General features: G+C 32.2%; 3 protein-coding genes, 1 long non-coding RNA gene and 1 pseudogene across 5 annotated transcripts; 2 read left to right on the top strand and 3 right to left on the bottom strand.

Moving 5' to 3' along the window:
- Nucleotides 1-2235: 2235 nt before the first annotated feature.
- Nucleotides 2236-3574, top strand: LOC144568425 (uncharacterized). The gene is made up of 3 exons (XM_078318782.1): nucleotides 2236-2426; nucleotides 2528-2675; nucleotides 3283-3574. The coding sequence occupies exons 1-3, from the start codon at nucleotides 2350-2352 to the stop codon at nucleotides 3343-3345; spliced, it is 288 nt and encodes a 95-aa protein (XP_078174908.1). The 5' UTR covers nucleotides 2236-2349; the 3' UTR covers nucleotides 3346-3574.
- A 23742-nt stretch (nucleotides 3575-27316) lies between these two features.
- Nucleotides 27317-28295, top strand: LOC144567960 (uncharacterized). The gene is made up of 2 exons (XM_078318160.1): nucleotides 27317-27844; nucleotides 27893-28295. The coding sequence occupies exons 1-2, from the start codon at nucleotides 27423-27425 to the stop codon at nucleotides 28002-28004; spliced, it is 534 nt and encodes a 177-aa protein (XP_078174286.1). The 5' UTR covers nucleotides 27317-27422; the 3' UTR covers nucleotides 28005-28295.
- Nucleotides 28296-28769: 474 nt separating this feature from the next.
- On the bottom strand, nucleotides 28770-35847 carry LOC144567961 (uncharacterized; annotated as a pseudogene). The gene is made up of 5 exons (XR_013515572.1): nucleotides 35198-35847; nucleotides 31134-34962; nucleotides 30484-30528; nucleotides 29821-29983; nucleotides 28770-29475 (listed from the first exon to the last, which is right to left on the bottom strand). The product of XR_013515572.1 is annotated as an uncharacterized LOC144567961 (transcript).
- A 3475-nt stretch (nucleotides 35848-39322) lies between these two features.
- Nucleotides 39323-43302, bottom strand: LOC144567962 (uncharacterized). Its single transcript, XR_013515573.1, has 4 exons — nucleotides 41557-43302; nucleotides 40743-40841; nucleotides 39433-40044; nucleotides 39323-39392 (listed from the first exon to the last, which is right to left on the bottom strand). It is a non-coding gene; the product is annotated as an uncharacterized LOC144567962 (long non-coding RNA).
- Nucleotides 43303-47172: 3870 nt separating this feature from the next.
- LOC144567959 (abscisic acid receptor PYL9-like) lies at nucleotides 47173-49438 on the bottom strand. The gene is made up of 3 exons (XM_078318159.1): nucleotides 49039-49438; nucleotides 48100-48318; nucleotides 47173-47808 (listed from the first exon to the last, which is right to left on the bottom strand). Exons 1-3 carry the CDS (start codon nucleotides 49225-49227, stop codon nucleotides 47599-47601), a joined length of 618 nt encoding a protein of 205 aa, XP_078174285.1. The 5' UTR covers nucleotides 49228-49438; the 3' UTR covers nucleotides 47173-47598.
- Nucleotides 49439-72089: the final 22651 nt, after the last annotated feature.

The following is a 72089-nucleotide window of genomic DNA, read 5'->3' as shown; positions in this document are numbered from 1 at the left end:
ACATGCAAAAGTTTAAAATTTTAAATTAATTTTGTATAGAGTCAAGTGATCAAAAGACATCCAAAAAATAAATGCATTAAAATTAATTTATAAACCTTCTAATTTTAACCAATTTACTTTATATTAAATTAATTCAAAACTTTAAAATTTTCACATGTAGACGCATCACTCATAAGGTAGAAGGATTTAAATAGTTTGAATTCGTTGTTTGAAACAAATTCAATAGATTTTAAATTTTGAGTTCACAAAAAAGCTTGATGAACTTAGGAACACCCTACTTCTACTCTCTCTCTCTCTCTCTATATATATAGAGTAGAACTAGGGTGTTCTTAAGCTCACCAAAGTGTTTGGTGAGCTTAACTCCGAAACCCATCAAATCGGTTTCAAATGACAAATCCGAACCGTTGAAATCTGCCTACCTTACGAGTGATGCGTCTAGATGTGAAAATTTTAAACATTCAAATTAATTTAGTATAAAGTCAATCGGTCAAAATTAGAAGGTTAATAAATTAATTTTAGTGCATTCATTTTTTGAACGTTGTTTGACAGCTTGATTTTATACTAAATTAATTTGAATGTTTAAAATTTTCACATGTAGACGCATTACTCATAAGATAGGCGGGTTTCAAAGGTTCGGATTTGTCATTTGAAACCGATTTGATGGGTGTCGGAGTTAAGCTCACCAAACACTTTGGTGAGCTTAAGAACACCCTAGTTCTATTCATATATATATATATATATATATATATATATATATATATATATAGTACGGCTAACGCGCTTCCTCTAGCATATTAACAATATGCTTCCGGTCTCTAAAATCTATCGAATCAGCTTCAAATGACAAATCTAAACCGTTCAAACTAATGTCCTTAACGAGAGCTTCGTTTCCATATAAAAAAATTTAAGTTTCGAATTTATTTACTATCAAGTCAAGTGGTCAAAAAAATGACCAAAATAGTGCATTAAAATGCGCATAAAATCCTTCATCTTTTGACCGCTTGACTTGATAGTAAATAAATTCGAAACTTAAATTTTTTTTTTATGAAAACGAAGCTCTCGTTAAGGACATTGGTTTGAACGGTTTAAATTTGTCATTTGAAGCCGATTCGATAGATTTTAAAGACCAGAAGCATATTGTTAATATGCTAGAGGAAGCGCGTTAGCCGTACTATATATATATGAGTGTGGCTAATTTGCTACCGGAAGCACTTCGACCGAGGTGCTTCCGGGGCTATATTAGCATATGTGATGTTCAAACAACAAATCCAAACCGTTATATGTTTAATCTATATTAAAATCTACTTGGAGACCAAATTTTATATTTTTTGGAATTTTTTTACTATTTATTAAGATGGTTTGAAAGTCGCTGTTTTTTTATGGTGCAGAATTTTAATAAAAACAGTGATTTTCAAACTATCTTAATAAATAGTAAAAAAATTCCAAAAAATATAAAATTTGGTCTCCAAGTAGATTTTAATATAGATTAAACATCTAATGATTTGGATTTGTTGTTTGAACATTAGATATGCTAATATAGCCCCGGAAGCACCTCGGTCGAAGTGCTTCCGGTAGAAAATTAGCCACACTCTATATATTTATATAATGAATACTAACATATACTATCTCAAATTGTGTGAAACTAATTTCTTTCCACACATATAACTTATTTGTTGATTTATATATTCTAATCAAATTTCACTTGCTATTGTAATTTTAACATGATCCTATCAGATGCTATTGTAATTTTAAATTACCCTATTTTAATGTATAATAATCACTTATTAAAAAAAAAAAAAAGTTCTGACTTGCTTGGCCATCTGATATTTTCATCTCAATTTGTTCCATATCATCGGCTCTTAAAAATGGATGTATAAATTAAAAAGAATGTCACTCTCATCAGTGACGGTTCCATCAGTTTATCTGATATATTCAACACTAAACATATCCGACACTGATTGCATTATGAATCCTCCATTGATATATAGTGTTATCTGTACTAGTGACAAATATAATTTTTGTAATTAATTTTAACAAGAGAATAGCTAACAATTAATATATCATTATTGTCTCATCATCAAGAACAATACTGGTGCAAATGACCGGGGTCACAAACTTGATCAGCACTTCAGTCCAAAAGTGTTGCACATGGCAAAAGTAAAATAACTTTTTTTTTCTTTTCTTTTCTGGTGATGCTTAATTAGATAGGGTTTTGGTAAGAATATTTCGTGAGGCCATTTCTAAGAGCTCACTTCCCCTTCTATATAAATGCCTACAATACATCGCTGAGAAACCCAGCACAGGCTACTTGAAATTAACAAGTAAAACCTACAGCTGGTAGAGGTTGCCATGGCAAACGAATCCAAGGAAGTTTATTTTGTCTTCATGAACTTTGATCCAGAGTACGAACGCCTTCGAGCAGATCGGTTCGTATGCATTTCATTCAATGCTATTTATACTCTTAGTTCCTTTTATCTTTTGTTTTATTTGTCATGTATGATGGAATGAATCAATTATTATTCCATAGGTCTAAGGAAGGAGGCCATGCTCTGAATGCGTACTTGACCAAGAAACATGACATGTTACTTGCAAAACACTTTCGCACTAATACATATATCAAGAGATCTTCCCTGGCCATTGTTGATGGTTTTGCCGTGGAGATGACAGAATACCAGGTATGCATATACTGTTGCAAGATTACCAGGAAATAAACAACACATGCAGACACAAACACATATATACATGCATGCATGATTCTCAGTTACTAGATGCCAATAACAAGTGAGTTGATGAAACTAGAATTTCACTCACATTTCTGTTTGTTTTCAGTGTGTGAGTCCGTGTGCTTATGTGTGTCAGAAAAGCGAGAAAGAGAAAGTTTGGCAAGCTTTTGAGCCTCTAATTTATTTCATTATGAAAAGAATATATTTCATTTAAAGTTCAGAAACTTTACAGCAAATGAGGAGATGAAAAGGACATGACTTGTTTTTAAGACCGAATCTAGGGTGCAGGAGATTCCTGCCCCTAGAGTCACTGCCGGATGGGTCCGAGATGGGCCCGAGATTAAATATTTAAATGTTAAAAGTGATCCCGGCCCCACCCAACAGTGACTCTATGGGTAAAAACTTCCTGCACCCGGGAAAACAGGTGATCCGGTTCCTTGTTTTTTAAACCTTCTCTAGCTGCACTAGAGAGAGGGTACATATTCTTAGTTTGCTTTAATGGAATTTCTTTATTTTATTTCATATCTTGACCTTGTTTTATAAATATATATATATGCAGGCAAATATACTGCAATCAGCAAATGAGGTGAGATTGGTGGAGAAGAACCAAGAGCTCTCTTAACTTCATGACCAGATTGCATATATATAATATTATAGAGAACTTGAATATTGTCTTTGGAGGAAAGAAATAGAGAACTTCTGGATGATTCGGATCACCCTATTCATTTCTTGTCTTATTTCCAAAGCACTAGCTATATATTTTCATCTAAATATAATCTATGAGAACTAAATATGGCTCTTTTTGGAGCTTGTGTGAGAATGAATATATTTTGAAATATGAGCTTGTGTAATGAGTTCTGGCTAGCTAGCAAGTAGTAACTCTTTTATCAACAAATTTCATTGAACTTTCAACAAAACAATGTGCTACACCCAAAAGGCAAAAGTAAACTAGCAATGAACAATTTGGAAATATTTCATCACAAGTTTCTACACCAACACATAAACAAGAATATATTTTTTGAGTAGAACTAGGGTGTTCTTAAGTTCACAAAGCTCCTTGGTGAACTCAAGTCTAAAACTCGTCAAATCGGCTTCAAATGATGAATCCGAACCGTTGAAATCCGCCTACCTTATAAGTGATGCGTTTACATGTAAAAAAATTTAATATTCGAATTAATTTATTATAAAGTCAATCGGTCAAAATTAGAAGGTTAATAAATTAATTTTAATACATTTATTTTTTTAACTTTTTTGACCGCTTGACTTTATACTAAATTAATTTGAATGTTTAAAATTTTCACATGGAGACGCATCACTCGTAAAGTAGGTGGGTTTCAACGGTTTGGATTTGTCATTTGAAGCCGATTTGATGAGTTTTAGACTTGAGTTCACCAAAGAACTTGGTGAACTTAAGAACACCCTAGTTCTCATCATATTTTTTTTTTGTTAAAAATTAACTGATTGTGTTTTATGCGCTATGTTTGAATTATGAGCTGATAAATTGAGTAGAGTCCGGCTAGTATAACATCGGTGTCATATGACACTAACTTCAAAATCAATTGAATAAATTTCAAATGACTAATCCAAACCATTCAAACCGATTTACTTTATGAGTGATGCGTTTACATACAATTTTTTTTATATATTTTTGAGTTATTTTATTATCAAATCAAGCGGAAAAAATGTTGAAAAATGAATGTATTAAAATTAACTTAAAACTCACAAATTTGACTGCTTGACTTGCTACTAAATAAATTCGAAAAATTATAAATTTTGATGTAAATGTACAACTAATGAAGTAGATCGGTTTGAACGGTTTGGATTCACCGTTTGAAATTGATTCGATAGGTTTTGGAGTTTGTATTATATAGACTGAATTATATAGGCTGAAATGACACTGATGTTATACTAGTGTTCTGCAATGCAAGAAAAATAATGGGAGATCTATAACTTCTCTAATAATTACAGAGTAATTAATTTCGCCTTCTACATATTATATATATAGGTTAAAAGGTTGTCGTAGGTAGTTTAATAAATTAAGTACAGTGATTTGTGTGAATGTGTGTTAATTGTCAACACGGCCTTTTGTTGACTTGAAGGGGTCAAGGAGACCATGAATTTATTTCTTGATTAAAGAGGAGATCCGAGTTAGGTACAGAACGGCCATTATAATGATTTCTTAATTAATGACAAATGTTAGGTGACTTTATAGCTTGTACCTTTTGTTCTCATTGCATCTACTTCCAGATAAAATAAGAAGATAAATGTTGGAAAATAACATGCAAAGATAAAAAAATCATTTTAAAAAACAATTAATCATGGTCAAATACCAGTTAGTTTCTGTTTAAGTTGCTCCATTAATTCTTATCACATTTTGCGCATATATCTCTTTAATTAATTTGCTCCATTTCTCTGTTTTGTAAATATGGTGCCTTTTAAGGTCAGTAACTTTTCTGAACCTATTGTAAAATTATAACAAATACTGTGGCAAATATTTTCTGCTTTTTTAGAAGTATTTTAAATTTTCCTATTCGCTCAAGTTAGACTTCTTCCTTGAACTGTAGCAATTAATTGAGAGGCCAGAAGCACCATGATATATATATATATATATTAATCTGCAGTTCACTGCTCTAGGCTCACAGTCATGATACAGAGCACCATTAAAGGTCCCAGGAATTTGAAAAGGCTAGGCCATAGTGCCCTCATATATAGACAGCCATCAAATTTGTAACAAAAATTGCAGTTATCTTTTCTATTTATACTGTATGCATGTCTTCTGGTTTGAGGAAGGTACTCTTACAAAGTTATGAATGTTAATTCTGCATGGTTGTGTACTGTTGCTGATAGTGTTCAGAGACGGAACTAGAAAATTTATAGATTGGAGGCATTGGAACATAAAATGTAAAAATATTTAATGTGTGGAATGTGAAGTTTGAATAATAATTCAATAAAATTTCAATATGAGAACCAACTTTTGGTCTAGTTGTGAAGGTAATGCTCTCTGTGTTCCTTTGTAGATATTTAATAGTTGGATGACTTGACGTCTAACTTTTACTCAAAAAAAATAAAAATAAATTCAATATATACAATAGAAATTTTAAAACCACAGTACATGTTTGGCAACAGGGATTAAGGTTCCTTAGTCTTCTTTAATAGGGATAAGCATCCTTTGGTTTGCATTAAGCTAAGATCCGCCCCAAATACTACAGTTGATATTGTAAAATCATTTTACAAGCTGATTACATCTTTGTCTATGAATTGTGGCTTTCAATACCATATAACCATTAGTATATCTCCATCTATCATTATTTCGTTTGACTGGGGTTAAACAGGTACTGATACTTGGGTTAGCAAATAGCATGCATGTGCCAATATAGTTGAATAATTTTAAATTTAAATATTTCCTGAAGGAGTTCTGTACTTGCTTAATGTGATACCTTCTATTAATTGCCTTTCAATTCTGGGTAGACATATCGACATCACAGGCATTTATATTGACACAACATCTTTACAAAAATTTAGTGTATGGAAAATTTTAACCCTCATTAAATGTCTTCCTAACTACAATATTTTTTCATAATATAATTAATATAGTGATCATTAAATTATTTAGTTTCCATAATTGCTTGATTTTTTTTTCCTTTTTTTTATATCGTGCATTCATGTAAAATTGAAAGCTACGTAATTTTGTTGATCTTTCTTTTTTTCTCATGGAAATATAGCTATATAATTTATACTAGAATATTTAATTCAATTAAGGTTTTAAGCAGTCAAGTCAAAGTATGTATTTAACTCTCTCTCTCTCTCTCTCTCTCTCTCTCTCTCTCTCTTTTGGATATTATGATCAGTGTTATAAATAGCGCGCTATAGCGTTTTTGGACCCTAAACGCTAAGCTATACAATTAAAACACGCTATTTGAGCTACAGACGCTATAGCGGTAATAGCGGTCCGCTATAGCGCATAGCGTGTAGCGCAAATAGCGCCCGCTATGCAACATGCTGTTTTTTTTTTTCTTTTCAATTTATATGGGCTTTAAATAAAGGCTCAGATTGGATTTTAACCGTGATTTTTTTTTATAATTGACGTACTAAGCTTTATATTAAATTATTAATTATTATTTTGATAAAAAAATTATTAATTATTAAATGAGATCAAATAAGGAAGCTACAGCGCGCTATGCAACATGAGCTGTTTTTTTTTCTTTTTTAATTTATATGAGCTTTAAATAAAGGCTCAGATTAAATATATTAAGATATTTCTTGAAGTAATAAAATGATACTTACTATATGGTAGTTTGAATATTTTGAATAGATTAAGATAATTAATTATGCCATGATGTCTAAGTTATTTTGAAATTTAAATAGAAAAAAGATAGATTATGTCATGATGCTGAATATATTTTGAATAGAAAAAGATCGATAGTTTATGATATTAGTAATACTATGGATATTTTGAGTCGCAATTTGGACTTTGTATTGGTTCAATATGAATACTATAATTTTTTAATCAATTTGATGTTATTTATTATTATATGAGACTTAGATAATGTTGATATTTAGTACAAATATATGATATATTTTTTATAAAACTAAAAAAACGCTATGTGGCATAGCTTTCGCTATAGCGACGCTATTCGCTATAGCTTTTTTTTTCGGCTTCCCGCTATGACGCGATAAACGCTATTTAGAACCTTGATTATGATACACTGCTTTAATATGTGATATATTATCAAATATATTTTTTAATTTTTATATTTTTTTCTCTCAATTTTGATACTTATAATCTATATGTTTATTTTAATTAAAAAAATTAGGAATTTTTTTTATTGATGTTTTGTAATTAATTTATATTTATTAATTGAATAGATTGATCAATCCTCTAACTCACTGGAAGAAAACCTTGAAAATCAAGTTTTGAATTATGCAAATGAAAGCAATCAGCTTCTTAATTTAAATTTTGAAAATTGTGATGATTTGCTTCTTGTTGTTCGTGATTTCTATGGTGCTAAAGGGTATGTGTGCTAACAACTCGTGGCTCATGATCAAATAAATTTGTTATTTTGTAGTGTTTTGCTCTACTTTTAATTAATTATGTTAATCATAAGTTGAATGTCAAAATTATTCATGATAATTTTCATTTAATATGTTTTTTTATATAAGTAATCATGTTGTTTTCTTAGTGTTATTGCTTAAAAAAGAAGATAAAATGTTAACAGGCAAAATATTTTTTTATAGTAGATTGTTAAAATAATTTTGTGAAGTTGTATAAAATAAATCGATATATATAATGTTGATAGATTTTAATAATATAAATAAAATCAATTCACTGTTGTAATTCTCTTTAAAAAATATTAAAAATGTGATTAAAATAAATAATGAATACTTATTATACGATAACATAAAGTTTATAAAAAAAATTTATATTAACTTTTAAGGAACAGGTTTTAAAATAATACACGAGAGAAAAAACATATTTTAAATAAACACTACAACAATGTAGATACTTTTTGCGAGAGAAAAAACAAATTTATGACGGTACTCTCTCGCGAAAAGTACCGTCGCAAAAAGAAAAAGCTGAAGAATGAGAGTAGTCCGTCGCAAAAAGTCACTTTTTTATCCTCGCGAAAGGTGTCTCATTCTTGTTGTGAAAATAACATACTTTATAAAACATATCTTATAAAGAAAAAAATATGTGGTAATATATGAGAGAGAAACATATTTTAAAAGAAATATTTAATGAAAGATAAAAATGTCTAAAATATTTTGATGACGTTGTGTTAATAAAAAATTGAGTTGTTTTAATATCATCACCCTTCAATTCTATTTGAGTCTCATATGCCAAATTCCAGGGAATCCGGTACCACAACATTATAACGGTCCATTTTAAGTGGTAATTAAACAGTGGCTGACAGTACTGCACCATGACCTTAATTTATCATCAGTTTGTTCTTACTTTTTGAATTCCTTTTTATATTGCACCATATTATGTATGTTCATTTTATAGCTTTTCTCATACTTTATTAGAAATTCATTCTTTACTTCATGCCCATATAATTTCTGAACTTGAAATCCAACACATATTCATATAACTTACTGGAAATAAATCTTTGTTATAAACAAATCTTTTGTTTTTTTCTTCCCCAAAGTAGAGATTCCATGTAGAGTGGAAAAAACATGTCGTGTTGTGACTAACACACTGTGACTTTGGTCTCGTGCCGTGATCAAGTAAACAGTGACACATGCCGTGCCGTAACTAAAATGTTGAGGGGTGGTCACAGCACGCGAGTCATGCCGTGGCTCGCGTGCCATGACTATTTGTGTGCCATGTTCAAATGTAACTGGTTAATTACGTGAGAACGTTTAACTATTTTTTCATAATTTAAGTTAGTTTATTAAAGATTCACCATTTGATTAAGACCTAACAGTCCTAATTGCACGTGACTTGCGTGATTACGTGACGTGCCGTGTCGTGACCGGATCTTTCGCGTGACGTATCGTGCCATGCCAAATTTTTCAAAAGCTAGTCACGGCACGCGAATGATCACAGCACAGAACACGCGAGTCATAGTACGGAACAGTCACACGTGCTGTTCCGTGACAGAGCCAGCTCCGTCGTGCTATTTAATTTTCCCACTCTAATCCCATGCATGCCCACTATCTCTAGATGGCACCAGACACTACCGCTAACTCCTAATACAAGTCAAAGCACTGACAAACTACTAAACATTTAATAAACAAAAAAAAAGTAGAACTAGGATGTTAATTTTAAACTCAATTCTAAAATTTATCATATTGTCTTCAAACAACATATCAAATCGTTGAAACTAATCTACTTCACGAGTGATGCGTTTACTTGCAAAATATATAAATTTTCAAATTAATTCGTATAAAATCAAATAGAAAAAAATAATGTGAAATGAACGTATTAAATATTACTTATAAACTCTCTTTTTTCCACTTGATTTTATATTAAATTAATTCAAAAGTTTATAAATATGCATGTAAACGCATCACTCATGAAATATATCGATTCTAACAGTTTGAATTCATCGTCCAAAACCAATAAAATACATTTTTATGTTGAGCTCAATAACACCCTAGCTGATTTTGCTCTCTTAATTTTCTTTTTAGAAAAAAAGCACCAGATAACCTGCCGATTTTCGTTTCTTTTCGTAAATCCAAATTAGACATTCATTACTATTAACTAGTATCTTGCCCGTGCATTGCGACGGAAACATATTATAAGATTAAAAAAATATATGAAAAGATTTTTTTTATTGACATTGACACATAATTAGTAACTTATGAATTAAAATATTCTATTATTCAAAATTATTATCCGTGTATATTTGAAATGTTCTAATTTGATTTGGAAAAAAAAATCCTTAAAATTTGGTTATTTGAAAATGACAGACTAAGAATGGAGATTTCATAAATACAAACTGTATTTTTGTTGACCACGTGAGTCAATATTTCTATGCGTAGAAATATTAATGATGCATCGATCAAGTATTTAATTTTTGTGAAAATCATCATTGAGAGGTCCAAAACAAGGCAGACCAGGATTGGTTAGTTTTCATATATGGTAGAAAAATTCTGCCCATCTGTCCACCAGTGGATAGAGGATTTGATTCATTCATTTTTTTTCTCTTCCTCTATAGTTTCGATAATGAAAATAGAAACAATCATACCTTTCTGTGTTTTTGTTTAGGATTATTGTATTTTTGTAAATATATGAATAGCATATCTTGTGCTGACAAAAACAATAAATCTTTCTAATCTGAAGAGAAAATGAAAAATATCTAGAACTTTCGTGTAGAGAAATTTCTATTGTTAAAATAATTTCATCAATAATATATATGTAGAGAAAATCTTTATTTGAATTATTTAATTATATATTTTTCAAATTTGTTTTTTTACATATCATCTCTTCTAAATCGTTTAATGACATGTCTCGCTTGTAGAGAAAATTAGATATTGAATCGCAGTGATATTTCAAAAAAAGAATTCATGTTATATTTGATCCTTTTTTCATTTGTTGTTGTTTCTTTTCTTGTTATTTATTATTTGGATTTCCTTGTTTTCAAATTTTTTTTTTATTTAATTTTTTTTAATTTTGTGTGAATTTCAAATAAAAAAAGTCTCTTCATATTATATTCAATCTTATAATATGTCTCCGTTGCAACGCACGGGTATAATACTAGTAATGATTTAATTATGGTTTTTGTTTGATTCAATTATTGTTTTTTTTTTCTTTCATTTGGTTTGGATATTTTAGAATATCTATATATTTTGTATATAATTAAACAATGTGTGTAATGTTAATTATCTTGATATTTATTTATATAAAATTACAAGTACGTATTGAGTTTTGATATTTTGAAATTTAATCTCTCTCTCTTATTTGGTTTAACCGAACAAACCGAAATTTAAATTTGTTAATTGTTTGGTTGTTATTCGGTTGGCCATATTAATTCGATTGGAATTTTAAAAGTTGGAAAAAAAATTGGTTTGAGTATTTTAATTTGATTTCAATTGAACTGACTGTTTGACCCACCCTAAGAATAAGTACCTTACTCCACACTTAATATGTCAAATGGCGATGTTTGGTTGCGGGGTAAGAGGTGGAGTAAATCTCTAACTCCACACTTAAGCCACCAAACGAGTAAAACAAAAGTGAGTAAAATGGAATAAGATGTGAGTTAATTCAGAGTAACATAAGAGATGAGTTAATTTAGAGTTAGTTACTCTACCTGTAAGGTCCAATTTAATAAGTACAATTTTATTTCTCAATATCTTATTCCTTCAAACATATTAATTTAAGTCATGACTTAAACTACTAAGTGAGGTGTACAATATGAGGAGACAGAGTACGCAATTTAATTATTGTTAACTTTATTTCACAACAAAATAAGATCTAAAAATAGGAGTAAGAAAATATGAGTTAATGTAGAGTTACCCTTAGTCTAGTAAAAAAAAAAGAATTATGGCTTTGAATTGTGAATTGAATTGTTGAAAGCCCCGGGGTAGAAAATTGATGGCTTTCTCAATTTCACCTTTATTTCACAGCTCCTTTGTCTGTGTTACAACTGTCTTTTTTTTAGAGGCATGGTAGAAGCTACCAGCTGTCTGTGTTACAACTGTCGAATGCTTTCTTGATTGATGCTACATAGTTCCTGTTTGTTTTTTCTATTTTTTTGGAAGGAACGTAGGCTAACAACAATTCCAATTTTGGATTCAATTGGGACAAATCGACAAAGTACATATTTAACAACAGTGTGGAACTAAACTAGATAATTAAGATCGTGGGGTTAAAAAAATAAATGTAGATGTCATTTTAGAGATTTAAAAAGTATTAATACATATACAATTTACAAAATTTAATGGACATATTAACAATTTTTAAATTTACAGGGAGACTTAACACATATGTTGCATAGATACGGGTACGGCCGGGTATTGTATCGAATACAATACGGATATGGCGATATGGCAATTTTCAAAAATCATGAATACGATACGCCTATTAAATATATTATTTTAATTATATTATTAATTTAACATTTATATTATATAAATTAAATTTCAAAAATCTGATTGGAGGTGATACAATAACTCCGTTATATATTAAATATCATAGATACACCACTCTAACAAGAAGTTTGATTTGGGAGAATTTCTTTACATAAATCTGTATCTGGGAGTGTCAACAGCTTGTCGGCGACCTTATCAAATTAGTAAGGATATGCCACGTAAGCCGTATCAGTGCCAAAAATTTTATTTATACGATTATTGTATTTTTAATTCAGAGTTAATTACTCTACCTGTAAGGCCCAATTTAATAAGTACAATTTTATTTCTCAATATCTTATTCCTTCAAGCATATTAATTTAAGTCATGACTTAAACTACTAAGTGAGGTGTACAATATGAGGAGACAGAGTAAGCAATTTAATCATTGTTAACTTTATTTCACAACAAAATAAGATCTAAAAATAGGAGTAAGATGAAATAAAATATGAGTTAATGTAGAGTTACCCTTAGTCTAGTAAAAAAAAAATTTATGACTTTGAATTGTGAATTGAATTGTTGAAGGCCCCGGGGTTAGAAAATTCATGGCTTTCTCAATTTCACCTTTATTTCACAGCTCCTTTGTCTGTGTTACAACTGTCTATTTTTTGAGAGGCATGGTAGAAGCTACCAGCTGTCTGTGTTACAACTGTCGAATGCTTTCTTTATTGATGCTACATAGTTCCTGTTTGTTCTTTCTATTTTTTTGGAAGGAACGTAGGCTAACAACACTTCTAATTTTGGATTCAATTGGGACAAATCGACAAAGTACATATTTAACAACAGTGTGGAAATCGTGGGGTTAAAAAAATAAATGTAGATGTCATTTTAGAGATTTAAAAAGTATTAATACATATACAATTTACAAAATTTAATGGACATATTAACAATTTTTAAATTTACAGGGAGACTTAGCACATATGTTGCATAGATACGGGTACGGCCGGGTATTGTACCGAATACAATACGGATATGGTGATATGGCAATTTTCAAAAATTATGGATATGATACGCCTATTAAATATATTATTTTAATTATATTATTAATTTAACATTTATATTATATAAATTAAATTTCAAAAATCTGGTTGGAGATGATACAATAACTCCGTTATATATTAAATATCATAGATACACCACTCTAACAAGAAGTTTGATTTGGGAGAATTTCTTTACATAAATCTGTATCTGAGAGTGTCAACAGCTTGTCGGCGACCTTATCAAATTAGTAAGGATAAGCCACGTAAGCCGTATCAGTGCCAAAAATTGTATTTATACTAGTTCAAAAAAAAAATCAAAACATTTCAAATTATGGGAAATTCTACATCTATCAGGGTCTTCAAACCAATCTGCAGCCTCAGGCTCCTCAAAATCTAAATATATTTAATAAGTGCATTTTTGGATTTTTTTGGCCGCCAAGCCAATCTGCGACCCTCTTAGAATAGGGCTATAGATTGATTTGGATGCCCTTGTAGATGTGAAATTCCTCATAATTTGAGGTGTTTTAGTTTATTTTTTTTATTATGGTATAAATAAAAATTTCGGCTGATCAGGTACTGTATGGACGTATGGATCTGTTTGTTAGATGCTCTATTTATCATAATCACAATAATCCTAATCAAACCTAACCTTCAAAAAAGCCTAATCCAACCTAATTACTTCCACACAAGCATGGTTGATATCTAAATGTTAGAGAAATGGTTGAGCGTGTCATCCAAGCTGTTCCATCCTTGTTCTTGCCTTTCAAGTGCTACGAGTCTATTTACCTTGTTATTTTGGTTTTTGTCATGTTGATGTTGTTATCTAGTATCTGATTAGTTAATGAATTTGAATGCAATTGACTATTTCAATCCGATTAGTACCCTAGAAAATCCTGAATCTGCCCCTATCTATGCTTATATCAGGATATGTACATTTAGAATAGCTCATCCAGTTAAGTAGTTGCTTTTTTTTTTTTTTTTTTTTTATGTACATACAGTTTACCAGTACGTTGCATATAATTGCCCCCATTTATCGCAGTGGAGCAGTAGGCATAGCAAATTAATTTAAATATGAACCAATCAGATACTGGCTTTGTTGAAATGTAAAAATTTAAGCCATGACTTAAGTAACATATGTATACTCTAACCAAACATAAGAAATAATTTTAGTCATGGCTTAAGTAACAAGCTTCAACCAAACAAGAATAAATTAATCCATCTTAACTTAAGAGTAAGCAATTTAACTCTTCTTAACTTTACTCCATAATCATTTATGACCTAAAGAGCAACGTCTTAACACCAAATAAGGCCAGGGAAAAGGGTACAAGAAGCAGGAAAACAAGACCTGAGTCAAATTCTCAATTTCCTAGGGATCTGTATCCTCCCAGGTACCTTACTGAACCTGACTGAAACGGACGGCCCAAGTTTACTCTGAGTCAGTTCGGGATGGTGCAGGGGCAGTATTATTTGTGCTTTGAGATTCGTGCCGATTTAAACATTTGGGCTGAGAGTAAATCTGGGTCGTCCATTATTTTCTTACCCTCGTAACGAAAATTCTGAATCCGCTCCTGAAAAAGGATAAAAGAAGCAAGAAAACAAGACCTAGGTCAAATTCTCAATTTCCTAGATAGTTGAGGTGCTCAACACCTTTCAATATAGTACTGGGTGAACAAATCATTTATTTTCCCCCTTCATTTGATGTCTTCTTCCTTGGCTTCTTGGTGTATAGTCTATTCCAATAATTAATTTTGTAGGAATGTTTGGTAATTACTTGCTAATTAATTAGATAATTACTAATTTTGGTTATAGTGATTAGTTTGGTTTTCTGCAAGCAGTGAAACCTGTATGTATTTTCTCTATGTATTTCTATACATAGGAATGTATAATTAATCATAGTTTAAACTATTAAAAGGGAAAAGACAGGAAGGTATCCAAGCATTGCAATCAGAACAAGTTTGAGATATGTCATTTAGAGCTTCAAATAATATATTTGTAATAAAACAATTTTTCAATGCTCTGCACATAAGCACAGCTGTTGCAGTCTTGTTCATCAGTTTCTGGTGTAAATAAACAGTAGGACAGAACACTGCATTTGTATCATTTGTGAGTTGTAACATATATATGATATATTCTGTGCAAAGTGGTGTAGTGCCCCCCTTTTTGTTCAAAAGTTGAAAGCAACTGACCATTTCAAAAAGCAATGGACCTAACAAAAAGGATGAAAACATTTTTAAGAAGTTATACTGCTACAGGAACCAAAGATAAGAATGTAATTTGAACATCCTAGATCAAAATTTTCAATGCTCAGAGTTCTCTTTTTGCAGCATATATATATGGACTATATATGGTTGTTTTTTATATATCATTAATTATTATAGTATAATATAAAGTAACGCATAAATTTCTGCCTATCTGCACTTTAAAAATAGATTACCCAAGATTACATATAAACGCATGTTTCGGATTGCAGTATAGGCATGTACATGAAAATTTATATTTATCTAATTTAATCATTTATTTCCCGAATTTATTGACTTTCAAGTTTAGTAAAGAAAACCAGTCTACAGCTTACTAATTAGTCCGAGATTTTTAAAAATATCCAAAAAAAAAATTATTTTATTAAAAATAACCAGGTTCCAGTCAGATTTTTAAAAATACCCAGACCGCGGAAAAAATCCGCATCCCGAATTTTTTTTTTTTTTTTGTTAGAGTTTGGAGAAAGAAAATATCCATGGTTTGGTTATTTTGTTTTTATAATATATGTATAAACTCATTTGAATTGAGCAGTCTGCAGACAAAACTGCAAATTTTATATGCATTTGAACAGTCAATTCTTTATCTCCATGGTTTGGTTGTTTTGTTTTTATAAACTCATTTTTTTTATATAATATATGTATAATATATGTATATGTATATCAAATTTGACATTTGTTGGTAAATCAGCAAGTATGGATTGATACAGGGACTAAATTGCAAAAGTTATTGCACCAGCATGTAGAGCATTCAAAAATACACAGAATTGATATAAATTTTAACTTATTTGGATTTTTCTACAGTTAGTTATGAATTTCTAAATTTTAATTTTCGGAAAAACTTTAAACAGCCATAACTTTGGCTAGGAAAGTCGGATTTACGCGTATGAGCACTTTTCGGAAAGAGGAGGACAAGACGGATCCATTTTGCTTCAGTGGTACATCCGGCATCGTCACATCGGAAGCATCAGAATTTCAAAAAAACATCGTTTAGGGCCTCAAAAATACAATTTAAGTTTTCATACGAAGGTAGGCATACAACGATCGGTATTTTGTTTAATATAATTTAGGTTTTTGTAGTGTAATTATTAATTGTGGAATTTTATAGTTTGCATGTAGAGTAATTTAGGTTTTTGTATAATTATATAATTATACAAAAACCTTAATTATATATAATTATATGTAATTATATTATATATAAATATAATATATACATATATTATACATATATTATATTATAGATACATGTACATATATTATACATATATTATATTATATATACATATATATATATATATACACATATACATATACATATACATATATTATAAAAAACGAGTTTATAAAAACAAAACAACCAAACTATGGATATTTTCTTTCTCCAAAGTCTTAAAAAAAAAAAAAAATCCGGGGCGCTGATTTTTTCCGCAGTCCGGGTATTTTTAAAAATCTGGCTGGAACCTGGTTATTTTTAATAAAATAATTTTTTTTTTTGGTATTTTTAAAAATCTCGGAAAGTCCTTATCAAAATATTTCAATCCAGATTAACATATTTTTAGCAAATCAAATAACTATTAATGCTCAATGCAAACTTGAGAAAAATGCAGAGAGAGAGAGAATTGAAAGGTGTTGAGGGTAACAGGGTTTGGTAGAGATCATCAACAGTAACAAAATTTGATATTATTTTTGAGTTTTTGATAAACAAATGATCCCCTTTGTTTATAGGGATGGTGTATTTATCTTCTTTTCGGTGCAAGAGGGCAAATGAAAGTGATAATGTCAACAATCAAAAGAAACAAAGATCTTCTTCAAAAAATCAAAAGAAAAAAATATCTTCTTCTTCAAAAACAAAAAAAAAAAGAAACAAAGATCATTGCCCGCTTCCAATAGAAGTATACTTCAGCTAGGGGTGTCAATGGGTACGGTACGGGTCGGGTGGAGACATTTTCATACCCATACCTATTAAAATTGACCTTACCCATACCCTACCCATACCCATTAAAAATTAATCTTACCCTACCCTACCCTTACCCATTAATATTATCGGGTAACGAAACGGTAGCGGGTGAATAACGGATAATATTAGTATAATAATTAATTTCATTATATTTTACAAATTAAACATCAAAAACTCATTCATTTTAACACATATATAATTGCATTTCTAATAAAAAATAAAATAAATGTGCAATCAATTCCAACTAAATTATTTTTTATAAAGAATAAAAATTCAAAAACACAAATATACATTTAAGTGGGTTAGAAATTGAATTAAATATACATTTAAATGTGTTGGAAATTGAATTGAATATATCTTTGGATTTTATAATTACCCTATAGGGTAACGGGTACGAAATAGTCATTACCCATACCCTTACCCATTTATTTAACGAAAAAAAATTATTACCCATACCCAATAAGCTAACGAAAAAAAAATCTTATCCATACCCGCCTTATCGAATACGATACGGGTCGGGTAAACGGCTAAAAAGGTACCATTGACACCCCTAACTTCAGCCACAACACATTTCCAACACAGCCTTTCAGAAAATTCATTTAAATTTGTTAAATAGTAATGATAGAAACAACAACATATTAGCAAATGTTTTTATTACTTGTTCTGTTCTTTGAATTGTAGGTGTTGAAAGGTGAGACTACACTTGCAGCTGGAATCATTTCCCGCTCTGACCTAAGAAATCTGCCCTCTCATTTGTTGGAAGAGTTTGACAGCAAGAGCTGGTACTACAACCATGACCTAGTCGGTAGTTACAACGAGTACCAGTGCCTGTGTGTGGGGAAAAAAGTATAGATAAGTAAATTTGTGATAATTTCCTTATAAAAAATAGTAAACATGCAATTAATTTTGTATTTTATAGTTGTGTAAAATTTATAGTAAATACCACATGCATGCTTGGGAACTTGAGACAGACGTGACTTGCTACAGGTTCTTCGATCTTCTCAAACAAACCGAGGCAAACATACTAGCCCCTAGCTCTTCTGCGCTGCTTTAAATCAGTTTTTCCCTAAGAAAATAAATATATAGGCCATTTTTGTTTTTGTTTTTTTGGCTGGAAATCCCTCAAAAAGAATTTAAACCATTTTAAAAGTTCTCGTGAAGCTGAAATCATTACTAGCAGACTGTTACCTAAATGTGGCAATCGCTCTTTCAATAATCAATACTCATGCCACATCAATATTAGAATTCGACAAGATTGATCTACTAATATATAGGCCAGCAATAAGGTTCAAACTAAATATATGATATTTTCTTAGATGTCTTAAGGGATCATAGTTTCAAATATCCTAAAATCCTTTTGTAAACTCCTGGAACAAATTAGAAATCGATGGAAGTATAGCTCGGGTGCCATCTGACACAACTGTAACAACAGGAAACACAGCTATAAAGATTCAACGCATTAGGTAATTACTTTCTACTGTTTTACATCAATGATTTGATGATAGGGAGAGCTCATCTTGAGCAATCCGTTTTTTTATTTTTCTGTTATTTATCTTTCAAGATATGATTTGTAACATGACTCATGTAACTCTTCATTCTTTAATCAAATAGAGGCTAGACCTCCATTTTCCTCAAAAAAAAAAAATCCTTTTGTAAATTTGACTGTACCTACTGTTATGCCAGTTTGGTACCATTTGTTTGAGATTTTCTATTGGGGTCATTGTGGATGGAAAAATTAATCAAAGGGGTTTAATAACAAGGAGCAATATGTGATTAAAAAGTAACGTAGGAGTTGGAAATTTAAATAAAGGTTTCCTCGAGGTTGGGTGGTACTTTGATCGTCAATCAGTAAATGATCAATCTTTAGAAGTACAATAGCAAATACTGGAACCCATTTCAATAAATTTAGTTCCCTTTTCTTAGTTACAAGGAAAAAAGCCTAATGAGCCGCATTTTAATGGGCCATGAGCCCATGACATAGTGAATTTGTTCTAATACCAAATTCCACGACCATAAATGCAACTATACCCCAAAACATGCAGTATGATTTTTATGTAATGGAATTAGAGTTGGAAAAAAAAAATGACACCGCAGAGTTGACTCTGTCACAGAACAATACCGTTACAGTACGGCATGTGTGTCAGTTATGTGATGTGATCATTTTTTAAAACTTTGGCACGACACGGTACGTATTACGGCATGGCACGTTGTCACACGAGTCATGTGTAATTATGACCATTAGATATTGATCAAATGATGAATCTTGAATAAACTAACTTTAATTATGATCAAATGGTCAGTCACATTTGGTCACGGTGCGTTTGAGCACAGCGTAACTCACATGACGTAATCATTCGTGTGACATGACCACCCCTTGACATTATAATCACAGCACGACACGTGAAAAATTAACTTGGCCACGGTACGACATGAGATCAAAATCACAGCGTGTTAGCCACAGCATGACACGAAACCAAAACCATGATGTGTTAATTACAGCACGGTACGGCACATTTTTTCCACTCTAAATGGAACTAGATGTTATGGTTTACCAAAGGACCAGATCCCTGGATATTTTCCACTGGCAAACTACATTCACTATCATTGACTTTACAATACTGCCTCCCCCTGGATTAGAGATAGCGACTGTTTGCTTAACATGAAATTAATGCCAATAAATAAACTCTGAAACGCGGTAAAATTGTAATCGGACGCAAACAAACAGAACTATTATTTAATTATATGCTGATTAATTTGCTTAACCAAAGCAATTGTGATGCAATTCCTAATTCCTTAATTATGAAGTTATTCGCCACTGTACAAACCCGAAAAAAATTTTGGTTACCACCCTAATAAATCACAATTAAATGATTATCACTCGGTTAGCCATAATTTTATTTCTACCACCCTCACAGACTGAGTCCGCGCACGGATCTTAATCGGTTCGCAGACCCAATCTGCACACCGAATCCATTCACAGACCCAGTCTACGCACGGATTGTAATTTCTTTTTTTCGTTTTACAATACAGATTACTGAAAAGAAAAAAAATCCGTTCGCAGACTGGATCTGCAAACGGATTGTGATTTTTTTTCCGTTCTACAGTTCGGATTACTGAAAAGAAAAAAAAAATCCGTGCTCAGACTGGGTCAACGTGCGAATTGTAATTTTTTTTTTCTATTTTACAATTCAGATTACTGAAAAGAGATAAAAAAAATCCATGCACAGATTTGATCTGTGAACGGATTTAGTGCGCAAATTGGGTCTACGAACCGATTGAGATCCATGCGCGGACCCAGTCTATGAGGGTGGTAGAAATGAAATTTTGACTAACTGAGTGGTAATCATTTAATTTCGATTTATTAGAGTGGTAACTTAAAAAAAATGGACAAATAACCGAAGGTCAATCCTTAATAAGAGATAAACCCAAACCACCAATTAACCTCAAAATTCATCAAAAACTCAAACCGAACCGTTTGATCCAAACTAATTCGGTTCGATTCAAAACCTATTAAACCGGACCCAATCAACACCCTTAAATGCAACTATACCCCAAAACATGCAGTATGATTTTTATGTAATGGAACTAGATTTCATGGGTTACCAAAGGACTAGATCTCTGGATATTTTATTTTCCTTTCCACTAGCAAACTACATTCACTATCATTGACTATTACAATACTGCCTCCCCCTGGATTAGAGATAGCGAGTGTCTGCTTAGCATGAAATTAAATCCAATAAATAAACTCTGAAACGCTGTTAAATTGTAGCAATTGTGACGCAATTCCCAATTCCTAAATAATAAAATTATTCTCCCCCTGTACAAATAGTCAAATACCCTCCTTTAATCAGGAGATAAACCCAAACCACCAATTAACCTCAAAATTCATCAAAAATGGCTCCAAGCGTGGCGAGATTAGCCATGATTATCTCCGTTTTCTCCTCTCTACTCCTCCTCTCTCTCGCTCGCCGCCCAATCGACCTCGCAACCCAACCCGAAACCCAGATAGAAACTCTCTCACTGAAAGAATCCAACACGACAGTTCTAACACTAGACCCAAATGAAATCACCGATCTCGATATATTAGAATCGATAGAGAAGGTTGAAGAAGAGATAGATACACAACTAAGTGATCTAACCTTACCTGATGAATCTTCTGAGCGTCAAGTGGTGGTTGATACGGATCCGGGTACGAAACCAAGCGAGGTGATCGGGTGGGATCCGAGGAAAGATGAAGAGAAGAAGCGAGAGGAGGTCGTAACGAAGAAGAAGAGTAAGAGGCTGGATGAATCGGATTCGGATTCCGATTCGGATTCGGATTCGGAAGATGAAGAGGAAGAGAGGAAGAAGAGCAAGAAGAAGAAGAAGAAAGGGAAGAAAAGCGGGTTTTGGAGGTTTTTGAAATGGATCAACCCCTTTCATTAAAACCTGACCGTTTGTTCCTTGAGCCTCATACAGTGATTGTTGTGATATACAAGTATGTTTGCTGCAAGCTGGATATTGCAATATTTTATAAAAATAATGCTGTAAATAATGTGTGATTTATATGTTGTTAGAAAAAAAAAATTACTGAGATGTTGTAAAATATCGTGTGCCACCTCAGTAAGCCTGTGAGCTCTATGGTTAACTGGTACCGTGCCGGTTTATTTTCCTGCGACTGTTATAAGATGTTTGTAATGAAGTGTGAAAATATTTATGTACATAATTGTATTTGGTGAAACCTAATGGATTTAATGCAAGATGACAAAGCATGATCACTTAGTTAACCATAGAATGACCTTGGTGAAACCTAGACAAGGTTGAAACCTTGACATATTAGAATCGATAGAGAAGGTTGAAGAAGCGATAGATACACAACTAAGTGACCTTGACATTCTGAAACAAACATGATGCATTAGTTTAACAAAATCTAGATCAAAGAAGAGGGAAAATATAAAACAAAGAAATGTAGCTAAATCCATGGCATCCCTAGTTGCCAGCTATTATTTCCAATGACCCTATCTTTTCTGACAAACAACATACTCCAGAGAGCAAAACAAACCTTTGGCCTCTATTTTCATAAATAACAAAATAAGGCCAAATCATGGTTGAGTTTTACACATTAACCCAATAATTTTGTCTTTAAAACAACAAAGGGAAAAAACCTAACACAAAACAAAGCTATTCTAGTCATCGTAACCTCCATCATTCTCATCCTCAACCTCATAATCATCGACAATGCAACCCCCCTCACCATCATCATCGTTGTTGTCTTGGGTGCCGTGCCTTTTGATGAACAGCTCGAGCTCATCCCGACCCTCGTGGTCACTGATGAAGTCGAGACCACAGACAGTGTCACAGTGCTTTACCACCAGCCAGCACAGCAAACAAATATTCCTTGTTCAGGTAGTGAAGCTCCTGACGATTTTAACAGTAAAAACACTGAGTTTAAATGCTATCAGTACTAATGCAGCAATAAATAGAAGCTAATGAATTACAATGCTGCTTGATGCATATATATCGCAGATGGAAAAAATTGGGTACTGAACTGGACCAGGAATCTGTCAGAGAGCTTCAGTATCAGTTCAATTCCCCTCTAATCATTGTTTTTTTCCCCTTTTGGCAAGCTTAGAGTTTTGGAAGAAGACCTACGAATCCTATATCAATTAATCATTTATTATCCAAAGTTTCTCATGAACTAACAGTTGAACCAGAAACCAAAATTTGACAGCACTATCAAAAGTTCCCACCTATAATTTCTATACGATGTAGTATTGTTCCTGTACCTGAACAGTACAGTATATCCACCGAGAAGAAGCCATCAAAACACAAGTGAAGATCATCTGATCATTACTTTATTAATCCTTGTGGTGAAGGTTATTGAATATTCAAATGGCAAATGTACATTTCGCAATGGTTAGGAGAATTGGCCTTTCAGAGAAATTTGAAGCAATAAGTTACCGCTTTGTAAAATACTCTCTACATTTATTTTGTAACCTGGAGCAAAAGGAAGTTATCACATTGAGTAATTTGTGTTAAAGTTTGCTTAATCTGAGATGAGCTAAATGAGGAAATTCACATTGAGTAATTTGTGTTAAAGTTTGCTTAATCAGATATTATGGTGTGTTTGGATGCAACCCCAGGAATAGCAAGAACAGCGCTAAACCCAGGTTAGCGCTATTCCATCGTTTGTACGGGTTAGCAAGAACAGCACTAATTCTAGGAATAGCTCTATTCTTTAGCGATCCAAACGTAGAATAGAGGAGAAGAATAGTGCACTAACCCAGGAATAGTGCTAACCCCATGCTATTCTTTGGCGATCCAAATACATCTATATGTTTACTAATCTTGCTTGGAATGAGGTAAAAATTATAGCCAAATAACTATGAAACAGCTAAAAAAACCTAACAATTAAGAGAAGCTACTGAATTTCTGAACCATTCCGCAATCAGCTCTCATTGAGCATTTCATCGAACAGATCATTAGCAAAGGCTCCACCAGATGACACAAGACAAAATCAACCAATGGATGAACAAAAATATTTAATTAAAAATACAAAAAAAAAATAACCTGGAAATGCCTCCTGTCCAACTTCTGGATCCCATTTGCAAGAGGAACATTGCTGAAGGATTTGAAATGGGTGGTCATGCCATTCCTTTGGAAAACCCTCCGGCCGACACGTGCCATCAGCTCCATCACCCAAAATGTCCCATCGTAACGTAATCCTCACATAATGCAAAACCAGGAAATTGTTGGTCTCAGCACTCACACACCCACCTCATTGACAGACCGCTTAACTTCTCTCACTACACCAGCACCATAAGGCAGCTAGGAGCAAATTATCAAACAGTCTAATCTCAGCATCTCTTTTGGCATCATTGACCCATTTTCCAAAAAACATTCCCTGTTTCTACATATCAGCCAATCAACTACTTGTTATAGACTATCATCAGTAACTTGCCCATCCTTGTGAGCAAATCCAATATACATCAAGTCAAAATACATTATTGCCTATTTCTATCAATTTAGTCGCAATCTAATTTTGGGGTAGTATTGTAGATGCCACAATTATTTTTAATTTTACCCACAAACAATTCCTTTGCCTTTTAAAGAAATAAATATGTTCTGATTGCAGTATAGGCATGTACATGAAAATTTATATTTATCTAATTTAATCATTTATTTCTCAAATTTATTGACTTTCAAGTTTAGTAAAGAAAACCAGTCTACAGCGTAATCCACTAAATAGCTTCTCAAAGTGGAATTTGAGCGCTATTGATGGATTAAAAAAAAAAAAACTAATTAATCCTTATCAAAATATTTCAATTCAGATTAACATATTTTTAGCAAATCAAATAACTATTAAAGCTCAATGCAAACTTGAGAAAAATGCAGAGAGAGAGAGAATTGAAAGGTGTTGAGGGTAACAGGGTTTGGTAGAGATCATCAACAGTAACAAAATTTTATATTATTTTTGAGTTTTTGATAAACAAATGATCCCCTTTGTTTATAGGGATGGTGGACTTATCTTCTTTTCGGTGCAAGAGGGCAAATGAAAGTGATAGTGTCAACAATCAAAAGAAACAAAGATCTTCTTCAAAAAATCAAAAGAAAAAAAGATCCTAAAAAAAACAAAAGAAACAAAGATCATTGCCCGCTTCCAATGGAAGTATACTTCAGCCACAACACATTTCCAACTCTGAAGAGTTCCATGTCAAGGAAGCCCAGCACTTTCTTGTATGCTCTCCTTTAAAGTGCTTTTAATTTGAATTTCTATTATTTATTTGTCAACTGCTACCTTGGTTAATACATCAGCCTTTCAGAAAATTCATTTAAATTTGTTAAATAGTAATGATAGAAACAACAACATATTAGCAAATGTTTTTATTACTTGTTCTGTTCTTTGAATTGTAGGTGTTGAAAGGTGAGACTACACTTGCAGCTGGAATCATTTCCCGCTCTGACCTAAGAAATCTGCCCTCTCATTTGTTGGAAGAGTTTGACAGCAAGAGCTGGTACTACAACCATGACCTAGTCAGTAGCTACAATGAGTACCAGCGCCTGTGTGTGGGAAAAGTATAGATAAATTTGTGATAATTTCCTCATAAAAAATAGTAAACATGCAATTAATTTTGTTGCATATGTTGTAAGATCATAGTCGTGTAAAACTTATGGTGACTACCACATGCGTGCTTGGGAACTTGAGACAGACGTGACTTGTTACTGGTTCTTCGATCTTCTCAAACATACTAGCCCCTTGCTCCTCTGCTCTGCTTTAGATCAGTTTTTCCCTAAGAAAATAAATATAGAGGCAATTTTTGTTTTTTTTTTGGCTGGAAACTCCCTCAAAAAGATTTCAAACCATTTTAAAAGTTCTCGTGAAGCTGAAAGCATTACTAGCAGACTGTTACCTAAATGCGGCAATCGCTCTTTCAATAACCAATACTCATGCCACATCAATATTAGAATTTGACAAGATTGATCTACCAATATATAGGCCAGCAATAAGGTTCAAACTAAATATATGATATTTTCTTAGTTGTCTTCAATTATCCTAAAATCCTTTTGTAAATTTGACTGTACCCACTGTTATACCAGCTTGGTACCATTTGTTTGAGATTTTCTATTGGGGTCATTGTGGTTGGAAAAATTAAATGAAGGGGTTTAATTACAAGGAGGAGCAATATGTGATTAAAAATAGACCTAAAATAATGTAGGAGTTGGAAATTTAAATAAAGGTTTCCTCAAGGTTGGGTGGTACTTTGATCGTCAATCAGCAAATGTTCATCTTTGATGATCAATCTTTAACAGTACAATAGCAAATACTTGAACCCATTTCAATAAATTTAGTTTCCCTTTTCTAGTTACAAGGAAAAAAGCCTAATAAGCCGCATTCTAATGGGCCATGAGCCCATGACATAATGAATTTGTTCTAATACCAAATTCCACGACCATAAAATGCAAGCTATACCCCAAAACATGCAGTGTGATTTTTTTTTTTTTTGAGAAAACAATAAGGGTCATGCTCATGCAGTGTGATTTTTATGTAATGAAACTAGAGTGGGAAAAATGACACAGCGGAGCTGACTCTGTCACAGAATTATACGGTTACGGTACGTAGTAGCACGGTATGCATGTCAATTTTGTGTCATAACTCACGTGTCTGTGCTATGATTGTTTGTGCATCGTGACCATCTTTTGAAATTTTGGCACGACACGATACGTCATGTGAAAGATCTAATTACGGCACGGCACGTGATCACACGAGTCACGTGTAATTATGACCATTATATATTTATCAAATGATAAATCTTGAATAGACTAACTTAAATTATGATCAAATAGTCACGTGAGTCACGTTTGGTCACGACACGTTTTGGCACAGCGTGATTCACGTGACGTAATCATTCGCGTGCCGTGACCATCCCTTGATATTTTGGTCACAACACGGCACGTGAAAAATTAACTTAATCACAACACGACATAAGATCAAAATCACGACGTATTAGTCACGGCACGGCACAAAACCAAAACCACGACATGTTAATTACGGTACAGTACGACACGTTTTTTCCACTCTAAATGTAACTAGATGTCATGGTCTACCAAAGAACTAGATCCCTGGATATTTTCCACTGGCAAACTACATTCACTATCATTGACTGTTACAATACTGCCTCCCCCAGTCTCCCTGGATTAGAGATAGCGAGTGTTTGCTTAGCATGAAATTAATACCAATAAATAAACTCTGAAACGCTGTTAAATTGTAATTAAACGCAAACAAACAGAACTATTATTTGACTATTATATGCTGATTAATTTGCTTAATAAAAGTTAAATTGTGACGCAATTCCTAATTCCTAAAGAATAAAATTATTCGCCCCCTGTACAAATAGCCTAAGGTCAATCCTTTAATCAGGAGATAAAACCAAACCACCAATTAACCTCAAAATTCATCAAAAATGGCTCCAAGCGTAGCGAGATTAGCCATGATTATCTCCGTTTTCTCCTCTCTATTCCTCCTCTCGCTCGCTCGCCACCAAATCGACCTCGCAACCCAACCCGAAACCCAGATAGAATTACTGAAAGAATCCAACACGACAGTTGTAACGCTAGACCCAAATGAAACCACCGATCTCGATATATTAGAATCGATAGAGAAGGTTGAAGAAGCGATAGATACACAACAAAGTGATCTAGCCTTTCCTGATGAATCTTCTGAGCGTCAAGTCGTGGTTGATTCGGATCCGGGTACGAAACCAAGAGAGGTGATGGGGTGGGATCCGAGGGAAGATGAAGAGAAGAAGCGAGAGGAGGTCGTAACGAAGAAGAAGAGTAAGAGGCTGGATGAATCGGATTCGGATTCTGATTCTGATTCGGATTCCGATTCCGATTCGGATTCGGATTCGGATTCCGATTCCGATTCCGATTCGGATTCGGAAGATGAAGAGGAAGAGAGGAAGAAGAGCAAGAAGAAGAAGAAGAAGAAAGGGAAGAAAAGCGGGTTTTGGAGGTTTTTGAAATGGATCAACCCCTTTCATTAAATCCTGACCGTTTGCTCCTTGAGCCTCATACAGTGATTGTCGTGATATGCGAGTATTTTTGCTGCAAGCTGGATATTGCAATATTTTACAAAAATAATGCTGTAAATAATGTGTGGTTTTTATGTTGTTAGAAAAAAAACAATTACTGAGATGTTGTAAAACATCGGGTGCCACCTCAGTAAGCCTGTGAGCTCTGTGGTTAACTGGTACCAGTTTATTTTCCAGCGACTGTTATAAGCTGTTTGTAATGAAGTGTGAGAGTATTTATGTACATAGTTGTATTTGGTGAAACCTAATGGATTTAATACAAGATGAAATGCAATAACAGACATACATCTGACAAAGCAATAAATAAAATCAAAAGATGAAATTTCTGTAGGGCCTGTTCGGTAGTCAATTTTTACTGGGAATTTTGATGGGATTGGGTCAGATCCGAATATGATCTCATTCCCATGTAGGCGGCATCTCATTTTGTTCCCGTAATGTTCCGAACATTATTTTCGTTCCCATTTCAGTGTAATGTAATTTGGTGGGCTCAAAATTTGAGCTCAGACATCATTTTTTTTCCAATCTTCTCTCTATTGCTGGGTCCAACATTCTCTCTCATAACTTTTCTACCTCCAGCCCCACGTGCTCTCTTCATATTCCCTATGAACTCTCACTCTCTCTCTTTGTCTTATATAAAAGGAACCTAGCTATATTTGATTTTTAGTTGTGGGACTAACTATTGATATGATCCGGATTTTTTTTAATTGATGTTTGTTTGTTTTTTTTTAAATTACATATTTTAACTATTTTCTTTCTTATTTTTGTAATTACATATTTTAAATATTTGTTTGTTTATAATGTTCATTTTTGTAAATGTTTTTAAATGTTTGTTTCTTTTCTTATTTTTGTAATTACATATTTTATATGTTTGTTTGTTTATAAATGTTTACTTATTTATAAATGTTTTTAAATGTTTATTTTTAAAATGCTTTTTAATTATTGTTTTCTCATTTTATTTATTTATAAATATTTTCTTATTTTATTTGTACCCATTTTAGTAATAATTTTTATTTGAAATGTTTCATCTATTTAATTACATTAATATTTTATTAATAATATAATTGTATAATGTCAAACATTTTTTCATTGTAATTTTATATTTAATTACTTTTTTTTATATTAAGCTGACTTTAACTTAATTGGTTAAAATCAATACATAACATAACGCTATACCATTCACAAAAAATAATTAAATAAAAAATCATTTATAACTAAACTAAACTAAAACAATTAAATAAATATACATATTTTAAAATAAATAAAGATTTCCCAGAATTAATCCCATGATACAAACGAACACTCATTTTCTCATATTCCCATAATTAATCCCGTACATTCCGTATCCGTGGGTTCCCACTTTTTCAAAAGTGAATTTTCATTCTCATTCCGTAATCCTGTGACATCCGAACACGCCCTAAGTGACCTTGACATTCAGAAACAAACATAATGCATTAGCTTAACAAAATTTAGATCAAAGAAGAGGGAAAATATAAAAGAAAGAAATGAAGCTAAATCCATGGCATCCCTAGTTGCCAGCTATTATTTCCAATGACCCTATCTTTTCTGACAAACAAAATATTCCAGAGAGCAAAAAAAAACCATTTGGCCTCTATTTTCATAAATAACAATATAAGGTCAAATCATGGTTGAGTTCTACACATTAACACAATCATTTTGTATTTAAAACAACAGAGGGGAAAAACCAACACAAAACAAAGCTATTCTAGTCACATAACGAATCTCTCCCAATCCTACTTCTCATCATTACCTCATAATCATAGTCGTCTTGGGTGCCGTGCCTTTTGCTGAACAGCTCGAGCTCATCCCGACCCTCGTGGTCACTGATGAAGTCGAGGCCATAGACAGTGTCACAGTGCTTTACCACCAGCCAACGCAGCAAACCAATATTCCTTGTTCAGGTAGTGCAGCTCCTGACGATTTTAACAGTAAAAACACTGAGTTTAAATGCTATCAGTACCGATGCAACATAAATAGAAGCTAATGAATTACAATGCTGCTTGATGCATATATATCGCAGATGGAAAAAATTGGGTACTGAACTGGACCAGGAATCTGTCAGAGAGCTTCAGTATCAGTTCAATTCCCCTTTAATCATTGTTTTTTTCCCCTTTTGGCAAGCTTAGAGTTTTGGGAGAAGACCTACAAATATTATATCAATTAATCATTTATTATCCAAAGTTTCTCATGAACTAACAGTTGAACCAGAAACCAAAATTTGACAGCATTATCAAAAGTTCCCACCTAGAATTTCCATACAATGTAGTATTGTTCCCGTACCTGAACAGTACAGTAGTATTGGTATCCACCAAGAAGAAGCCATCAAAACACAAGTGAAGATCATCCGATCATTACTTTATTAATCCTTGTGGTAAAGGTTATTCAATATTCAAATGGCAAATGTACATTTTGCAATGGTTGAGGAGAATTGGACTTCCATAGAAAGTTGAAGCAATAAGTTACCAATTTGTAAAATACTCTCTACATTTATTTTGTAACCTGGAGCAAAAGGAAGTTATCACATTGAGTAATTTGTGTTAAAGTTTGCTTAATCAGAGATGAGCTAAATGAAGAAATTCACATTTGAGTATTTGTGTTAAAGTTTGCTTAATCAGATATTATGGTGTGTTTGGATGCAACCCCAGGAATAGCAAAAACAGCACTAAACCCAGGTTAGCGCTATCCATCATTTGGACGGGTTAGCAAGAACAACGCTACCAAGAATAGCTCTATTCTTTAACAATCCAAACGTATAATAGAGGAGAAAAATAGTGCACTAACCCAGGAATAGTGTTAACCCCATGCTATTCTTTGGCGATCCAAATATCTATATGTTTACTAATCTTGCTTGGCACGAGCTAAAAATTATAGCCAAATAACTATGAAACAGCTAAAAAAACCTAACAATTACGAGAAGCTACTGAATTTCCGAACCATTCCACAATCACCTCTCATTGAGCATTTCATCGAACAGATCATTAGCAAAGGCTCCACCAAATGACACGAGACAAAATCAACCAATGGATGAACAAAAATATTTAATTAAAAATACAAAAAAAAAATAAACTGGAAATGGCTCCCGTCCAACTTCTTGATCCCATTTGCAAGAGGAACATTGCTGAAGGATTTGAGATCGGTGATCATGCCATTCCTTTGGAAAACCCTCCGGCCGACACGTGCCACCAGCTCCATCACCCAAAATGTCCCATCGTAACGTAATCCTCTCATAATGCAAAACCAGGAAATTGTTGGTCTCAGCACTCACACACCCGCCTCATCGACAAACCGCTTAACTTCTCACTACACCAGCACCATAAGGCAGCTAGGAGCAAATTATCAAACAGTCTAATCTCAGCATCTCTTTTGGCATCATTGACCCATTTTCCAAAAAACATTCCCAGTTTCTACATATCAGCCAATCAACTACTTGTTATAGACTATCATCAGTAACTTTCCCATCCTTATGAGCAAATCCAATACACATCAAGTCAAAATACATCATTGCCTATTTCCATCAATTTAGTCGCAATCTAATTTTGCGGTAGTATTGTAGATGCCACAATTATTTTTAATTTTACCCACAAACAATTCCTTTGCCTTTTAAAGAAATAAATATGTTCAGAACACACCTCAGTCTCAGATTTCATACCACAATGGCCAGATATACTTCTTAGCACGTAGAATCATAGAACACACTTTCTTGTCTCGATTTCTTTTTTCTTCAAACTTGTTTATTTGGAGAGGATGAGCCAAAAGACGGCTACTATAATGCTCTATATATACTAGCTTATGACTGCCAAAGAAATTAAAATGAAACCCTAATTTTGACAGCTGAATTTGACGGCTTAGATCAAACAATCTTGATCCAGATGCATAACCATATAGGTAACCTTCTAAACATTTAACATTTATGGCTTTAACCAAAATAAATACCTTTTCTGTTGACGGTTCTAAGCAATTGGCGGATGTGCCCAATCCAAGCAACTAGCAGATGTAATTTTTTTTCATGGAAGGTACCAGAAGCCCAATTCATTCAATGAAACATTAACTTACATATCCATAAACTCGAAAAATGTCCCATCGGAACATCACCCACCCCCCACCCCCAACACCCACACACACACAATGCAAAACCAGAAAATTGTTGGTCTCAGCACTCACACACCCGCCTCATCGACAAACCGCTTAACTTCTTGCTACACCAGAACCATAGGCAACTAGGAGCAAATTATCAAGCAGTCTAATCTCAGCATCCCTTTTGGCATCATTGACTCAATTTCAAAAAACATTGCCTGCTTCTACATATCACTATTTTATCAATTAACTCCTTATTACAGACTATCATCAGTAACTTTGCCATCCTTTTGAGCAAATACAAAATACATCATTGCCTATTTCCATCATTTAGTCGCAATCTAATTTTGCTGTAGTATTGTAGATGCCACAATTATTTTTAATTTTACCCACAAACAATACCTTTGCCTTTTAAAGAAATAAATATTTTCAGAACTCACAACAGTCTCAGATTTTATACCGCAATGGCCAGATCTACTTTTTAGCATGTAGAATCATACCAGATTTACACATCGTTAGAACTCTAAAAATGTCCCATCGTATTGTAATCCCCTCATAATGCAAAACTGGGAAATTGTTGGTCTCGACACCCTCACACCCACCTCATCAACAGACCACTTTAACTTCTCACTACACCAGCACCATAAGGCAACTAGGAGCAAATTATCAAGCAGTCTAATCTCAGCATCTCTTTTGGAATCATTGACCCATTTTTCCAAAAACATTCACTGTTTCTACATATCAGTATTTTGTCAATTAACTATTATCAGTAATTTGCCCATCCTTGTGAGCAAATCCATACATCAAGTCAAAATAAATACTAAGATATCAGTACCAACATAGTATGGTAAAAGAATGTGCCAATCCATTTCATGAAAATCGATAACACAAAGTTCATCCAAGGTTACAAGATTATTGACTTGAAATTTCTGCTGTCTTTTATTTCCTTTCACATGTTAATTTTATGGCAGTAGAGAGAAAATGCAGTGTTTCCAACCTCTACCCATATTTCTAACTTTAAAAGTTCATGGCAGCTGAAAACAATGGAAAGAAACCCAAATTTTAACTACAAAAGACCTATCCAAATTATGAAGGTGCTATTCAAACCCCAATTTTAGCTAACCTCAGAATCCAGGAATTAATGACGGACAATTAGAAAGGTAATATGAATGCTTTTGTGTGCACATCCAATATGCACCAAAAATAATCTATTTCCATTGATTTCCTCGCAATATAATTCTGCAGTTGTACACTAAATGGCACTTCACAATTTTTTTCATTTTTACCCACAAATATTCCTTTGCCTTTTAGAGAAATAAAAAAGTTCACAACTCACCTTATTCTCATATTGCAGTACCACAATGGCCAGATATAGTTTGAGCATGTACAATTGCATCCAGTTGCTGGTCATAGAACACACAAGGAAAATTTTATCTCTCTCATATTTTTTCCAAACTTGTTTATTTGGGGAGGATGAGCCAAAAGACGGCTACATTTATGACCTATATATACAGGCATGTCAACGCCAAAGAGACTAACTTGAAACCCTAATTTTGACGGTGGAAAATAACCCATCCTACAATATTGACAAAAACACCCTTACGAGGACCTGAATTTGACAGCTCAGATAAAAAAACTTGATTTGAAAAATTAACCTTGTATGCGGACAGCTCTAAACAGCTGGAGGATATACCCAGTCCAATGGTTTGGATTTAACTATATCCTAATCTCTACAGCTCAAAAGAGAGCATGCATGTTTCCAAAATAATAAAGACTTTCTATATTAATATTCAGAACCAGAGTTTACAATTGTCCTGATAGAATGAACAATTCCTAAATTGAATATTTTTAGTTAGCAAGTAGTAAGTCTCTATCATCCCCCTTCTTTTGAGAACATTGAATTTGTAATTGCCAGCAAATTTGAAACAAAGTTCCTATTTATGACTATAACAAGGCTCCAGATACTGATTTCTATTTCCTGCTTCTCATTGGTTTTATGGGCTGGTCCATTCCATTTGCATGGACATTGGATTTGCCTTCTTAAACTATCATATTCAATTTGCATGGACATCAAATTTGTTTCCTTGCTCTCTTTGGTTTTATGGGCCCATATATTCCAATTAACTCAATAGTTTCACCTAACCCAAACAAGTTTTGAATGTTGAAACTTAAAACTAAACCAAAAATAAAAAAAGGAGGGATCACTTTACAATTATTTATTTTTGACAAAATTGACAATCTTCAATAAAATTTCATCAGTAAAACATACACTAATTTTAATTGAAATCCCACATTATGGCATGATCTATATGATGCAGATATTATGTCCAAATAAAATGATGAAATTTAGTGTATGTTTTACTGACTTAAAAGTTTCAGCGGTCCAAAATTAACTATCTATATGTCCAATAAAACACCTATGAATTTATTTTTTTAGTTTTAATCTTATTTCAATTCATTTGAAAATCATTTTCAAGATTGCTAAGATAACCATTGTCTAGCGATCCCTCCCCATAAATAAAATATAAAAGATGGAAAATATGACTTTCTAGTGATTCATAGGCAGCACAAATTGACAAATTAAGAAAATAAAATAATCATAATTCTTGCAGACATCACAGAAAGAATAGATGAGTTTTGGTCAATATTATTTTATTTAACTTGATGAGCTTACTTTACACTGTATGGTACAAGAAGGGCAAACAAATAATTACCCAAAAGCATCTATCTTTGGTACATGCTGAAGTTCACTGTATAAGTTCACATGTATTCACTAATTGTGTGACTAGATGCTGAAGTTCACTGTATAAGCTCTCATCTGCATAATCAAAATTGAGAAACATAAAGCTGGGTACATATTTTCTAGGCACCTCTAAATGCATTGTGAATTTGCAATCTAGCAATCCACACAGAATCAAACATATTGATAAAATAAAAATCTAACTACAAAAGGGTTGGTGCAGTCAGTGTGCTCCCATAACGTATACCCTTTGGGTTTCTAATGCCAAGCTCTTTGGTGTAGATAACTAAACACATATGAGTAGAGAACTAACCTTAGTATGCTCCCCCTTCAATTTCACCAGCATCAAGACCACCTCCTCAAGCAGCATTTTCACCTCCAGAAAGCTACCTAAATGAACCATCCCTAAATCAGTTCATTGAACTTCCAGATACAAATAGTGAACTCCATCTATGCCCAAATTGAACCTGTACAACCTTTGAGGCATCAGTTCAGGTCTAAAACCAATGTCACCTCTTGCAATGATAGAATTTTAACTGCTGGTACTATCAAAGATCACACCTTTATCAGCAACGAAACCTCCAATTGGACGTTCGGAGTAAAAGAGGGGATGGGATATTGGGGATTCGTATCCTCTCCCAGGTATTGTAGAGGATTACCCTCATTTTACGGTTTGATTAAATCTCAGCCGGTTTGGGGGCAGTATTATTCGAGCTAGCATGGGGCAGTATTATTGGGCTTTGAGATTTGTGCCAAGTTAAAAAGAACGGTACAGATCTACTAGTTGTAAAAGATTGACAAGGTATTGGAGAGGATGTGAATTCGATACTGGGGCTGTCGATAAGTTGGAATTCGTATCCTCTGAGATATTTCAAAATTTACGTGACTTTATGGAAAATCCCAACCGTTTAAATACATTCTGCACGAATCTCAAAGCAAACATAATACTGACCCTACATCACCCCCGAATAGACACCGGACACGTTGGTCACGCAAAAGTTGAGATATCTCAGAGGATACGCACTCGTATTATTCTAGCTAGCGTGGGAAATTTTTTTTTTATAAACCATAAATAATTAAATAAAATTTAGGAAACCAATATGATTTTTTTTTTTTTGAAAAACCATAAGGACTGAACGGCTCATTCGGTCTCCAAAATTGTCTTTTCTTCGGACCGAATGGGCCATTCGGTCTCACCCTTTTTTTTTTTTAGTTTTTCCACTGCTTCACAACTGCGGCCACAGAAGATCCCATCAATCCCATCAATGCCATTTTTTTCTCCGGACCGAACGGGAGTGCGTATCCTCTGAGATATCTCAACTTTTGCGAGACCGACGTGTCCGGTGCCTATTTGGGGGTGATGTAGCGGGTCAGTATTATGTGTACTTTGAGATTCGTGCAGAACGTATTTAAACGGTTGGAATTTTCCATAAAGTCACGCAAAGTTTGAGATATCTCAGAGGATACAAATCCGACCGAACGGTGCGTAGGTCTCCCATATTTTTTTCACTTTTGTCAGTTCTTCCGTTACAATTTCCATGTTGTTTTCTGTGTGGTACAAGTTTATAGTAATTTAAATCTTGAAATATACATTAGAAATACTACCAAAAAGAAAGGAAACTAATTTAAAATTTTAAGTTGATGTGGGTTGCTATAGTCATAATTTTTTATTTTTATAAATGTATAATTTCTTTTTGTGAGGAATCAGAAAGATAGAAAAGAAAATGTATAATTATTTTTAGAAATGCATAATGTATAATTTCTCCTCCTGACAAAATATTTAATATATTTGTACAAATAAAAAATTCTGAAAAGAAAAAAAAATAATTGCTCACAACATTAACCACACGAGAAATGCATAATGTATAATTTTCCCAGTTACACCATCGGCCACACGAGAAATTAGAAAAACTGAAAAAAAAAAGAAAAAAAAAAAGAAGAAAGGTGAGACCAAGTGGCCCATTCAGTCTAGGGAAAAGATAATTTTGGAGATCGAATAGGCTATTCGGTCCTTATGGTTTTTCAAAAAAAAAAAAAAAAGCAATCATACTGTTCTCTAAATTTGATTTAATTATTTATGGTTTATAAAAAAAAAATTCTAGCATGGGGCAGTATTATTGGGCTTTGAGATTTGTGCCAAGTTAAAAAGAACGGTACAGATCTACTAGTTGTAAAAGATTTCCTTATCAGGTATTGGAGAGGATGTGAATTGGATTCTGGGGCTGTCGTTAAGTCGGAATTCGTATCCTCTGATATATCTCAAACTTTATGTGACTTTATGGAAAATGCCAACCGTTTAAATGAGTTCTGCACGAATCTCAAAGCACACATAATACTGACTCCTACATCACCCCGAATAGACACTGGACACGTCGGTCATGCAAAAGTTGAGATATCTCAGAGGATACGCACTCTATAAGTCGAGGGCAGTAGATTGTTTTCTGTTTTTTGTTTTAAGAGAGAGAGAGTTGATTAACTATGCTATTGCTATTCTAAGTTGGAGGCCAGTTTCTCCTGTACAAACGAACTGGAGCCGTCCAGCTCAAGGGATGGGAAACTAGTTAATCTCTTCACTGCCATCAATGAAAACTCTGCACATTGCTGAGATACTGATTCAGAGTTATATGTCAATTATTTCTAGATATTAGTGATTTTAGTAGAATGATTTTCTTGTAGTTAGTTGTAAGTTGTAACCCAAAATTTAAGTGAATAACGATTTGTAAATTCAATATATAATGAAATATTGATAGATTGGTCAATCAATTCATTAACGATGCTTGAATTGTCAGGCATCGTTTGATTTTGATTCAACGCCTGTCTCATATGTGTTCTTTGGGCTCGTCATTTTACCAATCTTTTAACAAAAATATTCACTAATTGTTACTTAAACATTATCATATTATTATATTTTATATAATTATCCTATAGAGTAAAGAGTACAAAATAGCCTTTACCCGTATTCTTACCCGTTTAGCTAATGAAAAAAAAAATTATTATCCATACCCGTACCCAATAAACTAATGGAAAAAAACCTTATCCATATCCGTCTTATCGAATACGATACAGGTCGGGTAAACGGTTAAAAGGATATCATTGACACCCTAGCTATGGAGGGGTGCACAGAGAGTTAAGAGAGTTAAAGGGTCGTTTTAATTTACTAATCAGAAGTTAATGATTAATTAGTTACGATTATTTGAATTAAATTAAGAAGAGGGGAAATAGGAAAGGATTTCAAATTAAGATGGAGAAATAAGATATATTGAGAGTTCGATGGGGAAATTGGCAATAAGAGAAGTTTTATTGGATACATGAGCAATTAACCCAAAAAAAAAAGGGAATTAAAGTCGAATGCAAAGCAAAGTCTCAAATTTTAATACATAACATATACAAAAAATGAAATTGAAAGAATATCATCGGTCTCTTGTAAAATTAAAATATGTTATTTTTCTCGCATAATGTATAACATATTCCGATACATTATTAAACAGAAATTTTTTTTTTTTTGGTATCTTTTATGACCCGTAGGCCTATTAAACAGAAATCAACATGCCTACTTTCACTGAATTGTTCTGCAGAAGTGAGTTACATAAAGTGCCGATGCGGAGGCATTGGGATATAAATCTCTTATATTTTACAGTCAACACCTCAACTTTTTAGGCCTGTTTGTTTGTCACTGGTGGGCCTACTAATGGACGATCTCTGTTCATACTCGGCCCGGTTAAAAATTAAAATGAACGGGTCATGTTCATGTTCGGCCCGAAATAAAGTTCAGCACGTTCAATGATGTTTAAACTTTTTTTTCCCCACCTACTGCAACTGATTTATTTTTGAAAGCAAGTCTGTTAAGTGTCAATGCATACCTTCATGTGTTAATTATGGATTTAACTGGTTTATGATTTATTTGGTCAAAGACAGCTCTATTCTTTTTTCTAACCATATTAAATGTCTAATAATATCTCCATACTTTTCTCCTCGTTGATTCAAATCAGCTGAAATCCAAATGTATGAAAAGTATCCCTGAAATTTCTCGTATTCTGAATCCAGCCGTCCAAATTTTTCTATGCACGCATCTCGAAAAAGCTGGTTTTCCTGTGCACGCATCTCAAAATAGTTCAACGGTTAGATTCGAAATTCTGTGAATTTCAGAGTTACTTTTCACGCATATGGGATTTCAGCTGATCCGAATCCTTCTCCTCGTACCCTCTAAAATTTAATTATTTGTGCCATATTCCTCTAATAGATTGGAAAGAAAGTTTTCTGTTGATAATTTTTTAAGAGTGAAAAAACACCACATCAGGTTTTTGTACCATTTTTTCTTCTTCTCAGTTACAAATTTAGGTCTAATTGGATCTTAGTAGTCTTAAATCATTTCACAATTTTAATTCTATTTGGACAATTGAGAAGCAATTTGTGATAATTCAACAAAAATTCAGAATAATTGGGATAATTCAAAAGAATAATAGCAACAATATTTCTTATTTCTATTCAAGGTTGTTTGATTACAAGGCCTCTACTATTTACATTCTCCCTATTACAATAAAACAAGGCCTCTACTATTTACATTCTCCCTATTACAATAAAACATGTTATATACTCAGCACAACTGCAACATAAAAATATTTCCTTTATCAGCTGATCTCCAGTATATTACAGCTGGGCTCCTCCATATGAGGTGAGTATGTCGTGTTGACTTGTGCTTTGAGATGAATGCCGCTTAGATATTACCGATACAAGACTTACAACCATATGAGGTGAGTATGTTGTGCATGTCTTCTATTGTTGAGTAATTGACATGCGATATCCAGAATCTCGAGACACTTGTGGCAACAAATGTAGATGTACAAATGCTTCTTTCTCGAGACAAATACAGACTGGAGAACTCTGTACTGGTAGATTGGTCTTGGTTTTCAATTGGTGTGGCCGTGTGGGTTCCGTTCCTTGACTTTCATGGGTTAGATTTGGTGAGTCCTTGGAAACGGCCTCTGTAACCGTTTCTGGTTTTTGGTTTCGGTCAGTGTTGTGAGTTCTGCTACTCCATTTTCATGACTTAAGTTTTGTGATTCCTTCAAGATGGCCTCCGTAAGGGTGTGTAGCTCTTGAGTTTTGCTGGATACCGATTTGTCGATAGGAGGGTAGGAAGGCAGATACGATTTGCTTTTTCTGTAGAAGAGAGGAGTTAGTTCAACAACTCTTTTACAGTGTAAAGGAACTAGGGATTGCCTAAAACAAATACACTATGATGAATTCACTGTTATTAGCATTGCCAATCTTTGGAAAAGTGGCGAGAGGATATCCTAAATATTCTGATCAGTGCAGTTGTTGCAGTATTCGGTGGAAAAGAAATTGAGTTCTTTTAATTAGATAGAGGACAAATCTGTAAAAATATAGTGATACTGATACAGTCTAACTACTTTTGAGTTGAAGATTGAAACTTAATGATCACTACTAGATTTTGGTTAGGTCTTTCTTTTCTGTGCTAAAAGTGTTATATTTAGAGTGTATATGATGGACAGCGATAATTTGCCAGAATCACATGGTAACTATCAACTTCTAGTTTAGTAGAAAAAAAAACTGTAATTAGAATTTTATTAGGGGTATTTTGCATAAAGATGAAAATCATAATATTTCAGGCTTGGGATAAGAGAGGAAAAGCAAAGATCCTATGAAAACAAAACAAAAAAATACACAATAGCAAATATATGTACATCAGAAACCATCCTGACAAGGATATGGTCTAAAAGAACACACTGTCAATTTTTGTTCCTCCAAACCAGTTAGCATAAGACTATACTTAGGCTAATCTGAAGTTTTCTTAAAAAAGAAGTTCATGTGAGAGAGGCGTGTATATGAATATGTACCTTGAGTATCTGGTATCCAATACTCCCCACACCATGCACCGGGTTACAAATGGCTTGTGCTTCTGTGACTCATAAAAATCTCCTCATCAAGGACCCCACCTGCAGTTTATTGAGTGACCACATTGGTGTTAAGAGTTATTTTCTCTCTCCCTCTTTATAATTTTTTCCTCAAATGTAAATATCAATGGTCATTATTTTTAAATAAGTGGCACACCAACTGTCCCATATGTTTTGTTCGTAAACAAACCAAGTTTCTTACTACCTGCATCATACTCCCTATTGTATAAACCCTTGTGAAAAATAATTACAAAACTATAAAAGAATAACAAAACAAGCCGAAAATGAAATCAGGTGCCATAGTAAACATCAATATCAAGGAAATTATCAGGAAGTGTTTGTTTTGGATGGTACAAGCAGGGGCGGAACTAAAGGGGTCAAACACACATTGGGTCAATTACATAAAATTTTCCTACGGAGAATGGGAATCAATTTTACAATATCATAACATTATACTCTAAATTGTATAGAAAATCATACATAAATATAAAAAAATTAAAATAAATGGGGGTCAATTGACCCCCATTCTGTCTATGTAAGTCCGCCACTTGCTACATGTTCCAAAATATAGTGATGGACAATAAGAGAGGTAATTTGATTTCTTTTGTGCGCATTCAATATGCACCCAAAATTACCTATTTCCATCAATTCTGTCGCAATCTATTTTTGCGTTAGTACCGTAAATGCCCCAATTATTTATATTAAACGACAAACAATTCCTTTGCCTTAAAAAGAAACAAGAATGTTCAGAACTAACCTCAGTCTCAGATTCCAGTAGCGCAATGGCCAGATCTACTTTTAGCATGTAGCATTCAGACTTGCATCCATTGTGGTAGTCATAAACACACTTTCATGTCTCTATTTTTTCTCTTCAAACTTGTTTATTTGGAGAGGATGAGTCAGAAGACGGCTCCTATTATGCTCTATATATACTAGCTTATGACTGAGATTAACTTTAAACCCTAATTTTGACGGCTGAAAATAACCTATCCTAGAAAATGACCTGAATTTGACGGCTTAGATCAAACAAACTTGATCCAGATGCATAACAATATAGGTAACCTTTTCTGTGGACGGCTTTAAACAATTGGCGGATGTACCCAATCAGCAGATATGCTTTTACCTATCTAAAACCCTAGTTTGGATGGTTTGGATTTAACAATATCCTAATCTCTGCCATTCAAAAAGATAATGTATATTTCCGAAACTGTAAAAACTGTCTGTGGACAGCACTAAACAGCTGGAGAAAACACCCTTTCCAAAACCCTAGTTTGGATGGTTTGGATTAACTGTATTTTAATCTCTGCGGCTCAAAAAGAAAATGTACATTCCAAACTAATAAAGACTTTCTATTTGTCTTCAGGACCAAAGTTTATATATGTCCCAACCGAATGAACAAATCCTAAATTGAATATTCCTAGTTAGCAAGTAGCAATCTCTATCATCCCCCTTCATTGAACACAATGGATTTACAAATGCCAACTAATTTAAAATAAATTTCCTTTTTTTTAGGTTCCTGTAAACACCGTCATCATCCGTGCTATGCGTGCGTTTCTTAAAAAAAATGTCCTTATTAGGACTATATATAACAAGACCCTTGAACAAACTGATTCCGATTACCTGCCTTTAGCTTGGCTGCCTTACACTTTTCATCTTCAATTTGCATGGAAATCAATCAAAGTTGTTGCTTTTGCTCTCTTTATTTTATGGGCTGGTCTATCCCAATTAACTCGAAAACTTTCGCATAACCCAAACACCTTTTTGATATATAAACTTTAAACTAACTAAAAATAGAAAAAAAAAAAAAAAAAAGGACACACATATTTCTGGTGATTCATTGGCAGCATAAAATGATAAATTAAGAAGATGAAATAGTCGAATTTACTATATTTATTACAAACAGCACAAAGAATGCGTTTTGTTTAAATTATATTTTATCAACATTTGATGAGACTGAATGATAAAATGAAATAAATTATGCCCCTGGCATTTTAATCCCAGTAGAAGAACAAATCCACATGTACTTCTTAGCTGTGTACAAGTTAATTTCATCTAGGCAAACAAAATCCCGGAACATCAAACTGGATACTTGCTTTATAGATACCTCTAAATGCATTACAATATATGTTGCAATGGACTAGAAGTCAAACATCTTGATCAAAACAATTTAACTAGAGAAGAGTTGCTACAGTCATTGTGCCATGTAATGATGTAAATTTCAAATTGAAATTTCCTTAACAGCCCCAATAAGACAATAACTATGTACTACAAGATGGCCTCTGATGAATTCTACCTTTTAAAAAGCTAAGCAAACCCTTTCGTGTAGATATTCAAATGAGTAGAGAATCAACCTAGGACATGAGACGGGTGATGACGCCATTTCCTCTGGAGGTTGAGAATGAGAACCCTCCTTTCTCTCTTCGCGATCAACATAAAGAGGAGAGAACTGGAGAGTAAAGAGATAACAGTGGTTGTCTCGTACAATTGGGCTGTCTTCGACTTTAGGGCCGTAAATCGCGAATTCATTGATCTTTCTGGGCCAGAGTCCAAACGGATCGATCCGGATCCTGATTCGAATCCGAAAATTAGATACAGATGATATCCGAATATCCATACTATTCATATATACTGATATGGATATGGTTTTAAATTTCAATTATTCATACCTAAATAATAGATATATATTATAAAAAAAATATGTATATATTTACGGATATTCAATCTGTATCTATTTAATATTCAATAAGTATAATCTGTATTTAAAAAATAAAAGCGGATATAGATAACATTTTTACTATATATGATCCGTATCGGATCCTTTTGCACCCCTCTTTCTGGGACATGTGCCTCCATTTATTTTTTCTTTCAGATGTGAGATGTGGGATGATTTATAATTTAAAACTTAAAATTAAAAACATCAAAGTACGATTATCAATATCATCAAAGCACGATTATTATTGGATTACCTTCATTTTTATGCCTCTAATAATATACTTTAGTTTTCAAATCTTTAATAACTCAAAATTTTCAAACTTAAATATCAAAACAAAATTGTTAGATATCATCTATATTATTTTTTGTATGTACATATAGAACTCAAATTTTTCAAGCTCTTAATTTCCAATTAATGTTGATAATTTTTAGGTGTCAATTTTTCAAGCTCTTAATTTCCATGTAAATAAGGTCAAAATGTGGCAAGTTTTACGTGCGTATAGGAGTAAACATGAAAACATAGGTATTTTATATTTGAGTTTTAGAATTTTGATGTTAAGAATTTATAAACATGAAAACATGGTGACGGTATTTTAATCCTCTTTTTTATACAGTTCAAAACGCATCATTTTCACTTTGTCAATATAGACATAAAAAATTTGCTAAACAGTTGACTAGAAAAAAAAGTCTTAAAACGGTTGGATACACAAAAAATGAGAATTTAAGCTCCTTTCATCACTCTGCTGGTTCTACGAAGATTTCACAAAAAAAAATTATAAGAAATCTAATCATATGCATAATGTTTATGCATATTTGGATATCTATTTCTAGAACTCTTATTTTTTTTCTAAACAAAAATTGAAATGCAGTAATATTTTATGTGTATAAAAATAAAGTATAACGATTTTCTTTTATTATTCGAATTTTACATTTTTGTTATCGAGAATTTAAAATTTGAGGAACACTTGAACCTCATATATATATAGAGAGAGAGATGATGTTTTATTTTCCATTTATATTTTTATTTTCAAAGTTCAAACAATTGATCCGGACTTCTTAACATGATTTTCATATTGATACGTGTTTGAAGACCAAATTGTACATTTTTTTGGAAAAAAAATTACTATTTTTTTAAAAATTTTGAAAATCACAATTTTGTATTAAATAAAAAATTCAGAAAAAACACCACTTTTCAAAAATTCTAAAAAAATAGTAATAAATTTTCAAAAAATATAAAATTTGATCTCCAAGCACATTTCAATATGAAAATGTTGAGAAGTTCGAATTAACTATTTAAATTTTCCAAATAAATATATGAATGAAAAGTAAAACATCATTTTTAATTCTCAAAGCACATCACACACGCGCGCGCACTCTCTCTCTCTCTCTATATATATATATGGGAATATGCTAGCATGCTATGCATAGCATAGAGCCCCTCCATGCAACGCCTTGAATTTTGACTTTTCAAAATCCTAACAGTCGATCCGAACCGTTCATCTTGTTCTCCATATTAATATGTGTTTGGGGACCAAATTTTACATTTTTTGGAATTTGTTTACTATTTCTTTAGATTTATTGAAAATCGCTGTTTTCAGCAAATCTGGATCATAAAAAAACAGCGATTTTCAATAAATCTAAATAAATAGTAAAAAAATTTCAAAAAATATAAAATTTGGTCACCAAACACATATTAATATGGAGAACAAGATGAACGGTTCGGATCGACCGTTAGGATTTTGAAAAGTCGAAATCCAAAGCGTTGCATGGAGGGGCTCTATGCTATGCATAGCATGCTAGCATATTATATATATATATATATATATATGAAGGCACTTGAATTGAAAGATCTTTGGGAAAACCACTTGCTATGTTTGATTTTGCAAAAGTGAACACTTGGAGCGAAGGACAAGTATCTAACACATAATTTTAAATTAATGATGAAAGGTCACACGTCCATTAAAATAATATTTTATTTGGAGTAACTAATTTAATGTTAAAACACACAGTAACTTGATTGTTTTCTTATTAGTGGACGTTTAAAAACAACTAGCTGTCTAGCTTACTGTTAAAGACAATTAATTAAGTATATGCATGTACAACATGTCAATTAAAATGGATACTTAATAGAGGACTCATTAGTCATTACATTTTTCCTTTTTAACTGTTGTTAGCTGGTTCCTTGCTTCCTAGGTATTATTGTTGGTCAATGCTCATTCTGAATTTATTATTGGCTGCCTTAGTTCTCTTGTGCTGCTATGACTTTTATTTTATGGATAATTGCTTATATGTTCATCGAAACTTCAAAATTACCTATTTGCCCATCAAAACTCAAAAACATTTCATTATTTCTTGTTTCATTTATTTAGAATAATTTTAACCACAAGCCACTTAATTCATCATGAGGTCGATAATGATGCCTGAAATTGCCCGGTAAACATTAAAAGCTCAAAAAGTCAACTGAGTTATTTCAAATTTTCCAAGATGGAGATTCATTGAAAAATATTCGGAATTTCGTGGTTGCTTTGCTTAAACAGTTATACCCATGCAATTAATGTGACAAAGGCATGAAAAGGAGAGATTTGACCGTAGAGAGGACCTCAAATTAGAATTGTATACTATCTTATCTGTGGACAATTTGATAGCTGCCATACAATATCTTAAATTGAAAAAAAAAAATGTCTGTTTGAGTTTTAAAAATTGCACAATTTAAGTAGTGTCTATTCAAGCATAGTCGCAAAATTCGCGAATTAAATCTGAATTAATTTCGAATAATTCATTTTTTTGTGATGTCGAACCGAACGCCAAATTATTCGATGGATTGAACTTTAACCAAATTAAACCCGAATAATTCATGAATTTTACAAATTTTCCCCGAATTTTACGAATTATTAGCGAATTTTTCCGAGAACATTTTTTTTCTCTTGCAGAATTGAGATCTCTGTTCTGGATAATTCTAAATCATTCTTAAATTATATCCGAATTATTCTCGAATCACAAATTTTTTAAAATCGTCAAACTGAACCCAAATAATTCATTTGTCACCGTGTATTCAAGAACCAGAGCTCGTGGATCACTATATATGGGAAATAAATCTGCTACGATTCCAACAAGAATTGTAGGACCCTCCCTTTTCAAATCTAACCATCAATATTTTAGAATACACGAATCTCAAAAACAGTTAATTTTCATGCACGAATCTCTAAATAAATGAGTGGTTGGATTTGGAAAAGCAGATTCCTAAGTTTCCTTAGAATCGTAGCAGATTTATTTCCTTATATATGTTGCAAATAATGATACAAACTCTCTTGGAAGCAAAAGCCAAGGGTCTTCAAAACCATCAAATCACAGACGTAACATTGGAGCTTATAATACTGGATAAACTTCTTTAGCCTTTATTTCTTGCACGCCTTCTCTTTCCTTAATCATATCCCTGGCATATTCCATATACCTACCCTACCAGTATTTGGTTCCTTCGTCAAGTACAATACGTGAAGACATGCTTCAACACTCAAAGAGCGTTACTTGTTGAACATTCTCTTCTTTTACTTGATCTTTTCTTTTCAAGTAAATATTTGTTGATTTATCATACGAACTGTATGAAACCGCTCAAATAGATGATAAATTTGAACGGGTTTCATATCATTTCCATGCCTAGGTGGATTATGCAATATTTTGCTAAATAGTCCATGCTTAACTAACATGTCTGAAATGTCAAGGCCTAAAACATTTTTTACATAAATACAATCCTCTCCAACTTCAAAGAAAAAAAGACCCAAAAAAACCTAAACTTTTTCTCACATCGGCCTAATCTACACACCTAAATTAACCACAAAATCTAACAATGCTCACACTAAGGCATCTCACGCATCGTGTGTATATATATTAATATAGCCTCATGCCTCAAGCTCTAATTTTAAACTATACATAAAGCAATTTCGGAGCAACGTCAAAGTCAGAGAAGAGCGCAACTAGCACACAACCAAGCTTAAAATTACCACCAAATTTAGAGCTATATATCCAAATCGACTCACAAAATGCATGCACTGTAAGATATCGATCAATTCTGATTCTGTTAGTTGCAAGATTACGGAGATAATTGCAGTGGCTGGTGAGCAAGGCGCTCCGAGATGTCAGTAAGAGACTTTAGGTTGCACTGGATCACCGCCTCGACAAAGTAGCATGTCTCGTCCTCAGTGTTGCCCTCTGGTACATCAACTGCAAATGACTCTATAACTGTCGTCCCTGGTCTTCCATCTTTGCAGTCAGGATGCACCGTTATAATGGACGAGTAATTCTGCATAAATTTATTTTTGTATTAGACAAAATATTATGAAGCAATAAGAGGAAAGGGAAAAAATTATAGAAAGAAACCAAACTTCAGTGAAGAAAACTAAAATATATAACATTGGAAACTAACAGGAAAAAGGGGTGATTCAAGGGGAACACACTGTACATTTTTTGCATCTTTTTATCTACGCACTCTAACATCAGACAACAATTTCTCTTATCCGAATTGCTGTGTAGTAACTTTACCAGTAAATGTAAATAAAACCATATCGGTCTGAGAAGCACAGGTAAAATATACCTTGAGTCTGTGGTCTCCGCCGACAATGCGGATACCCAGGATATGCTCAGTATCATCGAACTGCTCCAGTCGCTCAGTGGAGGTGGTAGCCGGTAACCCTGATTTCACATTGACCTCCCTTACACTGCCGATCTCCAACTCTCCTCCCATCATAACACACCTGCTCACAAATGGTTTGTACTTTTGTGGCTGATCAAAGCTCCTCACCAAGGACCACACCTACATTAGAGTAACAAAACCAATGTTAAAAGGCTATTTGAAAATTTTCCTCCTCACCAGTATATGTATTGCCAAATGATCAGCATGAATTATGTTAAGTGCTATGCTGAAACTAGTGCAGTAAAGTAAAAGGTATTTTTTTATTATGTTATTAAAGTTGACAATGGATAATGAAAATTGAAAACAGATGGAAAATAATACAAGCAGATACAATAATGAAAACAGATGGAAAATTATATATTGTTGATAATAAGTCAACTATACTTCTTCAGAAGATTGTGAGAAACAGCACACCTACTAGATAAGACCGCTTTAAGTAATTTATAATAAAATATTGATAAGACCCGACCAATTATCAAAATTAGTCTATGGAAAATAAGATATAGTCAGATAATATCCACATTAAGTTGTAAAAAAAAAAAAAATCCAATTTTAAGTTGCAAAAAATCCAATTTTCCTTCTATGCAACATGCTGTTACAACAATCCCTCAAAATATTTTGCCTATTAATTAAAAAAATACATACAAATACCGGATTTTGAAACAGCGTGTTCATAGGAGACTCACAAAAGGGATCTAAGAGAAACAACACGGACTTAGTTAATTAAACTAAGTTTATCAGCCAGTCCCCCTTCCTATTAATCCAAAAAGGAAAAGAGGATAGTGAGAGATGAACAGAGAAGCGAAAAATTGTGCTAAGCCGTAACAGATTTACACTCACAAGGTGAATCGGAGCCTGGATGTGCTTGACAAGGACCGACGTGCACTGGTTCTCTCTCGGCTCATGTCGATGCAGCCGTCTGACACTCTCCACGTCGATCGCCGGAGCTCTTCCGCTGCTGCCGAACACCTCCTCGTCCACCAATTTCCATCCTCTCGGATAACCTCCCCCATTAATTAGCCCAACCATCGCTCTTTCTGATTCTCTCTCGATCGCTTTTCTTCTCTTTCTTAGTATCTAATCTCCCTTTCTTCTTTTCTGTGTGTATTATAGTCTCCTCTGCTCTTAGTCTTATCTCTTATTTTTCTCTCTGTTTTGCAGCAGTGATGTGATGGGAGAAGGAAATAGAGAGAAGGGATCGCTTCGCTCGATCGAGGGCTTCTCTTTGCTTGCTTTACTTACCAGAAAAGGGCAGAAGGCCAACAGGCTACATATATATCGGCGTCTGAATCCCGTAAAGTAACTCAAATTTTAAGTTTGGATCAAAACCGTCCAATCAGAATCCAGGTCACATCGAACAGTCTGGATATAAAAACAAAATTTGAGTTACTGACTGGAATCCGAATTCAAAAGGGTCAAGAGAGTACAAAGATCACGAGGGGCGTGGGTCCCGCCGTCAGGTTAGTTGGTCTACGTTTACGAGTGGTAGATCTTTTTTGCTTTTTGTTTTTGAGAGAGAAAGCCCCTAGGCCTAGGCGTACGAGTGGATCGTTTACTAAAGCACCGACTTTGAGATATTTTGTCATGTCCAGCTGTTTCTTAGTAGGAAGCGTCGAAGCGTCGAAGCGGCGGGAGCTTGAGTTTACAATTTTTTATTTCCTCTTTATAGTCAAATCAACACTCACAAATGATTAAAATTAAATACTAATTAGGAATTTTAATAAATTAATTGAACTCCAGAGTCCTGATGTACAATTATAATATTTAATCTGTAAATACTGCTTTTAGGTTTTTTTTTTTCTTGCAACTCGTATTATTTATTTTTTTCAATTAAAATGTTTATTTTTATCTATGAATGATGACATAAGAATTATGTAAGAATTCGGTAGAGATTTCATATCTTACAAGAGAGAGGATTTAATTAAGAGTCCGTGCATTGTACTTTTTTTAAGAAAAAAAATAGGGCACTTTTGATAGTGACAGTTTTAATTTAAGCAATTGTATTTCAAATAAATTAATATACTTAATTAATACATCAAATATCAAAACAAAATTAATAATTTGATATAGGAAAGAAAATGTTCTCAGTGAGTCATGAACCAACTTTCTAAATATAAATAATTAAAGTGTCTCTTGATAAGATCAAGTAACTAAAGTTCTTATATATTATGTGATATATTTTTCGGGAAATGATCAGTTGTTATTTTGATCTCAACTGTTTAAATATTTTAATACGAAAATATTATTTTTTTTATTTGTAAATCTTAACGAATATCAACAGTTAGGATTGAAATAACAACAGATTTATTTTCTACTTTTTGATATATTAACGGTACAATATATTACCCAAATTCTTCTTAATGCTCTCTAAGAAAGAAAATATGAATTTAAAAAAAAAAAAATACTCTAACTGCTCCCCATTGGATGGTCAGCTTTTTTTTTTTTTGACAACTTTAGTTATACATTTGTCAATTTTACATCTCTAATTGATGCATGGCAGCTGTTTAAGTTTTGCAATCTAATCTGACAAAGTAGAATGCTTCTTTAAAGGAATCTAATCTGATCGATGTAACAACACGGAATCTGTAATAATCGTCTTAGCTCTTGTCGATCGTTTATACTTTTTAAAATTGATTATGTATCATACATTTCTCTACGCAATGCACATAATTTCTCTATAATTATAATATACTCATCAAGAATATGTGTCATATAATATACAGATTAGATGAAAATATTAATATCTTTAAAAAAAAAAAATTACCGCAGCAACGTGGGACGGTTAGAGAATTTAAAAAAAAAATTAAGTGAGAGGGGATATTTGTTATTTCTTTTTTCTTGGAGGACATTAATAAAAATTTTCGAAACATGAAATGGCATTAAACAAACTCGTCTTTTCTGTCGTGGGACCCGTCTTCAGTATCACCTAAGGTGATGCTCTTACTTGTTAAATTGTTCAACTCGTAGACCAAGTTCAAGTTCAAGAAGTTGAAAAATATCTTTCTGGATCCTCTATCTTATCTCAAGTTTTCATGCTATTTACAAAAATGTCTCGGCTTTGAAAACAGCCTGGCAAGAAAATTGACGGAGAAAATAAAAGGAACATTTTTCGTTTTATTAAACTGAAATATTTCTAATCTTCTGCATTTTCATAGTAATTGAATTAAACAATTATATTACATTTTCCCTTCGTAATTTACACAAGGCCACGGCCGGAAGTGATTCAGTGGTCTAAACAAAGAGCTTCTAGATGATAATGGCGAGTGGCAATTACGTAAATGCCTCGTTAGACGAGGCTCATAACCAACCGATAGTAGGGCTGTTCAAATGGTTGGTTGCGTTGAAACCGAACTAAAAAAAATCAAATCAATTTTTTTCGGTTTTCAAAAATATAATCGAATCGAGTTGATTGAACTTATAAACTAATTAAAAAACAAAGTAAATATATTAGTGCTATTATTAATGAAAATTAAACATGTTCATACATAAGTTGTTCAATTTCATACAAAATATGTAATTGTTGTAAAATATTTAAATTAAAATGAAAGAAATGAAGTAAGGATTGAATCAAATAAAGTATAAACCATACTCGAACCAATATAATTCGGTTGGTTCATTTTGGTCGGTTTTAAAAAGTCTAAACCGAGCTATTTAAACTGAAATAATTCAAAAATTCTACTGAAACTGATCCGTTTAAGCCGAAAAATCAAACCAATTAAACCAAAAAATTTCAGTTCGGTTTAAACCGAACAAACCGAACCGTTTGAAAAAATCAAACCAATTAAACTGAAAATTTTCGGTTCGGTTTAAACTGAACAAACCGAACCGTTTGAAACACCCCTAATAGCTTCGGACTCGATTTTAGAGAGGATTCGCCCAATAGTGTTTCTGTGTGTGCATATGTTTTAGTAAAATGGAGGTCGGTTACTGTAAAATAAAATAAAATGAAACATAAAAAGAAGGGAGGTCCTCAGGTCGGCCAGCTTGTACGAAGACTCCGGTCAAATCGATGATGGAGAATCAGCCACGTATGCTCCATTAATTGGATGGTCAAATAATAAAGAACCTGAAACAGTTCGGTGCGAAGGGGCCTTTTTGGAGATCTGATAAGGGACTACCAGTGGATCCCCTCATATTTTTCCACCGAGCAAACATATAGGAGAAGTGATAAATAATGTTCCGGAAGTTATTGTTAAAGTTCATTTTAAAGTTTGTCTGAAACCTATTGTGAAAATAATTATTTTTATGTATACATTTTAGTGTGTTAAAAAATATTATCTATGTATAAAAATTAAGAATTATCGCGCTTTAAAATTGAGAATCATTTTTTCTCACGTATTATTATTTTATAAGAATTCACTCTTATCTTGATCTAAAAAATCACTAAGAGTCTTCACTGTTGTTTTTACATTGCAAGTACATATTGATGCATATGAAAAATCAACTCTGCGCAAATTTTTAATCTATCATAAAGAATGAAGGATGTATAATTTTTAGTTTTTATAGGATTTATACATGATCGCTCTCGAAGATGAAAAAAAAGACCATTTGACAAAAAAAATATTAAGCATTTGACAACAAAATTTTATATTTTGTGAAATTTTTTTACTATTTATTAAGATGGTTTGAAAATCACTGTTTTTATTAAAAATATGCACCATTAAAAAAAAGCGATTTTCAAACCATCTTCATAAATTGTAAAAAATTCCAAAAAAATGTAAAAATTGGTCTCCAAGCACATTTTAATGTAGATTGAACATCTAACGGTTTGGATGGACTGTTTGGACTCTGAAAATCAGAAAACTGAGTCGTTTGTTTCAGGTCTAGGAAAAAAACATTTTGAGCTTAGCCACTCTCTATATGAGATTATAGATATATAATTGTTAAAATTATTGTTATGACCCAACATTAAAAGAAATAAAGCTTATCCCCATGTTTGGTTGTGGCCTAAAGCTAAGGAGGTCTAAATTGGTTATTCCAACTTAGGCCGGTCTAAATTATTCATGTTTGGTTGAGGCCTAAAGTTAAATCATAGCTTAAACTATTCCTTGTTTGGGTAGAGTTGGTGGAGGACTAAAGTTTTGGAAGCCTAAATTGATTAATTATTTATAATAAGATAATAATTATATGATATTAATATATTAATAATAACTGTAATATATTATTATAAAATTTATTTAATATATTAATAATATAAAATATTAATTAATATAAATAATATTTATTAATAATAAAATACTAATTATATAATTATAAATTAATAAAAAGATACTAATTATATAATCTTATTAAAATAATTATTTAATATATTAAAAATAAAAATATTAATTATATAATTATATATTAATAATAATTATTAATAATAAGATACTAATTATATAATATTAACATATCAATAACAACTATAATATATTATAATATTATTATAATAATTATTTAATATATTAACAATATAGCATATTAATTATATAATTACATATTAATAATAATTATGAATAACAAAATATTAATTATATAATATTAATATATTATAATATTATTATAATAATTATTTAATACATTAACAATATAACATATTAATTATATAGTTATATATCGTTAATAAGATACTAATTACACAATATTAATATATTAATAATAACTATAATATATTACAATATTATATAATAATTATTTAATATATTAACAATATAACATAATAATTATATAATTATTTATTAATAATAATTATTAATAGAAGGATATTAATTATATAATATTATTATAATAATTATTTAATATATTAATAATATAAGATATTAATTATATAATTATATACTAATAATAATTATTAATGATAATATACTAATTATATATAAATAAAATATTATTATAATCATTCAAGTTAGGCTACGAGGTGGAATAAAAATTAAACCACCATATGAGGTGGTTTAATTTAGGCCGGCCTAAAGATTGGCTTATGTCATCTTAGTCTGTCTCAATTAAGACACGTTTGGTGGAATAACAAGGCCTAAACTTCTTATTCCACCCTTTAGACCACAACCAAACATGGTGTATAGGTGCAAAGGTAAAGAATAAAAGATGTTCTAAGAATCTAAGCTAGACATGTATTCTCCATTGGATTCTTGAAATTCAGGTTGGAGCTCTGTATCATTTCCAATCAAAGCATATATTTTGTGTGACCTTCTCGATTTGGATAATACCAAATTATTAGCGACGTAAAGTAACAGTGGATTTTGTTAGATACACTGTTTCCAAAATTCCGTGGCACCTTATCCGTAGCTAAATATGTTGTTTATAATATAAACCATTGCCCAAGACTATATTTTATTACAACGACCTCGAAAATAAAAAAATAAGATCCATTGTCAAAATACTGTTCAACTGTTCAGTTTCTAATCATCCAATCATAAATTCATAATGCAACTTAAAGGAAATAATAATAGCTTCAATTAGACAGCAGAGCAGCTCGCTATAAAATAAATGCAAGAACATGTGAAGCTAAAAGACTAGAACTAGATACACTGTATCTCATAAGGAAAGATATTAAAATATTTGAGATATTTATCTGAAAAGTGAATAGAAAGTCATTATGGCCGGTTTTGGTCCCACTAATGAGTAGCATTTTGGACAAAGAGGTTAGCGTGGTCGGTCCACTTGATAATTGATTGATGTCACAATTTTTAAATTGAAATTGGGAAAATGAGATAAATATCTGATTCATTGTAACCACAATATTCGCCGACTGTAGTTTATCAATTATTTGTTCTTTGTGCCCCATACAAATTATGTTTCGAATATTAATTATCTATAATTAATTAAAATATCAAATAGTAAATTGTTGTTAAATCTTGTCTTAATTTGCACTTAGATTGTAGTTATTTTCTTTGGTGGCAGAACCACGTTGAGTTGAATCAGGAATAGACAGTTGTCTACCACTGAATTTTCAAGATTGAGTATAGACATGAGCATAATTAGACTGATGCCTACCTCCTAAAGAAAATTTTGTGTTCTCATCAACAACCGACACACTGAATTAATTAATTCACTACATGCAACTCGCTAATTGTAGCAAATGTTTTTCACCTATCTCTTGTAAAAATTCCAACGCCTCTGATTATTTTTTTCTCCTTAAAATTTTTTTTACTGTACTACTTTGCTATTAGTCACTTAAAAATATCTAACCTTTCAAAATGATTTTTGTTGATTCACAATTTCACATGAGATTATACGTGTTCCGTGCTACTCAGGTCGCAGCGTATTTTTATGTAACTTTTTTTTTTTGTGTATTTTGTTAGACCGTAGAAGAAACAAAAAAATGAAATATTTTTATTTTATATAAATCTTTTCTTGAATATTTATTTATACACAAAAAAATAAATTTCATTGGTATTGGAATGAACTGCTGAGATAAAACTTATTGTCGAAACATCAAAATCATTTCTAAAGTTAGAAACATTGAATTATCAAACAGAAGAGAAAGTTCGGGAAGCGCAAACAGATTTGAGTAATGACTGATTAGAGAATAACTAGTAACTAAATCTATAAATAAAATAAAAACTAAAATAAACTTGGAATCATAGTCACGCAGCTTACGTTTAATTCGCAAATTATTCGTAATTTATTCGATTTTTTGACGTTCCGAAACCAAATTCTGAATAAAACGTAGAAAAACGTATAATATATTTTATTCGTGAATAAAATGCGAGTCGTGAATTATTCACAATAAAAACACAAAATTTTATTTTTTATTATTTTTTGGATTTTTCTTCTTCTTTATTGTACCGAATTACATTCGAATTATACTTGAATCACAAATTTTTAACTCCGCTGAGTCGAATCTGAACTATTCATTTAACACTACTTTTGAAATTACACATGCGTGACATAACCCCAACAAAACAAAACATGTCCCTATCATGGTTTTCAGTTTTCACATGTGACATAATATCACTACTGCTACCGGGGTTTGGTAATTTGCAATTTCTTTCGCCAATAAAACTATGACATTTTGAAACACAAAACTGTCCTCATTAAGAAAAGCACACATCTAACTGGCAACCACATCACTTCCCAGTTCCCATCTTCGGTTTTTAACATCATATTTTAACATGATATTTACAAAAATGACATTGGATCTTGTCCAAATTATTTGAAAAAAATTTATCCAAAAGGAATCCAAACTATATGATACAATTTTTTTATTTTAATTAGTGACTTCAAATACTTACTAATAATTTTATTAATAAAAAATATATTTACAATAAATCAAATGAGTCTAATTCTTATGTCTGTTGTTTTATTAAATTTTTCAAACTATAATAATCTCCTAATTCTATTTATATTTGATAAATATAAATTATATACACATTTGATATATATTTTATCATAAAAACAACACCAAATAACATGTATTTTGAATAAAAAGTTATTATAATACACCTAGAATCAAGTTACTGCGTTTGTTTTGCTTTAGATTGCAGGAAATAGTGAAAAAGGAAGAAAAAGGCTCCCAGTGCGGACGCACTCAATCCAGTGCGGACGCACTCAATCCAGTGCGGACGCACTCAATCCAGTGTGGATGCACTCAGCGCTTAGCCGAATTTCCAGCATCTCAGACCTGCAGAAGAAAAGTCCGAGCGTAATGCGTCCGCATTCATCAGCCAGTGCGGGTCATCCATCCGCACTCAATACTTAGTCGATTTCAGGAACTTCGAAACAACACAGAAAAATCACCAATGCGGGTGATCCATCTGCACTCACCACTAGTGCGGATGCACTGGACCCGCATACAGCAAGAATTACACGGTTTGACAGTTTTTCTATTTCTGGCACACCAGGGACGCGTTTTTACAGCCAAACTTGGACATGGAAATCTGGGAAACAATCCAAAGACAGCACCCACTAACCCCACAATTATGCCTCTCTCTCTCTCTCACCCTTGGTGCATAGTCTTTTGCTATAAAAATGGGGGTTCATTTCCATTCAAGGACATTCATTCTCATCTCTCTCTCTCTCACCCTTGGTGCATGTCCATTTCCATAAAATACAGCGATAAATCTGTAGCAATTTTCGGAGTTCTAGAAGCTTTTCTACGAAGGAGAAGGAGAAGGAGAAGATCTTTTCAAGATTTCGACAAGTTTGAGGTTTTTAATTTGATAAAGGGTGTAATCATTTTCTTATTCCATTTCTTCTTATTTTTGTCAACTTTTGTAATGAATCTCTCCAAGAGAGAGTAGATCTCTCTCTAGGGGTTTAGGTCAATGCATAAGCTTGTTTAATTTTATCTTATTCGGTTATTTTTTTTTTGTTATAATTGTTTTATGGGATTTGATTGTTAATTTTTGAGATTTATCATTTGTGTTGATTACATAGTTAGTACTTGAAATCGATGTAGTCCCACTTTGGATTTGAAAGAACCAAAGTAGTTAGGATGAGAGAAGAGTACCAAATTATGAACGCAAATACCCTAGGTTTGGATTAGGATCTAACCAATTTGTAATCTAAGCCGGAACTACAAAAATTAAGGTTAGGAACTTGGTGAAGGACGTAACTGTGAAATCAAACCCTAATTAGGACATCTCAAATTGAATTGGATATTGGTATGAAGGACTTAATCGTGAAGTACCAATATTCGAGGAGAGGAGAGACTAACAAGAACTTATGGTCAAGGTAGCTAGGATGAAGGACGTAACTATGAAATCTGAATTACTTAGGCACGTTATTAATTCACGAAAGTGACCCTTAATGACATATTAGGTTAGAAACCTCATCAAATCATACATCAACTTAAACAAATACCGAATAGATGAAATTATCAAGGGATTGTAGACCGAATGCCCCTAGATCTTCTTAACTTGAAAGCAAACCAACCTTTCATTTCTTTGTTTTATTTTCATTTGTTGTTTTAAACTCCTTCCTTCAGGTATTGAACCCAAAATTAGGATTGATAGAACAAACCCCCCAATTTACTTTATTTGCACTTTACTTTCTTTCATTTTCTGAAATTTATTATTAAAATTTAGGCTAAGTATCTAAACATACTCCCTGTGGTTCGACACCCTAAGTACTACATTGATAGGTTGTGCGCTTGCATCCGATCTTTTTTTAAGTATTAAAGGTAATAAATTTAAAGGCATAAAGAGTATAAATCAAGCACAATTTCATAACTCCAAAATACTCATTTATATTCACTCTGAATTCTTCTAATATCTCAATCTCCATCTCTTTTTACAACCAAATTTAATTTTCTTTGACCGTTACTGCGCTCCACTGACCGAATCTATTCACCATCGGGTTCCGATTGAGATAAAGGTAGATCATTTATATTTTGAGCTCCGACAATACCGCGCTCTCAGCATCGATTTCTGTTCTCTCTTATTCTCGTATCCATTTGAAAAGATAGAACTAAGAGAGAGGAGAGATGTTGTGGTGGAAGTGAGAATTAGAAATGATGGTAGAAGGAGCACTGAGAGTGTGAGAGGAGCGATAGTGGACCATACAAATAATTTTGAACTTAATCAATTTAAACGAACTCGTAAATCTAAACTGTTCATCGAATTGATACTAACCAAATGATTTAGGCCGAACTTTAAATGTGACTGTTCCAAGCTCTTTGAATAAAAACCCACCAACAAAATGTTATCAGATCCAGTGCAGTACCTTATTGAGTACAATGAGATTTGAGTTGCCAGTTTTAATGTGGTACGAATCTCAAAACTCGAAATTTTCATTTTACCATTAAAAAAAGAATAAATAAAAAAATCACTAAAGTTTTGAAAATTGATTTTAATACGATTGCAATTCTAAGTTGCGGCCAACAATTTTTTTTTCTAAGTATAAAATACTGCAGCTAAATTTGATCCCAAATAATTTTGGTCAATGAAAATCCTCCATTTCAGTCAAAGCAAACAAGTTTAGTTAAAAAAAAAAGGATTTTGACTGCAACTTCAAGTTGCGGACACTCTATTTATGTCCGCAACTTCGAATTATATGATCGTGTCAAAATGAAAATTTTCAAATTTCATAATTATTTTATTTTTTATTTTTTTAATGGTAAAAATAAAAAATTTGGTCTCAAAACATAGGAAGCTGATATGAGTACCCGCGCTACAGTACCCGCACCTAAACTGCCATATATAACTGTTTGTGGGGACCAAACTGCCATAACTGCACTTCAGATCTATAACTTTTTTTTTAATATTAATAGTCAAATCTTGAAGTATGTAGTCCAAAGAACACAAGTATTTATATCTATATAGTAAACAATGTAAATGATAAATTAATTACTTTTAAATAATCGTACCCGCACCTATTTTTGAAATTTCTGACATCGTACCCGCACCTAAACTGCCATAATTGCTTGTGGGGACCGCAATCGTTCTAGATCTGTAACTTTTTTTTTAATATTAATAGTCAAATCTTGAAGTATGTAGTCCAAAGAACACAAGTATTTATATCTATATAGTAAACAATGTAAATGATAAATTAATTATTTTTAAATAATCGTACCCGCACCTATTTTTGAAATTTCTGACATCGTACCCGCACCTAAACTGCCATAATTGATTGTGGGGACTGCAATCGTTCTAGATCTATAACTTTTTTTTTTAATATTAATAGTCAAATCTTGAAGTATATAGTTCAAAGAACACAAGTATTTATATCTATATAGTAAACAATCTTGTAATTTTTACATAACTGCTTTGTGGGGATCTAAACTGTCATAATCTTGTAATTGGATCCATCCTCTTTTTACATATGATACTGAAAGTATCAATATCTAAGTATTGAAAGTATTTATATCTATGCACTGAAGTATTTATTTTTATGAGGTCAACTATTTTTGTTAGATAAATGTTGACGCGGAATTAGTGCTCAGGCTTCGAAAGGATGCTGCTAGAATTTTAGAATAATAATTAGTTGAGACTATATAATATCTTTTTAGAATAATAATTAGTGGATAGAATATAATTAGTGGAGACCATAATACATTATTCCTCAAAATGCAATTACTGTAGCACGGGTACTGTGCAGATACTGTAGCGCGAGTACAAAATAATTATTCCAAAACATATACCCTATATCTAAATAGGCACCGTATTACCTCTTGGCTAGGTTAGAAATACCGTACTACGTCCAGTACCTTGGGACCTCTTGGCTCTTGGCTCCCGAAAATTACAAAATTACATCAATTTTTTTTTTGAGACAATAAAAATTACATCAATTGAAAGCCCCGTCCTATTACCTCTTTTTTTTTTTTAAACCTGATAGTGGCTATCAGGTTTGATTACATCAATTCGTAAGTAAATAAATTAATTACAGCAAAACAACAAGCAAATCTATCTCAAACAATAAAATCTCAGCAATATCCTTCATGGCATGTTCTGCTGCCCATCTTGGATCCATGTTACTTCCTTCAATTAAAGATTGCATTCCATGATTTTTCAGCTGTTTCTTGCACTGTATGACCTGGTTGCATGATATCACATCCAAGCATAATATATGTAATCTTGACCAGAACCGCTGTGCATACTCGCATTGAAAGAAAATGTGCAAGGCTGTCTCTAGCTAGAGGGCATGACAGGCATTTTTCGCAACGCAAATCACAATGCATGCCTCGTCGATCCGTAACATCATGTGTTAATAATTTCCCCCGTAGGCACAAAAAAACAAACACCCGTACCGATGGTGGTATTTTAAGGTGCCAAGTAATTAAATTCAAATCTCCATTTTGCAGAATAACCCAAAATGATTTAGCAGAATACTCCCCATTACTAGTCCACTACCAGTCTACCACAGTATTTGATCTGGAGCTCCAACTGATATGGAATCCGTACTATGCAGCCCATTTGCAATGGAAGAGGGGGCTGTCCGATGGCCATCGGACTACTTTTGTGTTCAATGAGTTCTCTCATCGTCAGATCTGCTTTAGAATTCGTGCGTACGGATTTTAAAGCAAACGCGAAATTGCGGGCATGAATCCTAAAACAGATTCGACGGTAAAGAGAACCCATCGAACACAAAAGTGGTCCGATGGGCGTCGGACACCCCCCTCTCCCATTTGCAATTGCCCTATGTAATGATCCATAACATCATGTGATATGGAATCCGTACTATGCAGCCCATTCGATCTCATTTTGGTTTGATGCCTGTACTTTCCGTCCTATTACCTCTCGGCTCCTGAAATTTTTATTAATAGCATAACCCAAAAAAGGATAAATCAAAACACTCTAGATTTGACGGATTTCCATATTACTCGGGCCCAATCTGCGACCCATTTATGAGGGATCGCATATTGATTTAGAGGTTCTCAAAATTTAAATATATTCAATATTACAGTGCATTTTTTTGTGTTTTTGGAGACCTCTAAGCGAATCTTCACCCCCCCCCCCCCCAATAAATGGGCCACAGATTGGCTGTACGGCTCGGATAAATATGAAAATCCCTTAAATCTAGGGTGTTTTAGTTTATCTTTTTTTTTTTATGCTGCAAATAAAAATTTGAGTCTTGGCTCGGCTATGAATATTGTACTGGGTTCGATACCTGAGAGAATAGAATATTTACATCACTGCAATTCAAATTAATTTCTAAATATCTGTTAAGTGCTTTTTAGAAATTAAGATCTCTAAAATTTATACTTTCACATCACTAAAATTAATTTTAAAATTTTTATTAAGTCATGTCAGCAATAAATTAAAAAAGGAGAAATAATTTTAGCCAATCATTTGACTAGTGTGGAGTTTATAAACAATTTCTTAATAAGAAACTTTTATACATGGTTTCTAAATAAGAAAGTCCTTTTTAATTTCTAAAACTGGATTAAAAACTATCACATCATATTAGAAACTTTAATAATATAACATATGTAAATGCTCTAAACTATACAAAGATTACATTGCGTCAATTGAAAACCCATTAAAAAAGCAAGATGAGTAATTTTTAGAAATATTTTCCCTTTTCAATTGGACTTTATTTTATTACACATTTTAGCGTGTAATAGAACTTGGGTAAACTGTAAACCTATGTTTATTAAGTTTTTTGGTTAACTTTCCACATTGAATCTAAACTTTTAAAATTTATCTGAGTGATGTGTTTATATTAAAATTGTTAGAATTAATTTAGTATAAAATAAAATCTTAAAAATAAATTATAATTAAAATTGTAGACTGGTTGTAAGTCAAATTGATTCATAATTGTTGACCGTCTGAATTTATATTAAATTAATTTAAAAATTAAAAAGATTACCCGTAAATGCATCATGTAGCAGATCGATGTAACGATTTATATTTTTCAGATTTTTTTTATCTGCACTATTTTTAAAGCTAAAAAATTTATAATTGTGTGATTATTTTCATTCAAGACAGAAAAAGTTTCGGAACAAGATAAAATTTTAGCATTGCAAGTTTTTTTTTATCTGACGAAATACCAGCGATGGTACCACTTTTATATTAGAATTAAAAAAAATAGAATTTGACCAGTATTTTATTTGCATAGCGGAATATGCTAATTTTGTTAGCATTCTGTCAGGTCTAAAATAATTTATTTTTGAAAAAAGTGTTACAGATAAAATATTCTGTAGCTTTATAACCATATAAGAAACAGATATGAAAACAAGCCAACAAGAAAATATTAGAATACGCCAAAAAAAATGGTTACGCGCACATGGAAGAACGTAAAGGCCTAATTTTCAGCTTGAATTGTATTTTGACTAAGAAAATTTAATAATTTTTTAGGGAAATTAATGGACATAGGCGCAAAATAAACCATAGCCTTGCACTTAAAGGGGCAAAACATTAATTTCATTCCTCACGGAGGCCTAAAAGAAATATTAATAATTACAGCCCATCAATATATCCGGCCCATGGGCCTTCATATTCACACAATTATGTAAATTAGTCTCAATCCACTTCGGTCTACATGGGTCCGTTTGATGTGTGAAAAAAATTCAAGAAAATATGAGAATTTTTTTTTCTAGTGTCTATATTTTTTTTTGTGATTATTCAGCTAAAATTTTTTAGAGAGAATAATCATGCAGATAAATATACAGCTTTTAATCATTTATTTTATTACAACAAATAAAATAACATGTTTATACAAAAAATGCCCCCACATCTCTGTATTAAATTTCAATATAAACATTGAGGAAAAATAATCCTTGTTTTCTATATATTGTATTATGTTTTCTACCTTCACTTCACTTGTCAATTTAAACATTGAGGAAAAATAATCCTTGTTTTGGGTGTTCGGTGGGGATTCGTATCTTCTCATATACTTTAGAGTATTACTCTCACTTTACGGTTTGAGATTAAATCTCAATCGGTTTGAGATTTGAACTAGCACAGGGACAGTATTATTGGGTTTTGAGATTCGTGACAAGTTAAAATGAACGGTTCAGATCTACTAATTGTAAAAGATTCTCTTATCATGTAATGGAGAGGATGTGAACTCGTTCGCTAGAGGGTAGAAAAGTGTGGGGAGTCTTTAAACTTGCCGAACAAGTATTTTTTATTAAAATTTAAAATTACCTTTTTAGTTCTTTTGTTGTCCACTATTTAAATTTAATTCAAAATTTTAAATCGTGATTCTGCATAGCTTAATCATTTTTTTCCACCTTAAGATTTTTTCAGAAAATGATTCTTTAACTTTCGGATTGAATAAGTTCTTCTTAGTATAGTTTAAAATTTAATATTGTGATCCATGTCAAACACCCTTATGAGAAGTTTTAATTCAGTTTAAAGAATCAATGTTCGCCTGGATTAAGAGAGATTAAAACCTAAAATATAAGTATCAGCCCAAGCACTTATGAATCTGTATCAGCTCAGGTACCTGAGTTGCAAGTTATAAATTTGGACCATGTCCTGTTCGGCGTACCGTAGGAATGGGTGTGAGCATAGAAAAAGTGAAAATTTGAACTGCTTTTACTGAATTTTTTTTCCCCACGGAAACAGTAATGCGGTCAAACAGAACCTTAACGTGGCATGAATCCCAAAGCATATTTCTACAGTCTTAATAAGCTCTGACGCGAACTCTGCACTTATATATTGATAAACTAAACTTACTTACAGTACATGTTCGCCACTACCTCTTTAAATATTTAGGAACCTTTTTTTTGTATGTTATTATAAGGAACATTTTCGCTTTCGGTTCGTAAACAGTGCACAAGTAAAAATCTTATACAATTTTTTGTGAACCATGCATAAATTCGAATCGGGGCAATGTTGGACGTGTGATGCTCTCTGATGGTAGAACCATGCATAGGTTGTTCTTAACCTCACCAAATCTCTGTGTGAACTTAACTTAGAAATCGATCAATTGGTTTCAAACAACTCATCCAAGCCGTTGAAACCGATCTAATTCACGAGTGATGCGTTTACATGTCAAATTTATAAATTATTGAACTAATTTAGTATAAAGTCGAGCGGTAAAAAAAAAAGATGATTTATAAGTTAATTTTATTGCGTTCATTCATTTTTTTTACCGCTCGATTATATAATAACTTAATTCAAAAGTTTGATATATAAACAGATCACTTGTGAAGTAGATCAATTTCAACGGTTTGGATGAGTCGTTTGAAGTCAAAGTTCATAAAAAGATATAATTAGCTTAAGAACACTCTAATTCTCATATATATATTTATTTTTTGAATAATAGTCCGAAATAAGACCAAGTCTACCTTCTTCAACCGGAACATAAAAGCATTTTTATTTGAAATGTTGTATGCTTTTCATATTATTTAGGGGCATATGTGATTTTCTGTTCTAGAAAAATGAAAACAACCGAGTCATACTCATATACACGGGAAGATCCAATCACTGTAGGCCACGTGGAAAAGATTTAATCGGAATCATTTCTCTCCGTAGCAATCTGGTGCAGTTAGCAACAGGAAACTCAGCGCCGCAATAGACTAACAGAGCGAGGTCCATGGCTGAGATCTTGCCACGTGTACAGAACTAATCGGAGGAGCGTGGCAGCCACGAGGGCCGTCCATCGTGATGGCAAAATGCCACTGGTGGGACTAAGAGATCTTTTGAAATATTTGGTGAAAACAGGGCTCCGTTTGGCCTTTTCTTTTTACATTTCAAGGCTATGGAAAATTGGAGAAATTAAAATTCCGTGTTCATGATTTGATGAGTATTCTATTATAATTGATTTTTTGTTGTCAAATAATTAAGTGTTTAATTGGAAATTATAAATTAAAAATGCACGATTAAATATGTTGTTAAATGTCGATTAAATATTTTCAATAAACATAGATGTCTTATAAATTGTCTAAATTATATGTATATAACTAATTAAAAATTTTGGCTTTCTTTTTTATAGCCATCAAGTGATAAAAGAACTCAGTGCTCTAAATAACGTGTTATAGCATTTTCGGACATTAAACGGTAAGCTATAGGATAAAAGTGCACTATTTTAGTTATGACCGTTATAGCGTGTAGTTCAATAGCGCATTGATCGCAATTGCAAATACTTTTATTTCAAGGTCTCTTTGCAAATTTCTTTTAAAGATCTTTTAAAAACTCATATTATTTTTGCTTCTAAATAGAAAAATGTATATAGTAGTTATCACATGATGCTTAAGTTATTTTGAAAAAGAAAAAAAAATTAGTTTATGTCATGATGCTTAAATAGGGGTGTAAACGGATACGGATAATCCGCTCCGTATCCGGATTAAACGGATACGGACAATTGCGGATACAGATACATACGATTTTATATGGTGAAAAAATGACAGTTGCGGATAATTTCATGAAAGTGAATATCCGTATCCGTATCCTCAATTATCCGGATCCGAAATTACTCCCAACTAGCTTTAACTTTACATCTCTAGATAGAAGTTGTTATAGATTATCCCATATTCATTTCAGTCTTAATTAGTTGTGGTATAAATGATAATACGATATGATTTTCAATTTAATCTTTTTTTTGTTGCTGATGATGCTACAATAACGCAATTTTTTGTCCTTTTTATCTCCATTTCTTCATTTTTTTATTCAAGATTTTAGTCTGTGAATGTAGTATGTTTTTAGTCTCTGTTAAATTGGTTTTAGTCACTGTTTTAAGACAACAAGTCACTTTTTTGTATCTTAAAGTGCATAACTCAATTATTCGTTTCGTATCCATATTCAAATCCATATCTGTTGATTATCCGCTCCGTATCCATTTAACGCGGATATGATTTTAAATTTTGATATTTGTTTACTATCCATATCCGCTCATTGGAAAACGGATACGGATATGGTATTAGCATCATCCGCTCCGTTTACACTCTTATGCTTAAGTTATTTTGAATAAAAAAAAAAGTTTATGATATTACTAGAGATATTTTGAATGAGAATTTGAATTTTGCACTGGTTGAATATTAATATTATAATTTCTTAATCAATTTGGTGTTACTTATTGCTCTATGAGACTTTAGATAATGTTAATAATCAGTAGAATTATATAATATACTTTTTGAAAAAAAGAAGAAGCATAGCTTTCGCTATAGCTACGCCATTCGTGATAGTTTTAACCTTCTCGTAATGATGCGATAATCGCTATTTAGAACCATGAAAAAAATCATGTATTTGGTCTATCAATTTTTGTTTGGTCTTTAATGCATACTGAAAATAATCGAAATGATATTATTATTCTTTGCAAGTTTTGTTTTTATTATTTTATTTTCAACGATTAAGCATAAAAAACTTTGGTTTTTTTTTTTTATCCAGCCTCTCATATTTTCCTTATTTTTGGCAATTTCATTCTTCTTATTGCTGCGCGACAAAGACTTCTAAACAGCAATAAAAAGAAAATATCAGAAATTAAAATTATTGGAAACAAAAAGTGGTCTATCCATATCAAAATGATTTTCTCTCAAATCCATATCAAAATGATATCTTTACACATTTATCAACAAAAATATGTTTCATCCACAAAAGAAAGAATATAATGAGACGACTTATTGAGTCAAATGATTGATTTGTGGTGGAATTATTCCAAAGCAATCATTTTCCGAAGGAACGCTTTTCCGGATGTTTTTTGTTTTTAATTTACTACCGATGAAGATTAGATAGCGACTTTGATATTGTAAATTATAATTGCATTATTAGTTAGGCACAGTAAATTTTGGAGTACTGATGGGGACAAGGGACTATACATTAATGTCTCGTTTGGATTTAAATCCATTGTTACATGGGATCTGGCTCTGCTGCTCTTCAAATAGGAGAGCAAGACTCTGTTATTCAAAATTTAACTGTTAAATTTTTTCATGCACAATTCTCAACACAGATGAACGGTTGAATTTTGAATAACAGGACCCTGCTCTCCTATTTAGAGAGCAACGGAGTTGGTTACTGTTACATTATGAGTAACTTATTACTAGCACAGATTTTAATAGAGCCCTTTGCATTATTAATCCGTATCACCCCAGGTACCTAACATGCAAGTAGTGAATCAGAGTCATTCATTTCAATTGGCACGAATCTCAAAGCAGACCCCCACAACCTCAACAGTTACCGGATTGAGTTTGGCCCGAATAGAATTAATTTGGACCGTCCAATTTTTTCAATTGCACCTCAGGTACCTGAGGGGACACAGACTCTTGTATTATAGGCATGAATAGAATTGATCTGATTCCAGACTGAACAGTTTGGAGCTTGACTCAAACAACGCGTTAACGCAAAGGATGTGGACTCGAGTATAACTGAGTGTTTACTCTAATATCTGTTCATCATTATATCTATATTAAAATGTGTTTGGAGATCAAATTTAACATTTTTTTAATTAGTTTTACTATTTATTAAGTATTTTACAAAACTGTTATTTTTCGATGATCCATAATTGTCTAAAAACAACATTTTTGTAAAATACTTGATAAATAGTAAAAAAAAATATATAATTTGATCTCGAAACACATTTTAATATAGAGATCATGTTTAACGGTTTGAGTTGACTGTTTAGATTTTGAAAATCACAAAATCAAATTGTTATAAGATGTTGTAACTTTCAAATGTTGTGAGTGGATCCCTCCTCTTAAACATGATGTTTCGACTAACATATAACTAAGTTTAATTAATAATTATATACTAGACTAAAACTATTTACTGTTAACAAATATTTTCTAATTTTGGTTGTTAATATATTTACGGTTTTTCCTTCTTTATTGTGTTGTACAATGCCTTGTAATTTTATTTTCATTGTTAATTTGAAACAAAACACTCTTTTCTAAGATGATGATTTGGAAAACCTGAAAATTTTTATGATGCTTAATTGATTTGAAAGTTGTGTTTTATTATCTTTTGCATTTGATTTGATTTTCTTCTGTATTTTATCTTGTATTATTATTTAGTTTAGTGATTTGAGCTCGTTCCCCTAGGTGATAGCTAGCTACACCAACTAGTTAGATATTGAGAGTTGATCAATTAGGGTTAAGGTACATGAATCTTGATCAAGAGTTGAGATCCGAAAAGAAAATGCCCTTTGGTTCCATTTAGGAGTCTTGAGATCTACAGATAGAGGAACATCATGTTCTCTTACCTCTTTTTTGATAGCTTCTCTCAAGCTTTCAAAAAAGAGGTAAGAGAACATGATGTTCGTCTGTAGATATCAAGACAAATGAAAAAAATCTTAGTTATTTCAACTATAAACAGGGGCGGACCCAGCATAGACCAGGGGGGTAGCTGTTCCCCTCCCCCTGGATTTTGAGTTTTAGTGGTGATTTATCAATACTGATCGACTTTGCCTCCTCTGAAATTTTTTTTGCCCCCGTCTGAGTGTTTGATTTGTAATTCGGATAAAATTTAGTGTTAAAATCAAAATAAATTTCTTGAATTATGATTGATAATTAGAATTTTAAGTTAAAACATTAGAAATAACAAGTCAGAGCATTGAAAAATATAAGTCAAAGTATTGTTTTTTTTTATCGAGTACTCAATTAGTTAATGAGTTTAAATCCGATAAACTATTTAAACCCAATTCGATACCCCCTGACAAAAATCCTAGCTCCGCCTCTGACTACAAAGTGTGCACTTAAATCACTTTATACTAGTTAATTAGACTAATCATTGAATTCATTGTATTTAATTAGGATAAAGTTAGAGTATCATCTGTCAACCAATTCTTAGTTAGATAAGATATCGTGACACCAAAGTGAATATAAAGTGCTAATTCAGGATAAGAATTAAGAAACCTTCGTATTCATAAAAAAAGGACCCAGTCAAGACGAATATGACACTGATAATAATGCCGCATGCGCTCCACCGAATTACAACAACTGATTATTTGATCGAATTGATTAGAAATGACGGAAAGTGAGAACCCTATGACCTTTAATTCTCTAGATTTATTTTGATCAAAACTTTTTCATAATAAACATATTTGTTTAAAGAGAAGTGTTAAAATTTCTCTATTATGCTTTCATTTTTAAGAACTTTAATAACTCAAAAGGTCAAAATAAAACCGTTAGATATGATCAACATCATTTTATCTATACACGTGTAAAAAATTATGACATTATAATTTTTTTTTGGTTTTCATCAAGAGTTTGTAAAAACGTACTAATGTTAATAATTTCTAGACGTTGATTTTTCAACTGATTGATTCACACAAAAACATAGTTGAAATGTGATTTTTTATGAGCACGTATAGAAAATAACATAGATCACATCTAACGGTTTTATTTTAATGTTTGTAATTTTAATTTTAATTTATTAACGCTTTTAAAAATAAAAACATAGTGGAGACACAAAAAATGGAGGTATTTGAACCCTTAAAATACTGAAACAGAAATCTTAAAATTTCTTAATTGTTAACTATCGACGGTCAAATATTTGTTTAATTCCGAGTCTTTATATTTTCCTTTTGGTTCTCTTTATAATTGTGCAATTTGACATAACGATGCAATGATCCATACAAGTTTACAACAAAACGGTCCTCTCTCTTTTGTCTTCTTCTCTATTTTTTTTAAACATTTGCAAAAATGATTCGGTTTAAGTCTTCGATGAACATAAAATTTTTCTATAAAACCGTATTCTCTTGACGATTGAAATATCATAATCAATTTTAAGAATCGCAACTAAGCATACAAATTTATCAAAAAAAAAATGTTGTTTTGAGAAATAGGCACATCAAGAAATTTTCTTTTCTAATTTATTTTAAAAATTATATAGCACAAGTTCTATGGGATAGAAAATTTGAACAGTTTTGACTACATACAGCGCAACAATACTATATATCGTTGTTATAATTTTATGGTCCGTATACTGCATGATGTCAAAACTGTTCTGTTCAAATCTTTACTCTCAGTGGCGTGTGCGCGTGCCAAATTGGCGAAGGTTATTTGAAACTGTATATGGAATTTTTTTTATAAACCATAAATAAATAAATGAATTTTACGGAACCAACACGATTTTTTTTTTTTTTTTGAAAAATCACAAGTACCGAACGGACTGTCCGGTCTCAAAATTCCTTTTTCTCAGACCATTCGGTCTCAATCAATTTTTTTTTTTTTATAAAACAGAAATTTTTTTATTTTTTTTATTTTTTGTATTAAAATATTAGAAATGTTGAATATATTTCTTCGAAAATAGATGAAATACAATATAATTTGATTGATTAGAAAGACTGCAACAAATAACCCCGATCAATATTTTTCAGGTCGGGTTTTTCGAGGCTGTAAGAAAAATTAATATATTTCTTTATGTGTTATTGGAAAAAAAATAAAAATTCTTAGATTCTGAGTTATCGATCCCGGTTCAAAAGTCACTTCTAGGTAATCCAAAAAATATTATGATCCTTCTAGTACATTTAATTTATGAAAAGTTATATCTATTTTTGAAAAAGAATAAAAACTTTAAGTTATTTAATAATTGTTATTTAAAAAAATTCTCAAAATAGATACAACTTTTTATAAATTAAATGTCTTAGAAGGATCACAATATTTTCTAGATTACCTAGAAGTGACTTTTGAACCGGAATCAATAACTCAGAATCTAAGCATTTTTATTTTTGTTTCCAATAACACATAAAGAAATATATTAATTTTTCTTACAGCCGCGAAAAACCCGACCTGAAAAATATTGATCCGGGTTATTTGTTGCAGTCTTTCTAATAATTCAAATTATATTATATTTCATCTATTTTCAAAAAAATATATTCAACATTTCTAATATTTTAATACAAAAAATAAAAAAATTTAAAAAATTTCTGTTTTATAAAAAAAAAATTGATTGAGACCGAACGATCCGTTCGGTACTTGCAGTTTTTCAAAAAAAAAAAAAGATCATGTTGGTTCCGTAAAATTCATTTATTTATTTATGGTTTATAAAAAAAGTTCGATATGCACAGCATAATTCTTGGAAAGCGGGCAACGATCTCTTTGTCAGGCGATAATTACAGATTACAGTGGCCCCAAATTCCACTGCTTGTTTGATCCAATTGGAGAGAACAAGATGTCAACTTTTGGGATTTGAGCCATTCTTTCGCCAGTGGTCCATTAAATTAATACAATACTCCCAAATCTACACTGGACCCACCAACCTCATCTAGCGGGGACCATCATAAGGTTCTCTCTCCAGTCTAATAGAAAAAATAGACACCATTTATAGACAAGATACACAGACGGCTATAATGTAATGGACAGGACATATCCAGTTTTAAATAACTTGAGTGAAACCCCAAATTGCCCGGAATGAGATCAGTTTATCTTGTCTAAAGTGTCCAATTTATTTAAAAATATTGCTAATTTAATGTAAATTTTGAACGCGCAATTTTCTCTACAACGGCAGTTATTCATTCAAGTTCCATACTTCTTTGCTCACTCAAAATAAAAAAAAAGTTTCATACTTTTTTATCAATTCAGCTCGTTATTTGTTGGTGCGAGTGCAAATAACAACTTTTGTCTTTTTGTA

This window comes from Carex rostrata, chromosome 17, assembly GCF_964058835.1.
Source record: "Carex rostrata chromosome 17, lpCarRost1.2, whole genome shotgun sequence".
Lineage (NCBI taxonomy): Eukaryota > Viridiplantae > Streptophyta > Magnoliopsida > Poales > Cyperaceae > Carex > Carex rostrata.
This window is presented reverse-complemented; position numbering and strand designations above follow the sequence as displayed.

Excerpts from the sequence above, each read along its gene's own strand:
- LOC144567960 (XM_078318160.1), top strand. The coding sequence starts at position 27,423 with ATGGCTCCAAGCGTAGCGAGATTAGCCATGATTATCTCCGTTTTCTCC. Across the intron at positions 27,845-27,892 it reads TCTGATTCTGATTCGGATTC|GGATTCGGAAGATGAAGAGG; the intron begins CGATTCCGATTC and ends CGATTCCGATTC.
- LOC144568425 (XM_078318782.1), top strand. The coding sequence starts at position 2,350 with ATGGCAAACGAATCCAAGGAAGTTTATTTTGTCTTCATGAACTTTGAT. Across the intron at positions 2,427-2,527 it reads GAACGCCTTCGAGCAGATCG|GTCTAAGGAAGGAGGCCATG; the intron begins GTTCGTATGCAT and ends ATTATTCCATAG. Across the intron at positions 2,676-3,282 it reads TGGAGATGACAGAATACCAG|GCAAATATACTGCAATCAGC; the intron begins GTATGCATATAC and ends ATATATATGCAG.
- LOC144567959 (XM_078318159.1), bottom strand. The coding sequence starts at position 49,227 with ATGGTTGGGCTAATTAATGGGGGAGGTTATCCGAGAGGATGGAAATTG. Across the intron at positions 48,319-49,038 it reads TCCAGGCTCCGATTCACCTT|GTGTGGTCCTTGGTGAGGAG; the intron begins GTGAGTGTAAAT and ends ACTCTAATGTAG. Across the intron at positions 47,809-48,099 it reads GCGGAGACCACAGACTCAAG|AATTACTCGTCCATTATAAC; the intron begins GTATATTTTACC and ends AAATTTATGCAG.